Source organism: Nelumbo nucifera, chromosome 1, assembly GCF_055504915.1.
Source record: "Nelumbo nucifera cultivar China Antique chromosome 1, China Antique-T2T, whole genome shotgun sequence".
NCBI lineage: Eukaryota > Viridiplantae > Streptophyta > Magnoliopsida > Proteales > Nelumbonaceae > Nelumbo > Nelumbo nucifera.
In genome coordinates, this window is record NC_142649.1 from 64,933,257 (window position 1) to 65,005,345 (window position 72,089).

Below are 72,089 nucleotides of genomic sequence, written 5' to 3' on the forward strand. Positions count from 1 at the left end.
AACCACATCGAAGTTGACAAGCATTTTATCAGAGAGAAAGTTATCACAGGCGAAGTGTGTACTCCCTATGTCACTTCTGAGAATCAGCTTGCAGACATCTTTACAAAGGGTTTAAACCTTTCCAGACATCATGATCTTTGTGACAAGTTGGGCATGATTGATATCTATGCTCCAATTTGAGAGGGAGTGTTATAGTTGTTTGTGTACTCAGGCTTAATACCACAGGGGTACTGTTGTAATTTCTCTCCTGTTTATATTGTAGGACTGGGCCGGTATAAATAATAACTCTTTCACTCGCTCCTGTATTCTGAAGGGCTTTCGGTCCACTCGACTCTCCTTTCTTCTCTTGCTCTTGCTCAACAGTCACCGAAGAGATGGGGTTTTTTGTTGAGAGAAGCTCTGAGGTGTCTCTACAGCATGAATACATGGTTGTATGCGCTTTTCTAGAAGATCGGTTGCTGGAATCCGAAGCTTTTGGTTTGGGAAGAATGTTATTATGAGCATGCACGGTATTCCCCAAAAATTCGCCTTTCTCTTTCTCAGGTTGGGTGTCAAGTGAATGAAGTTTGTTCTCTGGTTAACAAGATGACGATAAATAACCAGGTCCATGTTGAGATGCTTTGTGAAGAACGGGGATTATTTCTGGAGATTGCTGATATAATTAGAGGGTTAGGACTAACCATTCTGAAGGGGGTAATGGAGGCCCGAAGTGACAAGGTATGGGCATGATTTGCAGTTGAGGCAAACAGGGATGTGACAAGGGTGGAAATATTTCTTTCGCTGGTGAGCTTGTTAGAGCAAACCCTGAAGAACGGTTCAATGATAGCACATAACAACCTCCACCAAGCTTCCATTCCAATAACTAGTCGGGGGATGGCAATGAACTACATCTTAACGGTTCTCTTGATTTCGGCGTGTTGCGAGCAGGCTTGAACTTGATGTTGGTCTGCCATGACTAGCATGAAATCTGGCATCTCAGGTGGTTCTAACACTAAGTTGTTTGACTGATTTTGCATTTTGTGAAGCCAACACTAACTGACCTCTAGGGGAGGAGTGGTTTAGGGTGGGTAAAACTCCTCAACAGCATGGATAGGGGCAAATTTGCCTTGCATGTTTTTAGGACCTAGAAACTAAAGCCATATTAGGTCTGGTATAAAGAAAAATATATCTGCAGGTTCTTGACAGCAATAGCACAGTGACAGTGGCCAGTGGGTGCCCTTGTTTATCTAGAGATGAGATAATAAAAGAAGGGGGTTGTTTTCTTTTCTTTTGGGGGGAAAAAGGCTTGTGTTTTGATAGTAGTCCCCTACTCACTGAACTTGGGGGTATGGATGCAGTGTCTCTGATCATCGTACTTTTTGGTTATAGTCTCCTTTGTCGTAGCTGCTTGTTAAATGTAAATTAAGGGTGGGAAATGAAAATCAAAGGGCTGAGGTGTATATTTTATCAAAAAAAATATATTAGCTTTTGTTTGGATTGTATTAAATTCGTTCAGATATGTCCTGGATGTTGGATTGGATTAGCTTGATCTATTAGGGCCAAAAGTGTTTTGATTGGAATTTAGTTGGCTGGATTCAGTCTTAGAAGCGGGCTATGGCATGCTTCTTGGCTGATAAAATATATAGGAACATGCTAATTAAGAAAATATGGACAAAATCAGTTAAATACTACAATTTTGGGGTAGAAATAATATTTTATGAGATTTTTTACTTTAAATTGTTTTTCTTTTTTTAATATTCAACTAAATAATTAAGCTTTCTTGAATTTTAGAGAGCATTGTAAATTTGTAACTAATATATTTTGTTTTTTTTTTTCATTTTTTCAATTTTGAAGCCATTTGCATGAGGCATATGCCTCATGAGGAGGATAGGCATTTTGGCCCTGCCTCACCTCAAGATGTGCAGTGCCTCGCCTCAAAGCCTTTTTTGAATTGTAGTTTTGTGTAATAAAGTTGGGAGGTATGGAGAAACTTTAATATTTATGAAGAAGATGATGAGCTATTTGTGTGGCAAAACTGGTATACAGAGAAACTCATAATCCGTAGTGAGAGAGAGAGAGAGAGGAGAAAGGTTTAAAGCTATTTGTGTGGCACAACTCGTATCACCTTCACTTATTCACTGCAACCACCTTCACAGATTAAGAATGTAGGTTTGTTATTCAAGATAAGGGAGGGGAGAAAGGTTTAAAGAAAAGAACATTCAATGCATTGTTTGGATGACCTCCAAACTTGATTTTTCTTTATGGTTTTACCATTTTTCTTCCTAATTTGTCTTCTCCACTTGCCACATTTCTATTTGTGATATTTTGTGAAATTAAAGGCCATATTTTTCTTTAAATATAAATATTTACTATCAATTTTTTCTATCGTGTAGTCAGAGGAAGCCAGGTCATGTGATCAAGAGGAGCGGGAATAGCTTGAAAAGGAACATAAGAGAAAAAAAGGAGTGCTGTTCGGATCTGTCTCTCATTTGTTAAAAGGTAAGAACTTGGATTTTTTATTTTCGAACTTTAGAGTTTAAATTGTGCATTGGATTTTGTCATGAATTTGTTGAATGGTGGTCTTGGAATGGGTGGATGATGAGAGGGAGGTACTCTCAGACATTAGGGGTGGAATGGATGAATGAATGCATACATTGGAGTGCTTTTTCTTTGCAGGTGACCTTACCCCTGAACCCATTCCCTGTAACCACTGCAACCCACCACCGAAAACTAGCACGAAATCAACCCTAAAACTATCAACCTTGACCCATACCACTGCTGCAATTTGCAGCAAGAAACCTACTCAAACTCAGTCCAAAACCTCACTCTTTGGTCCATGTTTCTTATCTGAACTGTGGCTGATTTTTCTTTGTCTTTAATAGTTAATCTCCAGGATAATCAAAGGCCAACACTAGTAGAGGAAATGTGAAATAGAATGTGGGGTATGAGTTGATTTGAGCAAAGGAACAAAGGTATTAAGCAATTTGTTAATCCAGAGGGACTCTAAAAATAAGATGCAATAAAGTTTGAATCTTCTATGGTTTCCCACCCTGTGGAAAGAAGGAGTCAATTCCTTTTGTTGGAGAAATCAAATTAATAACTTAAGCTTTTAGGTTGAATGGTTCTTTGAGACCTTTCGTCTCAAGAAATCAAATTAAAACACAGAAAAACAAATACCATTCTTATGTTTTGGGCCTGTAAAATTTTGATTATGACATAAAATTAGTCATATAAATATCCAAGAGTAGTTAATGAGACACAAAACTCTTATATATAGTGTCATACGATGGATATCTCTTAATTTCTTTGAAGATAGAGCTCTTCTTAAAAGCTTCATCTCCATTAACGTGTTAATGTTACCAAATAAACTTCTTCTAATAGGATTGGTCCTTGATTGGTTGCAATCTCTGAGAGTCATTCCCTTGACCTTGAGTGTCTCCAAAAGCTTTTTTGTTTTTTGTTTTGGGTGTGGTTGGAAGAGTTGAAAATTTTTATCATGAATTGGAAAATGTCACATAGGAGAATATATTTGTTATCAGTTCCATTGGAAAATAATTTTACAATATGACATCATGTGTTCCTTCTCTAAATATACTTCTGTGTTTCAGTTGATTCAATTGATGCAGAAGTGAAAGGCGGAAAGGAAAGTTCGATCCATTCCTTACTAGATTTGTATGGTCTACCCAGAATGGTTCTTATTTATTTATTTTGACTGCTCTGTCTGGTAGCTCTTATGATGAAAGAGCAATCAGATTTCACAAATCCATTTGAATCTGGCTCAATTCCATTTCCCTGTAAAAATCTGCAGCAAGTCCAGACCCAATTAATTGTTGAATTGAGCCCAAGGGCCACAACAGTAAGTTTATTCTAGCAAGCACAAGAAGTTGGTTGCCAACTCATGTAGGTCTCATGTGATTTTTGAAATAGTAAAGACTTTTTTTTTTAAAGAAAGATGATTTTATACGAAAGATTTTCCCAGTATAATTTGATTGGATCATCAAGGTTTGATTTGATTCCACTTGTTTTCTTAATATTTGAGCACTTTTAAGTCCTGTCCAGCTTCTTTTGTTGGGTATACTTAAACTAAGCCTCAAAGAAGCAAGATGAGGGTGTCTAATTCCATTTTGATACTGATCTTTCTCAACCCATTCAGTTTGAAATGGGTGCCATGGTTGACATCCCAAGAATAACTCCTTGTTAGATGGATTAATAAGAAATTTGGAAAAGTATGGATACATCCAATGCCGAAATCTGATTCTCATTGCACAGCAGTTATAAACATTTAAAACGACCAAAAACCACATCCTATACACCCTTTCCCCAAATGTACTTTAAACCTACAAATTCTGACACTGGAGGTATCGGTCATTCTCCCTAAGAAAATCTGTTCTGCTGTACGAATAATTATATATATATGTTTGTTGTCATACATGTAATACACTTGCGATCATGAGGAGACAGGTTGTCATACATGTAATATTCTACAAATTCTGGGGCCACAGAATTTGTAGAATATTCTACCACCTGTCTCCTCATGCATGTTTATAATTATCAGAAGCTACCATTCTATTGATCCCACCTTGATTATTAATGAGCTCAAAACATTAACTTAGAACATGTTTTTGCATGTGCTTATGCTGCATACATGCATGGGAGACAAAAATTATATTGATACCATACAAAAGCTCCAAGGTTGAAGAGTGTATAGATTATATTAGATGAGAGAAGTGTGTATGATGGTTATATGTACATATTCACAAAAAGATAGTTTGGTTCTAATTCGAAGCTAAGAGAGATGGTGGAATGCCAACTTAGCAAAGTCTCTTCTCAGCCCAGCCTATCTGAAAATCACTCTTTCCACCTTGCCCACCAACTATTCAAAAGAAAGAGGTTTGTTTCCAAAAATCCTCTTGTTCCTTTCCTTCTATAGACCACAAATGCTTTCCTCTTCTACGGGGCACAGCTTTCTTCCAAGAATTGAACAGACTTTGAACTCTGTCTGACTTCACCCAGCAGGCCCCAAAAAACCTAACAAGATGCATCCATATCTTATAAGAAAAAGGGCAATGAATCAGCAAATGGTTCACTGATTCGCCTGCTTCTCCATATAATTAAATGGCATACACAAACCTCATATCCCTAATCAACAGGCGGTCTACTGTGGGAACCTTGTCAAGAATTGCAGTCCAAACAAAGAAGGCCGTCTGGATGGGATGCCAGCTCTCCATATCCATTTCCACTGCACCATTGTCCATTGGAGAGTCAGGTGCCTCTAAAAGGGTGAGAACACCCCACCTTTGGATCCATACATTTTTGGTCTCCTCCCCTATTAGGTAGGACTGTACAGTAGTTGGGTCTTCAACTGTTCAATATGTATAACACACAAGTAACTAGGGACCTAGACTTTATGAAATGATTCATAAAGAATAAAGGTATGATGCCGGTTGCACTAATGCAGCTACAGTGTTTTGTGTTAGTTCCATAGGGACCAAATTCGCCTTTAAATCATGGCTTGATGATCATGAAATTGCTGTCACCTGTATCAGTGACCAAGCCGAATACAATTTTCAACAGATTGGGCCGGATTGATGGGCTTCTGACCTGGATTTTGGATAGCCGTTTTGAGCCTACCAACTACCAACCTGTTAATGCCGTGTTGCCATAAATATTTGGACCACATCCACCCTTCTGGGGCCCAGATTTGAGTTTGAAATGGGCCTGCACCCAGGTCCTTTTGCTGGGTTGGGGAAATCTGTTGGCACTGTCTAATTTATATCACCATGGACATCTCTGAGTAACAAATTAAATCAACCCCAATAGAATTATAATTTACATCATGCCCCTCAATCAAAGGCTTCAGTTGGTGTCCAAGGATTAGGTTTCTTCTGCGTTTGTACATTACTCATGGTAGTTTCAGGTTTAATGCTATTGACCCACTTAAGGGATTTGTTTAAATTTACAGCAAATTTGACTTTTTGGTTCATAATTTAATTCTTATTACGCCATGTGATCCTGTAACTCAAGTTCTCCAGTGCTGAATACACATTTATCTGTTTACGAAGTCAGATGTGTTCATGACAGTTGGATGATGGAACTAATGACCAAAGCAGATCAGCTGACCAGGTCTGGGTGGGTCTACACCGGCTGAAACGCTAAGTCTAATGGTGTATGGTTAAACCGGTAAACCCTACCCACCCCCCCAAGCTGGGTTTTTACTTTTTAGTTCTCTACATCTGGTTCGTATTTTAAAGTTTAAAACATTGGAGTTGTGCTTCAAAATTTTTGTAGATTGTTTGTCCCCATTCAAATGCCGATTCAGTTAAATACTTTTGTCATGTTATCCTTACCGCATCATCAATTATGGGTTTATGGGTTTACAATTCCATGGTGGTTCAGCTTATGAGCTAGTATCCAGTAACGAAACAACGCTACCCATAATTCCCCGTTTCCTTTTTCATTGGTTTCTAATGGTTCCTATTCAAAAGAGATTCTCGTTTGATATTTTCTTCTGGTGTCTAAATGTATTAGTTGACTTCTTACCAAGATCTGGGGCTGTAAGATCAGTTGGTTTGGGGTTGACCAGGGCCGGAAAACAATTTGTAACTTTTTTCCTTTTCTTTTGTGTTGTATTTGAAGTCTTTAAGCAGTACAGTCTGAAAATCTTGTCAATATGTTATGAAATATGTTTGTCGGGTTCCATTTGATGTGTTTGGCAGTGTCCTTAAAGCCGGAACTATTTTTATTTGCAAGTTTCACCTTCCTATTAAAACTCTTAATACTTGAACTTCACACCAGGTTGTTTGCAATTCTTTTGTAATCATTATAAGATTTTTAAATTTCTTTCAAGTGTTCTTATATATGATGCCACAACCACATTGTGTCGTCTATCCCAAATAGTAGAATGGTGCACTTAACCTCTTGATAGCTATGAAATTTCCCCTAGTCATTCCATATCAACCCTAAGCAAAGACCCATGTAAAAAAGTAGGAGATACTGAATTGGGTAAAGATTTATGGGAGGTATATGTTGGGGTACCGATAATTCGTGAAGAACCTTTAATAAAACCTCATGGGCGTCATCAGGCAATTGGAACATATGTTGGAACTACTATTGCTTGGCTTTCGTTTTTGGTAAATATTACAAATTTACGTATAATTATTTTTATTTCATTTTTTGTTGCTATATGTGATTAGATAGTCAATGGCTATTAATTTACAAAAATTATACCTATTTACTTTGTTTTTTTTTTTCTTTTTGTTGGTTTTCTTTGCAGGTTGTAGAGGAAGAAAGGATTAGATGAAGACTATAATGAGCATTTTTTTTTAGATGTTAAAAGGAATTTCTTTTGGACTACTCTATATTTGATTTGTAGGTTGTTAAAAAAAGAAGACATCTACTCAAAAGGAAGAATGAATATAATGATGGGCTAAATGTTGTTTTTTTTTTAAATGATGCTGAAAGTCAATTGGAATTTTGTGGATAAGGTGTATATTTTTGGATTTTATATATAGTTTCATACAGGTTTTATGTTTTGATTGAATATATTTTCATACAGGTGTATCATTTGGAATTTTTATGTAGCAATATTCACAATATGTTGCTTTTTTTTTAAATGAAACCTTTTTAGAGGCGGCCAAAAGTGCCTCTAAATATTAAAGCATACAGATTTTTCTTTTTCTTAGATTTCTTTTAGAGGCACATAAAATTGTTGCAAAATCATTTAGAGGCATTCAAATGCATCTCTAAATTGAACTTTTAGAGGCACTTTTAACTGCCTCTATACAAGACTTTTAGCGTCAGTACAATAGAGGCTATGTGCCTCTAAAAGTCCAATTTATAGGCGGATTATAAAACCACCTCTAGAACATTTAGCGACAAGGCTTTTAGAGGCACATACCTGGCTGCCTCCTATAATCTTTAGAGGCATTTTTTAAGTTTTTAGAGGCAGTTTTGGCCGCCTCTATAGATGAATTTTCCAGTAGTGTACTTGACATTGAAAATCATTGACAGAAACAGACTTAAATAAATATGGAAATAAGTACTTCAAAGACTTAAAGGACACATGACCCAAACGATGGTGCCACAAAAAAACTTGACTAACTCGAAAACTCTTACACTACAAGACCAACTTTATTCTCGAGCACATAGAGGCCATCAACCATGTTCCCTCTACCAATCGTCCTCCCGGAAGACAAATCCTGAAAAACACAAAAATCGGGAAGAAAAGTTACTAAGCAATTCAAAGCATGTGTAATACTACTGATGGATAACAAATTAATGGGCATTTTTTGAACATGCAAAACATTTGATAATGAGAGACCAAAAGGTAAAGATGTAGATCCTCGACCAACAATGGAGGAGAAGGATCCATCAACAAACCTCACTTTATCTTTTCCAGATAGAAGGGTATATGAATGAAACAAACTTGACTTACTAGTCATATGGTTGGAGGCACCAGAGTCAATAATCCACGGAGACTCTAAGGTATCAGTAGACACATGGAGAATAGAAGTTAAGTTACCTGAGGAAGAGGCAAAGGAGGTAGAAGGTGTGGATCTAAAATCTGTTTGTTTGATAGCCCTACCATACTGCTCCAAGTGGTCACAAAAGGAGTTGATAATATCCTCCTTGGGATCAGAACTAAATGGGCAATCCATAGATCCATGTGAAGCAAGATTGGCAAAGGTGAACTTCTTCTGAGTTGGCTTCTTGTTCTGTTCTAGAGTTGATTTCTTGTTGAGTTCCTGTGCCCATTTTGGTTTTCCATGCAGCTCCCAACATGTCTCATGGGTGTGTCTAGACTTCTGGTCGTGAATACACCATAATTTATCCTTATCATCCACATTTTTTTTTTTATTTTTCCCCTTCCTTGCTAAATCGGTGTTATTTCGTTCAGCTAAAGCTATGTTCTCGCCCTCAGGAGGATTCATTGCAGACCTCCTACTCTCCTTAGACTGAACTAAAACATACACCTCTTGGATATACAAGAGATCATTACTACCCAAAATCTGTACTTGGATAGGCTCATACATGGGGTTAAGGCCGAGAAGGAAAGCAAACACCCATTGCTGAGAGACCAACTATTTGTAGGCCTTGGCATCTTTCTCACTCTCCCATTCAATGGTTTGGTAGTAGTCCAATTCCTTCCAGACAGATGTGAGAGCAAAGTAGTAGGCTGATAAACTCCTCTCACCTTGCTTGCATGTTGAAGATTCTGCCTGTAGTTGATATATCCGTGTATAGTGTCTCTATTCTGAGTATGTTGCCTTGGTTTGATCCCAAATTTCCTTGGCTGTCTCAGCCCACATGAAATTTTGCTTGACAAAAGGCAGCATTAAGTCAAAAGCCAAGACATTATCATACAATTTTCCTGGTCCCATTTATCATACTCAGTAGTACCAGCCTTAGGTTCCTTTGTCTTCCCAGTTATATATCCAGCCTTACCCCTGGCAGTGATACTGATGCATAGTTGCATCTCCTTGGACCAAGCTAAGTAATTCCTGCCATCCAAGGGGGTAATGGTCATAGGAAAGTGCAAGGTCTCATAACCACCAGACATCCCTCCTTGATGTGAGGTAGTTTCCGAAGTTGTAGAATCTTCAGAATTCATGGGAACTGAATGTAGGCAGCAGACACAAGCTGATTATAATCCTTACCCAACTAGGTGAATACAAAAAACTACTAAAACAGAGCACAACCCTTGCTGTCACAGAGTTTCACAGATTTGAGAGGTTTCCCTTAAAGGCAATACGAACACATAACACATTTAAAGAAGTTGTTGCACTCTGTCAGTCAAACCAAGTCACTTATGACTTCCTCAAACGTGAACTGGAACGAACATTACTTCAAATGGAGTTCACACGTGTCTCTTCCACTAGTTTCTGGGCTGTGAATGCAAGGGTTTGAAATTGCAAGAGATGATTTACAGAGCCCTGTCCTGCTTTGATACCATGTTCAATTTAATAGAGCAATGGGTGAAGAAGAGAAGAGGAGAGAAGAGGAGAAGAGAGGAAGAGATTGAGAGAGACTCAAGTTCATGCTGGCGGCTCCAGCCATTTTTATTTTATATATACTAGGGCGACCGTACAACTTAAAATAAGGGAGAAAAGACAAAAATACCCCTTGCAGTATACACCAAATATTACATCAGTCATAAATTATTTTTAGCCAGGAAAATAACCAAAAATAGAGTACCAATATTTCTAAAAATATCAGAAAATTGCATATAAATAATTACAGTATTTTTAATAATTAACATGTTTTTAATAAATACAATATTTATTAATTAATAGTAGTTCAATAGATACAATATTTATTAATTAATATTCTTTATTTAATTACAATACTTTTGATAAATACAGTATTTTCAATAAAAATAGTATTCAATTAATTACTGTATTTCTTAATTAACATTATTTTTAACAATTACAGTATTTTAATAAATACTATATTTATTAATTAACAGTATTTTCAATAAGTACAATATTTATTAATTTATAGTATTTATTTCATTATTTATTAATTAACAGTATTTTAACAATTACCATATTTTTAATAAATACAGTATTTTTAATAATTAATGAACATGTATAAATAAAAGTAAATAAAATCTAACAAAAATTAGCATCAAAACAAATTTATAACAAAAATTAATAGAAATTAATAAAAATAGCATCCACTTAAATTCAATTCTTAATTATAAAAATTAATAACAATTTAAAAAATAATAAACATTAATAGAAATGTTATTAAAAATTAACACAAGTATAACTAACAATAAATTATTGCAAATTACTAAATAAAATAATTGTTTATTTATTTTACTTTATTAATGATTAAATGTTATAATGTTTTTGTAAGTGTTACTTAAATATTTAAAATATTTAAATATTAATAAATATATAAAGCTAGGTTGTAGTCATAATTAAATTAATCAAAGCCTGAGTTTGAGCCTTTGGTTGATCCTCAACTCAACCCAATCCACCCAAGTTGCACACCTAAGAGAAATGTGGCATTCGTAATTGGATTGAACCAAAACGAAGAGAACCCATTCATACATTACTTTTTGGGGTTTTAACTAATTTTAGATAAAAATATTAATATTGAAGTTGAAGGAACTATGCGGGTCGTGTCATGCTGGCCAGGCATGTCTCAATTTACACCTCTACTTGAACTTACCCAATACTAGGGACAGGGCATGAAATTTGAGGATTTCCCATTCTTTGATGAGGAGTGGGGTGCCTTGCCCCTGAAATCGCCCGACATTGAGGAATGGTTGTCTTGCCCTAAACCCGCATGACACTTGAAACAAGGAAAGGGATGGGGTAGAGTGTCTTGATTATGGGGTAGGGACAAGGATGGGGTGCCCTGCCCTGCACTTATCCCGTTGTCATTCCTATATAATTGTTAATTATTAGTGAAAGTAATAAAAATGTTAACTTTTATAATTATTTTTATTTATTTAAAGTTAATCAAAATTTCATTGAAACTAATAACAATTATTAAAATTACTACAAATTATTAATAAAATTAAATTTATTAAAAAATATTTATTCATATTAAATTAATTTATTTTTATTATTAATTAATAACAAATAAAATTATTAAATCTTTCACATTTTTCCATGCATCACACGGGTTCCCACTACTAAGGAACATCTTACTAATTATATTTTAAATTTATAAAACATTTTCCTGTGTATGACTTGATGCTATGCTATTAGAGTGTATACATCGTTTTTACTTATATATGACTAGATGTTCTGCTCTGAGTGTATACACGATTTTTGTTTCATGTCCCATCTTTGATCAAAAGAGTGGAGGCATTAGAAGATTGTGATTCGACCGAATAACAAGTCCCGTTTCTATATTTTATTTTATAAAAATCTTTGAGATGTGATCATTAACCACCATCTCAGATATTGTGCTCAAATTTAAAATATGAAATAAATGCAAACTCTCATTCTATATTTATTCCACTTAAGCCACCCCACCTACGCTCCTCCCTTCTCCCCTATTTAATTAATGTGGGATGAAATTGACTGTTGCCACCAATTCACACGCTTCCAGTCATCCTGCCGGGCGAGTGACGGTATCTTTGAAAGATTTTTCGGTAGGTTAGACTGTTTGATTAAGGTGTATTATTTTTTTTTTTTTTTGCATGAAAATAGTTGAAAAACATTGTTTGGTAGTTAATTTTTTTTTGATTAAATAAAAAATAATTAAAACACAAACTGCCGAGCTTTTAATTAAATAGTCGACATCCCGAACTTTTACAATGAATGTTCGAAGCTTTTCCATCCCTTCATTTGCTTAATTGCTACTGGAGTTGTCGAGTTATGAGTTAGAGGCTATTTAGTATGTCTTTTTTCGAAAAATCTTATGGTAATTTTTACAGTTAAAAGACATATTGAACTTTTGCATGAAAATAGGTTTTTCGCAATTTTTTGGAATTTGTCAAAATTAATTTAAAAATAGACTTTTCGCATCTTTTTGATGCATTGACATTTGACAGCTAAATTTATTACAAACCAAACAGAAAAGACCGTAATGCTATTTGCCCGACTTGTAAACATCCAAAAGACTATGCACAAAGACGCATCAAATGGGGCCTTAATTAAAACCTAATCCGGACAATGACCCACAAAACTGGACAGACAGTGCCAGTTGTTTGATTTGAATGGTTCTAAACTTCCAACAGACATTTCATTCAATGAACTGATCAAAACTGTCAAAAACCCAGTTAGTGGTTGGTCACTGGTCGGACCACCTGGCCCAGAATGGATAGGATTGAAATCACCACTACCACTGTTTATCAGTGACAAATAAATAAAAACCATCTACATGCACAATGCATCATATTCCTATACCTTCTCGATTGCATCAGCTGAGCATATGGAAACACCAATTACCGGACATGCATAATATGGGGTCAGTGACAAAGTCCCCCCCTGTACTTTTTTTTGCGACAAAGACCGACCCCTTGAATTTTAGCCGTTAGACAAAGACTCCTTAGGCCGTTAAGTAAGATGATAGGAAATTATTAAATTATCAAAATACTCCACTAAACTTTTTCTATTTTTTGGATATCTAGTCGTACAAAGTGATTTTGTTTGTTTTGATTACTAGTTATCGTGATCAAAACATCATGGCCATGTACAAGAAGATTCCGGTGCCCTAGCTTGTTCACCCCAGAGCTTATTCAGTTCCTTTTTCGTCTTCTCAATAGAAACCCCCTGACCAAAATAACATTTCCAAAAATTATGAAAAGTCAAATGACTAGTTCCACAACGTCGAAGGAGAACGCCGCATGTGCTCTACTCAGCCTCCCGTTAATCGAAGACAACAAGGTTTCAATCGGTTCTTGTGGAGCGATCTCCTGAACGGATCAAATCGAGAGAAGAAAGATGCGCTTACGACGCCCTACAAGTTCTGTTCTATAAAACAGAACAAAGAGAGGGCTATTAATGCAGAAGCCGTAAAACCGCTGGTGGACTTGATTTCAGAGCAGAGGAGCAGTTTGACGGAGAAGGCGATGGTGTTCTGAGCATCTTAGCTGAAAAAATAAAAAAAAAAAGTGCAGGAGGGACTTTGTCACTAACCCCATAGTACAAGGGAGTCTTTATAATTTACCCTTTTAATAATGGTGGTCATCGTTGTTAGAGAATAGAAATCAATATTATTAAAATAAATTGTACTACGCTAGGAAAGGAAAAATTAAAAGAACCCACAAATAGAGAATCTTGTATATTAAAGTATTTGGAGGACTAATGCTTTTGTTTACGCATTTGAGAGAAAAAGGGAGAATCATATGTGCATAGGTCAAACACTAATTTAGACTGAGGAATATCTTTTGTTGTTTCCTATTTATTTTACAACAGTTTGCCCATGTGGGTGTACTGTCTACTAATCTTGATAATCATAAAATGTTTTAATCTCTAGAATATAATACTATATGGGTCAAAACTTATCATTATAATTTAAATTTTGTAAATATTATTATTTTCATTATTCATTATACACCTTCAAATATTATATTGAAGAAAACTTATCAATTTAATTAAGTGACTCCATGATATGATTTTTGTAAACATGAGTGTTGAGGATTAAATTAATCTTCACATTTTTCAAAGCATTTTGTGATTTATTTTTAAGGCAAGGTCAGCTCGAACCAGGCCAATTAAACCCCTAGAACTTAGAATTGGCTTAGGTGGGGATTAGTTCTAAGAATTTGAAACTAGAGCTTAATCGATAACAGATTAAAAAGGATCAGTTCCATTCAATTCCAAGTAGAAACTGACCCATTTACTCACCCCTAGCTCTGACTAAAGGAAGATGTTAAAATTAGAACAAGCTGGTCTTTTTTTTTTTGAAGGATAACATATTAATCATTAGAAAGTGTCAATGGGATTAAGGGCTGACGAGGATACAAGAGGTCCACTAACCTTACTGTATAGATAGAAGGGCAGCTTGGGTGGGTTGGGTTAGGTCCCTTGTCATGGAAACAATGTAGGCCTAAATCAAGCACTTTTTGTGTGTGTGCATCAGTGTATGTCTTCAGAAACATTCATGGGGAGTTCAACAACATGAATTGTTTTTCTTATTGTTGGCAATGTTTTCAACCTGTCATTGGTAAATCGTTTGAATCGTCACCTAGCTAGGATTCTGGGTCCGGTTCAGTCAAGACTCGTCAGACGATAAAAAATTATTGATTTGGTCAAGAACTTTTTTACTTAGCTGGTTCAACGGTTGACCCGTTCGACCCAATGACCGAATCGCGAGTTGCATACTCAATTCATACAAACTTTAGGAAGCCATAACTTTGCACTCCAATGTCTGGTTAGGGTGATTATTTTTTTATTTTGAGTAACTTTTTGAGATCTATGCATCCCAAGGAGCTGACGATGCCTTGCCCTGTTATTTTCATGAAAATACCCCTTTATATATATATCCGATAACATGAAACAGTCTGAACCATTCAACCTGGCCAGTTGAACTGGTGACCCATAACTCAAAGGAAAAAATGGTTCAGCCTCTGGTTCTGTTTTCAAAACATTGATTGTTGGTTCCAAAAACAAATCAAGACCATTTGGTTTGAAAATAATATTGTTTTTCAAAACAAAAGCACAAAAAAAAAAACATCTTCTTGATTGTGTGTTTGTTTATAAAACTAAAACCAAAAATATATTCTTAAATCTAGTTTTAAAATCATGTTTTCATCTAATTATTAAAATTTATGCTCCATAAATCATATAAACCGAGCCCAAAGCCAATTTGGGCCTCGTGCTCTCCCGTAGTGCACTACAGTGACAGCTTGTAATGCGTTTCACAGTAAATGCGATTGCAACGAATGCTATCTTTAGTAGAGATCCTCAAGCATCATAAAAATAGAAATTGATATGAGCAAAGAACCCCAACCAGGAATTCCAATGATCCCGTCTGAGATTCAACCACCAAAGGAGATGGAACCAGAACGACATGAACAGTCTACAAAAAGAAAAGTCAAGGAGAAGTAGAAAAAGTTGGAAGAAAAATGCAAAAAGGTTGTTTATGGCAAAGTAGTTGCGGATAGGAAAATGAATGCATTTGGCATTTTCCAAAAAGCTAAAAATTTTTTGCCAAACTGCTATTACGAGGTAAAATGGCTAGAGGATGAAATTTTATGGATTGCTTTCAAGAAGGCAGACATGGAACTGTTCTTAATGTAGGAGCCCTAATAGATTCACAGTTACTCCCTTATCCTACACAAATGGGAACCAAACACCAATACCAAGATCTATGGCTTTCACGGAGCTAAAAATCTTCATAAGAATCGTGGACGCCCCAATGGAGAAACATTTCTGGTCGTGGGGAGCTAGAATGGTGAGCATAGTGGGGATACCGGTTCAAGAGGGAAAGGGAGGGTCCGATTCAGATGAAGAAAACCCTCAGTGGAAAAAGTTTTCAAGATTAGGGTTGCAATCAACATTAACAAGCCACTAGCGCTAGGGAATTGGGATAGAGATGAAGAAGGCAACGCTCACTGGTATGCCTTTCGGTATGAAAAATTCCTTATTTTTCTGCAAAAGATGTGGGCCAATCAAGCATAAGGAAGTTAACTGCCCCAATGTACCGGAAACACTTCTCATGGAGCAACTCACGAACAGAATGGTTGCGCACTCCATTGATAGGCAGCGAAATGAAGCTTATTACAGAGACTGGCTGAGAGTGAGCCCAAAACAAGACGATTTTAAGACCAGCAATAGCGAGAAAGGAAGTGAGCACGAAGGAAGGGGCAATGCCTACGGACAGGCAGCAGCATCCAATATAGTAGAAAGGGAGGCGACAAATTTGCAACTAAGGAACCAAACTATCTCACTAGAGAGGATGACGGAAAGATAGAGTTCCCAAGATGCAAACATGCCAGTAAGGAGTAAACTTTTCCAAGAGCTTTATGGAATGGAAACAGACCAAAACCTTATGTTCCATGTGACACTCTCACCAGTGGGGAAAGACAACTAGAACTCTGTCGCTGGAGAAGACAGTGGGACTGAGGAAGATAGCAAGGAAGATGGTGATGATGACCAACGAATGACTGATGGCGGCAGATGGGAGTGCGGTGGCGATGACTTCAGCAGTAGTCAAATCAGAAATCCAAGTCAGGCTAATGTGGAAAACTTAGTTTTCTCAAAAATTGGTCTTGTTGGGGAAGTGACTCTAAAGGTCTGAAAGGAGGCCTGACCCTCTTTTGGAATGAGGACACCCTAAGTAAAGTACTATTCGCAAACAACAACTTCATACATGCCAAAGTTAACAGTGACAGAGGATCAAGTTGGTATTGTACCTTCATTTATGGGGAACCAAAGAAACATAAAAGAAAAGTGTTCCTAAAAAAGTGGAATTTTCTGGCCACTCTTGTCAAAGGCCCTTGGGTGTGCTATGGAGATCTTAACATGATTTACAACAAAGAAGAAAAGAAATGAGAGAGTCCTAGCAAACCCACCCACTTAGCCCAGAATAAAGACTTCCTCAAAAAGTGTGGCCTCTGTGAAATCCAAAGTCATGGTCTTAATTTCACCTAGTCCAATAAGAGAGAGGGTGAAGAGAAAATAGAAGCAAAACTAAACAGGGCGGTCTGTAACCAATCTTGGAGAAATATCTTCAAAGGAGCCCAAGTCAAAGTTCTAATCTCTTTAGGTTCTGACCACTAGCCGATTTTGATTAATACTGAAGAGTCTTTAAGGAATAGGGCTAGGCCTTTCAGAATGGAACATATGTGGCTCACCCATGAAAATTTCAAGGAGACTATTCAAAATAATTGGTGTGAACACTCATCGAGGTTTCCCTAGAGCAATCTCTAGAGGAAATTAGAAAACCTTCAGCAAAAGATGAAGATTTGGAACAAATTGGTCTTTGGAAATGTGTAGCATAACATTGAAATGATCAAAAAATCTCTAGAAGCATAACTAAACTGGGAGAGCCAAAAAAATGAAGACAAAGTGAAGACTTTGGAAGCTGATCTAGAAATATGGCTCTCTAGGGAGGAGAAAATATGGGCTCAAAAATCCAGAGTAAACTGGCTTCAGCATGAAGACAGGAATACAAAATTCTTCCATGCTCAAACCTTGAAAAGAAGAAGAATGAACATAATCCTAAGTTTGGAAAAGGAACCAGAAATCTGGGTGGAAGGGGAAAACCAAGTAGAAGAAGTCCTAAACAATTACTTTGAAAACATTTTCATCTTCAGGTACTTAGAACCCGAATGAAATTTGGGTGGTCTTAAACAGGAAAATCACTGTGGAAGATATTAGGTGGCTTGAAATGGACATAAAAGAGCAAGAAATTAGAGAAGTTCTACTTCAAATGGCTCCCCTTAAAGCTTCAAGGTCTGAATGCTTCCAGAATATCTTCTTCCAAAAAAATTGGGAAGTTGAAGGACCTAATCTGTGTAAAGCCATCTCTGATTTCTTTAGATCCAATCACCTAAATAGAGAAATAAACAAGACCTTCATAGCTCTAACTCCCAAAGTCAAGCAGCCCACTGAAGCAAGCCATTTCAAACCAATCAATCTCTACAACACCAGCTACAAAATAATAGCAAAGATCCTAGTCAATAAAATGAAACCACTGCTCTACAAAGTCATTAGTGAGAATCATAGTGCTTTTATCCCAGGTAGACAAATTCATGATAACATACTCATTGCCCATGAAATAATTGACTACATGAAAAAATGCAGGGGGAAAAAAGCTTAGATGGCAATTAAACTTGACATAAGCAAGGCTTATGACAGAATGGAGTGGAGCTTCTTAGAGAAGGTGCGAAAAAAAGTTAGGCTTTGGAGACAAATGGGTAAATTGGATCTTAGAATGCATTTCAACTGTATCATACCAGATTCTTGTAAATGGAGTACCAGGTAAATCCTTCCATCGAAAAAAGGGAATCAGACAAGGAAACCCCTCATCCCCATATTTGTTCCTATTTGTGTCTGAAGCACTTTCTACTTACCTTCATCACCTTATTTTGCAGAAGAAAATTCCTGGAGTAAAACTAAATAGGGAATGCCCAGTAATATCCCACCTCTTTTTTGCAGATGACAGCTACGTCTTCACGAGGACAAAACCATCTAAAAGTCAATATCTTGTGGAGGCAATCCAGTTGTATGAAAGGTCTTCTGGTCAACAGGTAAACTTTTCAAAACCTGAGGTCTTCTTTAGCAGAAATTTTCATCCAATATTGCTAAAGATAATGGATAGAAGACTAAATATCAAAAAGATGGAGCACCCAGGTATTTATCTAGGCCTTCTTACAGCAATTGGCAGATCAAAGAGGGTCATGTTTGATTACCTACTGGGAAGAATCAAATCCAAAACCTCCAAATGCCATGAATTTCTCCTATCAAATGGAGGAAAGGAAGTTCTATTAAAATCAGTACTTGCAGCCATCCCAAACTACACCATGTCTTGTTTTCTGATTCCTAAGACTGTCTGTGATGACATGGCAAAAGTCTAAAGAAAATTCTGGTGTGGCTCTCAAGATAAAAAGAAAGTCAATTGGGTCAGTTGGGAAACAATTAGCAGAAACAAAAATGATGGCGGGTTGGGATTTAAAGATCCCCACTGCTTCAACAAGGCCCTCTTAGCCAAACAGGCGTGGAGGATTTGTACAGAAGAAAATAATTTATGGTGTCAAGTTATCAAGGCAAGATATGTAAAAGGAAAAAACTTCCTAAATGATGATTTCTCACACAGAGGTTCTTGGGGCTAGCAAAGCATCCTAGCAAGAAAGGAAATCCTAAAAAAAGGAGCTTTCTAGGAAGTAAATTCAAGAGAGGAAATTAGGATTTGGAGTGATCCCTAGCTAAAGGATCTACCAGATTTTTGATTAATAGGACCAAACCTAGGTTACAATGGGCCTATGTGGGTCAAAGACCTAATAGACCAGGAAAGAAGGTGCTGGAACCTTTCCATCTTGGAGGCCAGTTTCACAAAAGAAATTGAAAGCCAAATAAAAAAAAATCCTCTAGCTTCAGAAAACTAGGAGGATAGGCTAATCTGGAAAGAAAACTCATCTGGGAAATTCACTGTCAAATCAGCCTACTGCTTAGCAAGTAGAAAAAGATTTGAACTCCCTTCCCCACCTGCAGGTCATCTGATAAACAATAGTATCACCCAAATTAGAGAGCCCTATCAGGAGTTTTGGAAAATAAAAACTGATCCTAAAATTAAACATTTCATTTGGAGGTGTTTATGGAACTCAATTGCTGTCAATGTGAATTTAGCCAACAGAAAACTATCCCAATCCAATTTCTGCCCTATCTGCACTAAAGAACCAGAATCAATTATGCATGCTCTGTTTAAATGTGACCATGCCAAGCTTCTTTGGTTTGGGTCAAATTTGAACTTTAGAACAGAGAATGTTTAAAATGATTTCTCCAGCTGGTTCCTGGAGTGGATTAACCTGTGCAGCCAGAGGAATGACAGAAAATAAGAGCTCCTAAGTTACTCATCTCTTATTCTGTGGACTATCTGGAAATGTAGGAATAAATTTGTTTTTGATAAAGAATTGTCTAATCCTTATAAAAATCTTCTCTGACTCAACAGAGCTTGGAAGGAGAGGAAGAGGACTTTGCTGAAAATATGGCTAGGTACTTCACAAGTGCCTGAAACTGCTATTTGAACATTTTTGTGGCAACCCTCAAAACAAAATCTTTTGAAGATAAATGTTGATGGCAACTTTTTGGGTAAGGAAAAGCAAGTTTTGTAGCAGTAGCTAGAAACCATTTGGGCTTCCTAGAAGGTGTCTCTTTTAGCTAGTCAGTTTCAGTTTCCCCCATCCAAGCATAAGCTTTCATATGCCTTCAAGGAGTAAAGCTAGGGAAGATTGCAAACAAAGGTCTTTTTGTGATAGAGAGTGATAGCAAATCCATGGTTCAAGTACTGAATGCAAAGAATCTAAATAATGTCTCTGAAGCTTTCTTCTTTTGTAAATATATCTTGGAAGAATGTAAAAACTTGAATATTTCTTTCTCTTTTACTAGGAGGGAGGCCAATTTACTAGCCCACAATCTTGCAAAAACGGGCCTTTCAGACTCTGATCTTTACACAGAAGCCCTACCCTTGTGGTTAGCAAATTGGTTGTCTCCCCCTCCATCTATGTAATGTTTCTTGTTTGTTTTAACGAATTATCTTTCTTCTCAACAAAAAAAAAATCATATAATTTTTATATTAAAAAATTGTCTTTATTTCAAAAACCAATATTTTATTAGTTCCAAAATCAATTTATTTTTCCTTGTGAAAAAAATAGAATTGAAGAACATATTTTTTTTATTTTTTCTGATATGAGAATTCTAAAAATCAAATGAAAACAAAAACATTCACGTTTTAGAAAGCCCCCTTAGCAAATAATTATTACGTTGAAAAATGAAAAAATTGTGCGGTTAATATTTAATAGATGGGAATTGAATGTATCATCAATCTCGAGATTTGATGGGTAATCTTATCAATCACAAAATCCCTCTACACGAGAGATAGCAGATTCATGTAGGAATGGAAAACTCTCCACCCGACCAGATTAGTGAATCTTTTATTCTTTTTAAATACTTGCTTACATAGATAATTTAAATAGAGAGCCAGCTTTGGCTCACTCGTGGATTAATGTGACCAAATTTATATCCATGTGACAAATCACGACAACTTATATTAAATCTTGTCCTCTAAGGGATACTTCATACTTCAACCCTCTACCAATCCGCCACCTTTTAAGCATTTATAGGCGGAACTAGTCAACCAGATTATCAAACCATTCTATCCAAAAACTCAAGGCAAGGTTTTAAATTTCACAATGTATCGGTTTGTATCGTTTGATACTTGTCATTTTGGAAGAGTTTTAATACACAGAATATGTATAATTAGATGGTTTTGTATTTTTTTCATCTGTATCGGTCTGATACAAATCCATATCAACCTCGTATCGGACCATTTTGGGTATGTCTTGCGATCCTAACACTCCGACACTCACGCTCCTGTCAAGGAGTGCCTTGGACCTCAAGCACAACAACAGAAGCCACAAGCCTTCCAAGCCAAGTTAAGCTCCATAAAAAATTGCTACGCATCACCGAATCCAGCAAAGTGCACCGACATTTGGTAGCAAAATCAAAGACAAGTGGGAGCACCTAAACGAGCTAGAGTGAAGCCATCTCATGTGCAATGCACTCGTCACTAGATCATGGATAAGTAGCCTCTGTAGGATGGCAGCCACCTCAGCTCAACAAGTATGATGGCACCTCGAACCCCATAGATCACCTAAACAAGTTCAAGGCTACAATGCTCCTCTACGAGACCTCTAAAGCCTTGATGTGCAAGGCTTTCACCACCACCCTACAGGGAGCAACTCGGTAATGCTACTCTAGATTGCCACCCTGATCAATCACTACATGGGACCGGTTCGAAGAGAAGTTCCTGGCACAGTTCACTAGTAGCCAACGACACTAGATGACGTGAGCCAACCTCATGCAGATTAGGCAAAAAGACAAGGAGTCCCTACAAGAGTACTTGGTGAGGTTTAATGCCAAGTCTATCCAGGTTCAAAAGCTAGACTAGTCTGTGGCTATGGCCACTTTGATGCACGACCTGTAATCCTCCCACTTCAGATTTTCGCTATAGAAGAAGCCTCGGTAGAACATGACCGAGCTCCTAGCACCAAGGTTTAAAGTATCAGAGACATAAAGTGTATCAGAAAGATAATTTTAAGAGACAATCAGGATACGCTTTGGATATGAACGAAAAATCAAGATACGCATAAATATGTTAAAAAACTCAAATAAATCCTAAAAATATATATTAATAATGATAGTTACAAGTTTCATATTATTGTAAGTAAGTTATTTAAAAGTAAAAAAAAAAAAAAACTGTAATTTAATGGTCTATAAAAAATTCAAGATATCGGGACACACTTAGTAACTATTGACAAATGATGGAATAACTAAAATGTATATAATTTATCTTAATATTTATTAACGTAAATTTTAATAATTAATTCTAACATTTATTGATAAGCATACACTAAGAAAAAGAGAAAACTTACTTAAAAATAAAAAATGCATAAACCTATAGCAAGCAAATGGGCATGGCTTAGTGATGAACCTCTAGTTGTTAGAGCCTAATGGCTAGGGTTTGAATCTTGTTATTGCTAAGCTTGTAGGTTTTTTTTATACTAACAAAACGAATTTAATGAGAATGAGGGTTATTAATTAAAGAAATTAATGAGAAGAGAATTCCAATTAGGCGCTAAAATTGAAATTCAATTTTAAAATTATGCATTAAGTACAAGAGTAATTAACTAACTAATAAGAGAAATTTCACTTAAATAAAGGAGTAAATATAAATTAATGAGAGGTAATTCGACCCTAAATATAATTTAATGAAATTAATGAGAGTAGGGGACTTGTATCGGGCTGTATTTCGGGTCTGTATTGGCCCGAAGCAGACCGATACATACGAAAAAGAATGCTATAGATAATTTCTATACATTCCGTGTACCGGACTTATACCAAGACGACACATATTGCAAAATTTTGAACCTTGCCTAGCATGAGTCCAAAAGTACATCAACATTGAAGAGGCTCAAACACAACACCAGGAAGCCGAAGAGAACTAGCATGAAACAAAGCATAAAGATCAGGATGACCATTGACCTGATCGTGTCAAGAAGAGGTCGAAACGTTAACGAGACTGTAGGCCTTATACTCCACCCTCAACCTTCAAGAACTTTATACCCTTAACCAAGGTTTTAAATTTCGCAATGCATAGAACATGTATAATTAGATAGTTTCGTATTTTTCGTTTGTATTGGACTGATACGGATTCGTGTCGGCCTCTTATCGGACCATTTCAGGTATGTATCGGTCGATACAACCCAAAATGGGCCGATATTGAGACCTCACTAAATTTTAATATTATTTAATTAAATGCTCATTTGAGTTACCTTTAATTACGACATTTAATATGTCATTAAATGTTATTTAAGTCAAATAACTTGTTAAAAATCACAAAGTGAAGGTAACAAGTTTCCAACCCAAGCTGTTTGCTTACAATAATAATTAATTAACCATTATGCCAACCTTAGTTGCTTTTTAAAATAACATGTTTTTTTATACTTAAAGTAATCTTTCTTGCCTTGGTGGATGTTTCCCAACAAATGTTAAATTTTGATTATTAATATTTATATAATAATAAGATGAGTACATATTATATTTATTTGTTAAGAATTAAGATATATATTAACTTGTATACATAATAAATATTATCTAAATCTATATAATAAATATTAGTATATATACACACACATACATTTTAGTTGCATTATTTTTCAAGGGTTACTAATTATATCCCAATACCATATATAAATCATTAAATAATGTTTTTATATTTAAATAAATTAGTTATAATCACATAAAACTTATTTTTATTGTTATTCATATTTTTTAAGAATTTTTTGTTGGATTTTCTAGTGTATTCAGATTTATCTTAATTTTTTGTCCATATCTATAAGTTTTTAAAACATATCTTAATGCATTTCTTAAAATTACCTTTCGAATACATCTTACATTTCTAATACTTTGAACTTAAGTACAGAATCGGTTCGACCACCTATTGGATTTCGATGTCCAATTGTTGATACCCCCACACCGAATTACTCATCCACCCACACAGCCATTAAAATCGAGACCGGATCTGCTCCGGCGCCTCACACCGATCTCACAGCTACATCCTACCGTCTATTATTAGAAATATCTCCCGTATTTATAATCGGGAGACTGGAGATGTTGCCAATTCATTAAAATCACTGTCCCGTCTTTTCTAAGTGTCGTACTTTTTTCTTGTTTTTATTCCTGCAATCTTCTCGTACTTCTCTCTCCTTCTCCCCTCATTGTTTGTTTCGTGATTCATGCAGTACAAACCAAAATACACACCATTCATAGCCATACACACAGCCATCTAGTACACGCTAACCCTATTTAAACGTCTCAAAGACTCAAAACCTTATCCATCTCATTCGCATTTGGATGCTCTTATATGGCTCGACTTCACCTATTCATCTCCCTCCTTCTCGTCTCTGTCCTCTCCGTCTACGCCCACGGCGGCCACCATGACGATGATGACGACGACGCCAGCACCCTGTCGCCGTCAAAGGAGGAGCCCGATCTCCGGTCAAAGTCCCTTATTATCGTCAAGATTTATTGCTTGATACTTGTTTTTATTGGAACCTTCATAGGTGGCATATCCCCCTACTTCATGAAGTGGAATGAAGGCTTTCTTGTACTGGGGACTCAATTTGCAGGCGGTGTGTTTCTGGGAACGGCCTTGATGCATTTCTTGAGTGATTCCAGCGAGACGTTCGAGGATCTTACCACCAAACAGTACCCTTTCGCGTTCATGCTCGCAAGCGCTGGTTATCTACTTACCATGTTTGCTGATTGCGTCATCTCTCATGTTTATAGCAAACAGAGGAATGACGGAGACGGCGATGTGGAGCTTCAAGGTACAGTTTCCGATGTTGTTTTTGACTTATTGGGTATGCCCAATTGGTTTTGCCCCTTTTTTCCAAATCTGCGGTCGACTATTTTTTTGATTTTTTTTTTTTTTTGTAAAAAAATGAAAACATCTCTGTTTTTTTCGTGAATTAGAAAAAAATATTTTCTCTTGGTTAAATTCGAGAATTATTTTCTCTATAGTGTACATAGTATAGTGAAGAGCAGACAGGCTTAAATTGTTTATTTATCGCGGAGATTATTCTTGAAGAAATGGTTTCTAGTTGTTTGTAGTAGAGACTACGTGGTGGTGTTGTAAAATCAAGTGGGAACTCACTCTTGAAATCCCCAGAAGATGGAGATTGTTGCTGCTACATTTTTTTAATGGATTCTCTGTGAACAAGAAATGGAATTTAAGATAGAATTTTTCAATTGAGCATTGAGACTTCATTGACATGTACTGTTCTGCCAACAAGCCCCTCTGTTTTACAAACTGATGGAATGAATAATCTGAAACTTTGAAGGCAAGAAAAGAGGATCAAGTCAAGTGGTTGTTATTTCTGTTTGTTTATTACGTATCAGTTCCACTTCCATCAAATATCAATACATCGTATTCCTCTGTTGTTGGTTGCAGGAAATGGGAAAGGACCTAGCACCAGAAGCATCAGCAACGGCACAACCTCGCAATCACACTTCCAGGTTGGCTGTTGGGTATTATCAGAGACATCAGCAGTATACTTACTGACCAAGAAAGATAGTGTAATTGTTAATGCTGATAATAATAATGTTTGATTGTATGAAAAGCAGGCTGAAAACAAAAGCGAGAACCAGGTGATGAAGCCGTCCCTCGCGACTGCTTATTCGCTGGGAGACACAATCCTGTTAATCGTGGCTTTGTGTTTCCATTCTGTGTTTGAAGGAATCTCAATTGGGGTTGCAGAGAATAAAGCAGATGCTTGGAGGGCTTTATGGACGGTCAGCCTGCACAAGATATTCGCAGCCATCGCCATGGGAATAGCTCTGCTGCGGATGATCCCGGATCGTCCCCTGGTATCATGTGCAGCCTACGCGTTTGCCTTCGCCATATCAAGCCCCATAGGAGTGGCCATCGGGATAGTGATAGATGCCACAACAGAAGGTCCAGTTGCAGACTGGATCTACGCCATATCCATGGGTCTGGCCTGTGGTGTCTTCATCTACGTTTCCATAAACCATCTGCTGGCCAAGGGCTACACACCCCATAATCTCACATTGGTGGACACGCCCTTCCATAAGTTCTTCGCCGTGTTGACTGGAATCGGGGTGATTGCAGTCGTCATGATCTGGGATTGAGCTCTCGATCTCTCTCTCATCTCCCTCCTTCCACCCGGCTTCTGTTCTGGTCGAACCGTAGAAGTGGAACCCCGGTTTTTGCTCTTCTTTGGGTTTAATCTTTAATGCGACAAGTAAAAAGCCATCCGGGGTCACAACTCCGCTACTATGAACTATGATAGTATGATGAACTAGGAAGAATTGAAGATGGTTTTCTCTTCTTTTACCAACAAAACAAACCAATCTTCCAGTGCAGCTGTACAGGAGAAAACAACAAAACAACAACTGGAAAAAGTATCAAAGTGATGTATAACAAACTTTTGTATATTTGTTTCTTGGGCAATGGCTTGTTTGTAGGCTCTCTCTACCCGATTATTTGTTTGGAGCGTAGACTTGTTTGTCGAACTGAAAGAGGGAATTGAATCCTGACCATGCAAGTAATAAGTGCCAACCGTATATCCCTTGTCCTTTCTTGCAATGGTTGTTGGGATTAATTGTTGGGGAATTCACATCTGCGCCCCACGAACGCTCAACAGCATACCGCAATCGTGTAGTGGGAAGATCTCCCATTGACAACTTTGGAAGGAACGGGATCTGTTGCTCACACTTGGACGCCTCACATGCACATTCACAGTGCATTGGGAACATCTTCCTTAAAAAATAATTTACAAATACGGGAGATATTCCCAACGCATGGTAGGATGTACATGTGAGGCGCCCTATGTGAGGAACAGATTCGAGATGTTCCCAATATATGCTGAGATGTGCATATGGGGCTCCCCTTGTGGGGTGCAGTTGTGATGTTATTATTGTAACCCTGTGTGTCCCCACCGTATCCAGATTTCGAATAAAAACATACTGTTGAAACTTGAAGACACGGTCTGTTTTCAGTGAACAAGTCTGATGGTCACATTTTATTCTTTATGGCTAACCCATGTATAGGAGGCTCTCCATGGTAAGGTATTTGAGAATTCAATATTGAATTTGAGATTTGACATATGTTTGGCATGGATGACGATTCCTCCTTGAGGATTATAGTGATTCTTTGAAAAATCATCAAAATTTGTTTTTTAGTATCATTTATGTCATGTAACCCGATTTTTGAAAAACCAGCTTTAAGTGTGTTTAGTATTGATTTTCAAGGGCTGATTGTTTTTGTATTAGAGTTATTATTCAATGCCATGTTGTTCTCAAAAAATCAGAATCAGATATAAATCAGGAAACCACTAAGAAAGGTGATCCCTAAAAGGGATGATTTCAATAATCGCTTTTTGGCTGATTTCCTAAGAATCACTAAGATCAGCCAATCAAACAGAAATTTCACTGCTGATGCGGTTCCAACATGGCAGTGATTTTCAAGAAATCATCACTGATACCAAACATCACCATAATCAAATCAAATTTGGATAATCAATTGAATTCAAATATCCTATCCATACCATTTGATTTAAGGCCCTGTTTGCTTTTCAATAAGTTACTTGCCCGATTAAATGCAATTATTTGGACAAGTTTTTCCCAAGAAACACTTAACCTGGGTAAGTGCATTTACCCGTGTTCTTTTATTTCCTAAATAAATAAGGTAATGACCATTTTAGCCATAAAAATCCATTATTAAAATAAACATTTTTGTCCCATTCAAGTGTTAGAAACTTTCCCACCTAGGAGATGAGGTAAGTGATACCTAGGAAAATAAACTTTCCTTGATCCCCACAAAAAATGAACATAGGATTCTTGGTCAATGGGAACCAAAATCCCATTGACCAACTTTCCCCCCTCTCAAAATCCAAAAAAAGAACACCCCCTAAGTAATCAAATCGAATTCGGACATGACCTAATTCAAATTCGATTGATTATTTAATTCTTATATATAATATATAAAATATTTAAATATTTTATATTATATATAATATTAAATTTTATAAATAATTTATATACATTTATATATTATTTTGTATATTTAGTATTACCTAAAATAATAAATCAGTCAAATTCTAATGATCTAATTTTCTAATCAGATTCGAATTCAATCTGCACTCTGCTATGTTACCAGTTTCCACCCATGGTTACCTGCAAATAGGGGTGTCAATTGGACTGGATTTGGTCCAGTCTGATCCAGTTCAATGTGAGTATTATAAATGGACCAGGTCCAATCCAATCCAATGAATATTTTGGACCAATTTGGACCGGTCCAATTCAATATCTAGACCGTCCAATCTGCTTAAATTCATTTGATTTAGATTGGTTTCAACCCAAACCCGGTCCATTGACACTATATTCTTATCTTATATCAATGGATCAGATACTGGCTTAATCCAATCCAATATGTCTTGCATGTCCGTCCAATCCGTCTAAATTAATTTTGTACTGGACGGGGTCCGATCCAAACCGGTCCATCGACACCCTTACCTGCAAACTGCTCTCTAACGTGTGTTATGTAATGCCAACTCCAATCCAAACCGGTCCAATCCAGTATTCTCTCACAAGTCACAGCCACTTGCATTCCCCAGATCCTGCATACGAGATAACAACTCTAATGCCTTGTTGAAATAATAGTAAGATTATGGACCATTCCAAATGAACCACTTGTTGAACAATTAGTCTATTCTCCAATAAAAAACCTCGTTAAAGGATTGAATTTGGGTCCCAAAAACCAATTTTGCTTCTTGTATTCCAAAGATGGGTGAAACAGACTCAGAGTAAATACAAATACCTGACAGAACTCCAATCCAATTGGAAAAGCTTCGATTCAATCGAATTTAGATTTATGTTTTTAATAATCAGATCTGACAGGATTCAAATCCAACCCAATTATACATACAATGAACATCCTGGTTTAACTGGGAAAGCCACGCTCACCGGAAGCTACAAAGGCCCGTACCTATAACCCAGATTATGCATACAACTCAAACCTAAGAATACAGGACTATAGTCTATAGCTTCTTTTCACTGACAACATAAAAATCTAGAGGCTTTGGATTTTTCTAATTGAATTCTAGAGCTGTTGTGGCATCCCCACTGGCTAGGTTTATCTATCACCTGATTAATTTGGCATGCTAATTTATGTATCTTCATATAACTCTTTTTTTTTTTGTATTTTTTACATTTGCTGCAATTTATGTATCTTCGTATAACTTATGTTTTTCTTTTTTGCTTTTTTGTAAATTTTTTGCAACTTATATAATTTTCTGTTTTTTAATTTTATAATTCCTACAATTTTTCTGTTGTGTTTTTTATACATTTTTATTTTCTTATTTGCAAGGTTCAAGGTATCGACACGTGTCATTCTGGCACCCCACCAATACGCCCCTACAGTGGGTGTATCGGTGGCCTGACCGGTTCAGGGTGTGGCGAAGACCTAAACCGGCTCCCCTGAACCAGTTGGTGGAAAAAAAAAAAAACACCAAAAGGGGTATCGATTCACCCGATACACCCATAACGGCGTATCAGGCGTATCAATATTTTGAACCATGCTTATTTGAAAAATATATTTTTGTATTTTATCCACAAGTTTTGGGTTGAAGTATATAATTAATTTTGATTTTTTTGTCAATTTAGGTATTTTATGCAATTGCAACTTTTTTAAAAATAGTATATGCTTTTTTAATTTTATCATTGCCATTTTTCTTGCAAATTTATATTAATTTTGTGTTTTTTATTATTTTTTTGAAATTTTTGTGTTTTTATTAATATTGACATTTTTCAATAATTTTCTTAATATTTGTATTTTTGTTTCGCTAAAATATTTGTGTTTTCTTAATATTTGCCTTAGATTAGTGGGTCATATGGGTGGGTTAGGGTCAAGGTGAGTTGTGACCCACTAAGGCCCATTGAATATCAAGGTTCAAAATATTGATATGCCTGATATGCCGGTATGGGCGTATTAGGCGAATCGATTCTCCTTTTGATGGTCTTTTTTTTTTTTTGCCAACTGGTTCAGGGGAGCCAGTTTAGGTCTTCGCCACACCCTGAACCGGTCAGACCACCGGTACACCCACTGTAGGGGTGTATCATTGGGGTGCCAGAACGATATATATCGGCCGATATGAGCCGATACATGTCAATACTTTGAACCTTGATGAATAAAGGTGGTAAATGGGTCAGAGGGTCAATGTGGGTGGGTTGATACTCAACCCTCACCCAACCCAACCCATCCATTTTGCCACCTCTTACCATCTTAAAATTGCCCAACTCTCTTTAGATACCAATACTTCAAACCTTGATAAGAAACAACCAACACAGATGAACTGGTACATGTAGAATGCCAACTAGCTCCTTGTTTGGTGTATACAAGGAGAAAGATAAATTTGCATGGTCTTAACACCACTTCCCTAAAAGAATTAGAAATATCATCTAACTGCAGGAAAGCATTCACAGGGACGTCGAAATAGCAACAGGGTGATTCAAAGGATTAAAAGAAAAAAATAAAAGTGTGTTCCGTAAATCAATTTGAAAAACAGAAGAAACATTTTCTGCACCCGTGGATGCATACAGCTGATTCTTGACGGTAATTTAGATAATCATAAAACCGAATTGTTGTTGAACAAGGGAAATACAATGGGGGTTGGGGAACCTTGCCCAGTTGCCCCCACTAATGCCTGCTATAGGTAAAATTCCAGACAAAAATAGCACCTTGTTAGTTGGAGATTTGAAGTTCGCTAAGTATCCCAGTCTCATTTTGAAGCAAGCATGAAGAATATGTCAGAAACCAAATCCATCAACTCTAGAGGTCCACCTGTAGCCCCTTTTCAAAACAAAATGTTACAAATATGGGTCCAACCAAGTCCCCAACAGCACAGCCTGCAGTGAAGCAAATGCTGTGATTTATTAGCTAGAAAATTGAGACAACAACATCATCAATAACAACAACAGAGAATGTGCTTACCAATCCATTGCCCAGATGACGGACGGAAAAGAGTGGAACCAATCCCAGCTCCAATGGATGCAAAAACTAAGGATGCACCACACTTGACAGTGGTACAGGAGATCTTTTTACCAAGAAGTTGAAATTCTTCTTTGGTATCTTTATCAGCCTCCTCTCTATTGGTCATATGAGCAAAGCATTTATATATCTCAATTCCAATTTGAACAAGCCATGATGCTACAACTCCAAGCAAGTGTCCTGTTAAATAGAAACAAAGAGGTGCACGAGACCCTGAAGTTACATTTCAAGCAATCAACCATGGGGGTGGAAAACATTCATCAGATAAAAGTCAACCTCTGAAAGTTGTTCTACTGACACTATAGAAGTAAACAAAAGTCGGCATCCCCCTTACTGCCTTGCGCTTGGCTGATTTGGGCATATCTACAAACATTTACTCACATCAGTTCCCTTGATATGGTGATAACAATCAGCACATAACAATAACATTATATTTAACTGTGGAGAAGAAAACAGGGAAGGTCCAAACTTACTGGCCAAATCCGTGGATCACATGAACAAATAAATAAATCAACTTTTTTCAACTTGCCAGCAAAAACTGCTTTTAACTAAACTTGAAGCAGATTTGGAAATATACATTACTGAAGAAAAAATAAATAAACAAAAACACAAGTTGCTACACCAGGAAATAGAGTTCCCTATGAACCAATTTACTGTGGAATATCTGACTTCCCCAAATTAAAAAACAACTATTACCAACCAAAAAAAGAAAGAAAACCATTACTTTATCTTAGTATGAGTAATAATTCAAACACATATTTTAAACAACACATTGTAAAATAGTAGAGAAAAAAGTACCCTTAAGAAATTTCCATGCCATTCGTTGTGAAACATAATGCACAGCAAGTCTTTCCAGTACACGTCTGGTTGTTATAACCGTAGTCTGCATTCAGATGCAACATACAAGTCAACAAACAGTAGAATGATACTTAAAAAATTTACAAGCATGGTTGGTGATCAATAATTTTAATCAGCAGAAACATGAAATATCCCAGCAAGTAAATACATTACATAAAGGCCAGTACCCAATGATGGTTCAGAGCCCCAGGCCATCCAGGGTCTTGAGAGGGGTAGGCTGGATGCAGGATCCAGGTTTTCGCTTTTTTTTCTTTTGGCATAAATGATCACTGACATACTGAAAGCCGGGTTTATACTTGTCATCCCAAGATTTTACCATTGCATCAAGCACTAGCCCCTATGTAACAATAAGATTAAATAACAAATCAATTGAAGGAAGTTTTTGTACATTACTTTTTTAGAAGGTAATATTAAAGTGATAAGTCAATATTTCCTTTTCTACAAGGACAGAATATTTTTGCACTAATAAAAAGTATGAAAGGAGAGCCAGAACCCAATAAACAGAAAGATTAAAGTCTGACTAGTATGACTCATGTACAGCAAATTGTGATCTGTGTACAAATAAAATTGTTTCAATCATTAAAGAAGTCATCTAAATTCAGGCCCTGGAACCCCTCCAAAAGTTATACACAAGACTGGCTTACTAATTTTTTTCTAATTGGTTTATGAGAAAGAGGGGAAATAAAGTAACCACAACCCTAATTGAGATTGTGGTTATTTCCCCCTTTTTTCCTTGTAAACCAATCAAGAGAGTGTAAGAGAGAGAGAGAGAGATCAATTAGGGTTGTGGTTATTTTAATTCCCCCATTTTCCTCATTTAGAAATTAAAAAAAGGAAAAAAAACTCAATTATGGGTCAAGGTAACTTTATTTCCCTTTTCTTCCTCATAAAGCAATCAAGGATGGCTTCCTAACCATTGACATGTCTCCTAAAACATGGACACTGAACAACCTTATTGGCAACCACCTCAAAATACTGCCTTTACCACTTTGCTACAATCAAGACCTTAAATCTTTTAATTTTTTATTATTGAGTGGGGGAGGGTGAGACCATGGCTAGGCTAATATTGGTAAGGCATAAAAAATCCCAGTTTTTTGGGTTTTGGAAGTGATCTTGATTCCCCAACTTAATTGTGTTTCTTATTTGTCTTCTTGCTCTATATTGCAGACATTATCTCTTGTTAATTCCTTTTCAGATACCCACTTACTTCATAATCAAGTAAATTCCTCCAGAACTTGGAAATCCACATACTTTGTTGACCAAAAATAAAAGAAAGAAACTTGGAAATCAACATAAACGAGTTTCTGTCCCATTCCAAGTTCCTTGCTATTCTTTGTTTTCGGCAAACTCTAAGAGGCATGGGAAGCTCTCATCTAGGGCCCTATCATTACACCACTCATCCAACCAAAACCAAATACAAGTTCCATTACTTACCTTGTGTCTGATACCCTTGAAGAAAATTTCATTAGTCTTTTCAATTTCGTCATTTGATGCTAACGAGTTGAGAAAAGAAATCATTTCTTCTGTTACCCCAAAGCCACTAGAAATCAACTAAGAAGAAATGTAACTCTCCCTATGGGTTTCCCATTTCACCTTCTAGTCCTGTGATTTCATCAATTCTATGAGATAGAAGGTCCTTTCACATGTCTACAAAGGAGTCTGATCAAAAGTCAATTTTCTGATAACTAGGTCAACCCAAGGATCCATGATGTCATCAATTAAATTATTAAAAGAATAAAAAATCATGTGAGAACAAAAAATATTATAAGATACTGAGTTATTAAGTTAATTTAATAAAGAAACCCAGATGCATAAATACATTCTGGGAGCAATCACTTTGTGCAAAAACTGCCAAAGGTTAGGTCCATATATAGTGCATCCCTCCCAAGACCCAGGTAACTGGGACCAACCAATGTTTTAACTTTTAAAAGGTATTTTGAGGTATATGCCTAGATGAGAATCTCCAGACGAGGCACAGTCAAAACACTGTAAAGTGTACACTGGAGGTGTGGATGCCTCTGAGGTATACGCCAAATTATGTCCGCATATATAGTCTGGCCATTACTTGGTGTAATGGTAAAATCTTAGGCTGGCAAGTTCAAGGATGTGGGTTCAAGTTTGAGAGCGACCAAAGGAGACAGAGAAACCCAGATGGTTGGAACCAACATTGGGTAATGGCCTTTTTTATGTAGTCTAGTCCTGTAAACCAAAGGAGTCGGAGAAACCCATGATGCCTTAAAGTACCAAAAGAATGATTAAATTTAAAGGTTCCTTTCATGATTTTTATAATCTGTTAGTGGTATATATAAATGATTTTGCAATTCAAATATACATTCACAACATTAGTTGCACTTTCAAATTATATTCTGCTCATAAGTACAAAGATCTGTCACCATTATAAGCTACTATCAAAGTTCAACTTGTAACTCAATTAATAAGAAGACAGAACTAATTTGAGGATCTTCATACCTCCAAAACGCTATTAAGTCTTAATGTAAGTCCTACATAATCTTTTTGATTACTAACATAATCAGAAGCCAATTATTAACATGAATATGAACAAGACAAACCCACTCAAATTGGATAAAAGTCCCACTAGGCCATGCATGGCCTTCTATTCATGCAATACATAAAAGTCATTGCATTAGAACCCAGCAACAAAACCTTTTCAATGTCTGAAACCTCTTGTAGGACTTGGTTGTTTTTGATAGGAAAAAAACAGTCAGCAAAAACAATGCACAATTACAATACATGCTTAGCCTTGAATACCCAAAAAAAATCCACTATAGCACAAAAGGAAGGAAATTGATAAGATATTAACCTCACGTAGGATCTGCTTGACAGATTTTTTGAAGGGAGTAACCAAGTCTACATGATTCTCTTCTGGAGTGTCCTGTAAGAAATCCTCGTCATCCTCGTTTAAGTTGGAACGAGGTTCCAAAAGAGGCAAATAGAAAACCAAGAAGGACCTCAAGGAAGTCATTGCAAAGGACCTCAGTCCAAAGGCTGAGAATAGAGGCTTTTGCTCAATTGGGTATTCCTTGGTTTGGTATTTAATTGAATTATGCTGAAAAATTTTTCCAGAAGCAGTTTGTAGATTGGACATATAGTCTTCAGCCCATTGTCCATTAGCATCACAAAATGCAACTGATATGCCACCATCACTGAAACATGATGTAAGGGTCAGAAAATGATAAGTGCATTGTAAAGCAGTGATAAGAATATGCAAGGGAAATTGTAAAGATGGTCTAAGTAGGTGGCTGGTCAACAAAAAAATTACCATTAAGTGATGATAACCAAAAACTAATGAACCAAAACTTGACTGTTCTACAAATAGAAGTAACTAAGAACTTTCAAAAATATCCCATGCTAATCATCAAATTCTTTACAAGCTAATAGATCAAGAAATGACAGAAAACTATAACTTAGATTAACTGAAGAAAAATAAAAGACATTCATTAGTGTCATTGTGAGGTATGAGAAAAGTCCCCCTCTCAAGACAAGTTTTCACGGTGAATCTTATAAGTTATTAAGGTTTTTTATTGGTAATAATTTATTTAGGTATTTTAAAAGTAATAAAAAAATTGTTAATGGTTAATAGTGTTCATAAGATTTACAGAAAAAAAAAAAGCTCACAAACCAGTATTTTATGGTACACCCCCCCCCAAAAAAAATAAAGAAATAAAGAAATAAAAAACAAAACATGACACATCACACAATATATAAACAAAAGCCTGTGCCTCATCCCCCTAAACTCACAGATAACAAGACCCCATTCCATCAAGAGTTTGCAAACATCAACACAAAGACACAATGACACAAAAGACATCCAGGATTTTCAAACACCCATGGCTCATTCCAAACTGCTCAACAAATGGCAAAAGGAACCATAGACTACAAGATAGCATCCCAAGAAATATAAGTCCAAAACAGAATTGCTTCCTAAATAGAAGAAAGACAAGACCAAGACCTAAAAAGGAAACTGAAGAGCTCTAAGAGACACCACATAAAAGCTTCCACAAGAAGAAGCACCCTTCTGCCCCATATGCAACTATAATCAATTTATTTAGTGACACCTCTAGCAAGAGCTATGAAGAACAACCTGATAGAGAACCTCCCTTGAGTCCTGCCCTTTCCACCACAAACCATCCCTCAAATCAGGATAAATAAGAATATATTCAAGCTTTAGGCTCAATTTGTTTGCAATGCAATTTAATTTATACTAGTACAAATGCATACGAGTGTAGACTGTAGAGTGGAAATTCTAGTTTACTTTTGTTTTGAATTTTCCTTTGGCTTCAGATTTCATTTTACAAATAAACAAAACAAAGTAAAACCTAAAACAAAAAAAAAAAAAAAAAAAATCAGAATTTGCATTCCCATGCTTTTGCACCAGTGCAAATGAAATTGCATTGCAAGGCCTTAGGCTCAGTTTGGAAGGAGTACAAATACAAATATGTACAGCATAAATACATACAAAATAATACAAAATACAAGGTTTTGCACTCTATATATTTGTATTTGTACTCCTTCTAAGTGGAGCCTTAGGAACAAAAAATGCATTCAGTAATTTCCATATCCAATAGAGACATATGAATCCTAGTGACTCTTCTGCGGTTCTCCCTTAAATTGTGAAGAAATCAGAAATGTTCTCCCCACTTGAGTAGAGACTCTACAGAGCCTATACAACAAAGAGCAAAGCTTATAAATAACCACCCCATTGTTTTCTCAAAATCCAATTAAGCCCCATCTCCACCCTCAAATCAGTCAATTGAGAATAATCACCATAAATTCTTCTGAGGTCTTTCCAAAAGCTAAACCCATAGAATTAAGTAAGCAGTCTGAAGGCCCAACCATTTCTAGATATTCCATAAAGCTAATTCCTCTCTAAAGCTAACTGCAAAGAATGAATTAATACGTGTGGAGGGCCTGGAGACCCAACCATTTGGCAGTAATTGTTCTTTTCCATAAAGCTAATTCCTCCCTAGGAAATTTATTTTCAGTGTTCAAAATTGTTATAACTTTTTCTCCCCAAATCTGGACCATAAGTATTTCTTTCAGTTGTTAGTGCGTCTGTGTGTGTGTGTGTGTGTGTGTTGTTGGGGGGGTTGCAGCCACTTCTCCCCACTTTCTCCACAAATGGGTCTTATAACTTATAAGTTATACACATACATGGTGTAATTGTTGAAATCTGTTACATACCCATACATCTTAGATATGGTTTCGAGTTTAGATGGATTTCAGTGGTCATGTAGCAGTGCTGTGATATTGGTAGCAATTCCTTAATTAGTAGACTTGTGTTCATTCAATAAAGGCACCAAAGTCCAAAATGTAGAGAAAATGCATTTTTAAACAGAATAGATGAGACAACCCTTCACACTATACAAGAATGACTTCTGTGCCATTTGTCACAATTCATATGGAGTCTGAAGTTTTCTCAATTCTCACCCAAGATCTCCAAAAGGTGTTTAATTTCTTACATCATTTCTCTTTGAATTTCAAGTGCTTTGGGGACAGTTCTTCATTTCCCTTTTGAGGTTAAGAGCAAAGGTCCATGTCATGGTAGTTCACCATTGAGTCTTGCAAGTTCAAACTTACTAGAGATCCTAGGTCCCTAACCTTTAAATCTTAGAGATCAAACACCAAAAGGATTTATCTGGAGAGGGCACAAAAATCACTTCAAAAGAAAGTGATTGGTTCACACTTCAGTCATTAAAACATACAAATATATTTCTTGTTTATTTTATTTTAAGATTGTAGAATTATCTACTTTATGCGAAAAAATAAAGAAAGTTATTCATTCAGATCTCAGCCATGCAAATAGATAAGAACACCTCCTGTTTATTTGAACTTTCTATTATACACAGTTCACTTATACATTTTTCCCACCATCTGGTGGCTGGAAAAGGCCAGATAAAGACCAATAAATGCTAATGGTGTAAGGTTTTCTGTTTTGAAGGTGCACATTGCAAGCAACTTGACCCATGGCAAGCAAAGAAACACCACAGTCTATTAGAAATCAAACGTTGAGTAAACAGTACTAAGATTGGAACTTCAGATCAAAACAAATTGATGAGTTGTAATACTGGTTACAAATTATACAGCAATAGGATAAATATGCAAGCCACCGGAGTAAATGCCAAGAACAAAAATATCGTTAACATTAAGATAATATGGATCACCCAGTAAAAGTAACCTTGCATCAAATTAAGATCTAAAGCTAAACTACTACAATTCTAAACCCCAATGAGAGAACATAATTCGGTTTGCTTGTCAATTGGTGCATATTGCAGCAAATTCATTCACTAATAACCATGAACACCCAATTTCTGTAAAGCCAAATTTGCTTCTGATGCAATCTATGATATATATCACTAAAAGTACATTAAGAGATCGACAAAAGGATTGATCAGGGAAAAGCAAAGGTCAGTCAGTAATGCCCTAATACTCAATCAAGCCACAAAATTACAGTTGTACGAAAGATAGGGATAAATTCGGAGCGATAACAGGGGAGAAACATATAGTAGAAATATGAGAAGAAAAGGTTACCGGAACAAAAATCTAGAAGCAAAAGGCCTTGCTGCTCCAACAGAAGCAGCAGCAGCGGAAGCAGCGACAGTAGCTGAGAATAACCCGGATGAATGTAGGGTTTGGCTCGAAAGTGCAATGTTCTTCCTCCAAAGATCCAGTAAAAGAGATATTCCTGCCATTCTTCTTAAATTATCTAAAAACACGGGGGATTACGTCTTTCAGAGCGTTTTTATGAACACATGACGGAGAGACTATAAACTTGTTGTCTTCCTTTTCCTGTTTCACTTTCGATCGATTTGTTAATCCAACTAAAATGAGATTACGATTTGTTGAGAGAAAAAGAGAAGAAATTTGGGAGCTTGGACTCGGTAAGAGCTGAATCTGTGGAGGGATCGAATCTGTGACTGTGACATCAACGGTCCATCTTTGGCTTTGGGGTGGAGCGAGTGCGAGAGCCGAGAGGAAGTGGGGACATCCTAGTGACAATGCTCCTAACAATGGAGGCCGTTGGATTGGTATCATTGTCAACAAGTTCGTGCCGGAATAATCTTGGATCTGGGCATCAAAGGAATTCCAACTTAACATGTGCGATTAGCGACATCGAAGCTTCTCCGTCAGATCCAAAGTACATGGCCACAAGTGACAAGCCCGGGGTGGCAATTGTCCCCGTCCCCGACGGGTACCCGGGCTCCCCGACCCGACGGGGTCGGATATGGGGGACACTTTGGCGGGGTCGGGGATGGGGAATGCAATCCCCACGCCGACCCGCTCCTGATTAATATTATAATTATATATTATATATTATATAATATATAATTATTAATTTATTCGTAAAACAATAAAACATAAACATTTGAAGATAACCCTTCGACTAAACCAGTCTTCGATAAAGTCGGAGAGTAGAGATAAGAGAGGCGACTAAACTAGTAAACCCTAGCTTCGTCTTCGTCACCTATTCGCCGACCACCGACCGCCGACAGTCGTTGCTAACTGTCTCCACTGCCCACTCACCCGTCAGATATCGGACAGAGGAGAGGAAGAGATACTCGAGTCTCGAGTCTCGACAGAGGCCAGAGAACTGAGAGAAGAGATACTCAGAACAAAGATCTTCCTTCAACCTTCGTCATCGTCGCCGACCGCCGTCCCTGTCACTGTCGCCGTCACCCTTCGGACTCTCTTTCATCATCGACCTAAACTCTCTCTCTCTCTCTCTCTCTCTCTCTTAGTTTCAGTCTTTCATACTCTCAGTCTCAGTCTCAGTCTTTCTCTCAATAGATGGGGAATTCGGGGATGGTGGGGGATGGAGGGGGGATTCCTTTCCCGTCGGGGATCGGGGACGGGGATGGGGGTGATTTGGGGGTCGGGGTTAGGGATGGGGAGTGTAATCCCTGCCCCAAACACGCCCCCCCCCCCCCCCCCCCCCCCCCCCCGTTGCCATTCCTACCCACAATGTGCAAGTGCCGGCCCTTTTAGGTGATCATTTCTAGCCCAGCCTGGCCTGCCCTGTAAATTTCTGTGTCTAGGCCTGGGTTTTGCGTTGAGGACCGGTCCGGCCTGGGGTTTGTGGGTCTTAGCCTATTATACTCTTCCTTACCCCAGTTACAGGACATTGGTGAAGACGGTCTTTATCAATAACAAGAACATGACAGAGAGATCATAGGCCAGGTTGTACAATTTGCAGTTTGCACTTTGGTTCTTCAAGCATGGTCCAATGACAACAGCCCGCCAAAGAAAAAAGGTTCGGTGGCAACTCCATTTTTTACTACGACCCCTTAGGCTATATGTTCCTTCCTTACCCTACTTTTTCCTCCAAACCAAACACAGTCTTTAAGGTTCACAGTATCAAAGTTATCAACTTTGGATCTCCAATAGGTTTCTGTTTTATACCGTCCAAATGAATTGTCAAGTATTCACTATTCCGTTCAACCCGATTCTTGTATCACTTGAATTCTTTGCGAGTAGATATGCGCATTGACTGGGCTTCGGGCCTGGCTTTATACTGTGTTAGGTTCGGGCTTTTTAGACAGCCTATTCACATTTTGGCAAAAATCAAACCCAAGCCCGACCCATGAACATCTTTGAGTCACACAGGCTCAAGAGTTAGGACTTCTACTAACTTGAATTGCTTTTGAGGATTATGAGTGGGGTGGCCACACCAATTATCAACCCGATTGATGGTGCACGATCTAGTGTTTCCTACTAGACGATAGCTCAGAAGCTTGACAGATGAGATCGGCCAATTGAGTTGCAAGAAAACAGTCAGAGTACCCGGGGTGCTTTACCTGGGATGGGCACTCCAATGCTTAAATTATAGAGAAGACAAAGAGTAATTATGGATGCTGGGAAGCAAGAGAACAAGAGAGTTCTGAGAGGTAAATCACACATACTTCCTCTGGTTGAAGGGGACACCTTTATATAGGCACAAGTAGTCGTGAGCTTCACGTAGCACATCTGAGATCTCTGGGAGGATGTGGCTTACCAGCCAGCCACACTCAGAGGTAGACCTGTTCATGGGTCGGGTCAGGCTAGGCTCAAGCTAGTGGTCTTTCACCTATTATCAACATATATATTCAGGCCTGAGCCTAAGCCTATCCCAACCATTGGGCCTAGATCTTAGGCCCGAGACCAACCTTCATAAAAGCCCGAGGCTCGAGTCCAAGCCTGAAGCCCGACATGAATTAGGAATGGGGATGCCGAAGTGCCGCTATGATTGCCAGAGAGAGATGGAGTTGTTTGTGGCTGCCAAAGTGTCATTGTAGATGTTGTTAGAGCTGTTGCAGAACGGGGATTAGGGATGTCACCTTTGGTCTGAATACACAGAGATTAGGGAGAACCAAAGAGATAGAGAATGGGACCTCGCCGGAGAGATGATACTATCCGCCACTCACTGGTTGCCAATCGCCAATCACTACTTGTGGAAGGAGATGATCCAACAAGTACTGCTGACGCTGATGTGGAAGAGAAGAAACTTCCAAGTTCTTCCAGGTTCGAACAGGTTGAAGGAGGGAGACTATCAAAGGAGAAGAATTAGGGTTAGGATTTAGAAAAAAAAAATAATATGCATTTTATAACATTTTTTATAATATATATTATTAATTATTATATATATTAATATATAATATTGTCAGGCCGAGCCTGGCTTGGGCTGAGCTTTTATGTGAAATCCTGAGCCTAGGCCCGGGCCCACGAGACTAATAATATTGTCCAAGCACGACTGCAGCTAGGATGAGCCATTAGACTACCTGACCCATGAACAGGTCTACTCGAAGGTGGTTTATGCGGATAGCGATAAGGCTTATCTGGTTATCTTCGAAGCAGGTAGCATGGAAATCAGCCTCATCGGTCGGGCAATGTGATCCTAGAGGACTCAAAGATGATAAGTAATACGAGCAAAAATTGGTCGCCACATAATGTGGACCACCACCTCGCCTCGATTTGGTCAATCAGTCTTCGAAGGGATGTCACCCCTCTTGCCAAGGTCCTTGGTCAGATCCTACCGTGGCTTGTACGCCCCCTAAAGCCATCCCTAGCTGAGGTGATGTTGGGCGCCTGAGATGTGTTTGAGGATACTTCGAGGTGAATCCATCTAGCTAGGTGCAGACACGTCACTGCCTACGTGACACCAATGTGTTATACAACAGTTTGATGGTGCCACATGATGTAATTTCACTGGAGGGCCAAATCGCTCCTCGTCACCAATCAAGCACGGATTTAAGACAAGGTACAACAATAGGTAAGGGCCAGGCTTGCTGGGCCACATATCAAGTCAAGCATGGCAAAGCAAAACCATATAGGCATATAATGGTAAAACATGTTTCATTACGTGCACATTGGGGAGGGCTTTCCCATAGCGATGAAGCAATGTTTATTTCTTACCCTTGAAAGCCAAATGCAAAAAACATTGGTTGGGCCAAGAAATCAAGGCCCTGTTTGGCAGCGTTATGCGAGCATTCCTAGTTTTTTCACAAAGCAGAAACACATTTGGTACAAGAAAAACAAAAATAAAAATAAAAAGATGTTCTCGCATGAGAACATCACACAAAGAACGTGTTCTTTGGGAGTGAAAAATCGATGCTCCCAAAGAACGCATTCCCAGGGAACGTGCGATTCCCACGATGTTAACCCCTACTAACGAACATGTGTTAACGATTCCAACGTGAGATAAGGGGTAGTTTGGGTATTTCACACTAAATGATAGAAAGAAGCCCTACCAAGCATTTCTGTTCGATAGTGAACTCCAATTTACCGCTACAAATCTCAAAGGAAGAAGGGACTCCCTTAGCTCCAACCAAATGGCGAGCAAACGGTAGAAAGAACCAACGGCATTGCCAACCAAGAACATGTCAACAAGTATATTGTCTCGTCAATGTACCTGGTTTTGTATCATGTGCTTTGTTTTAAACTCACCTTTTCTCCTGCCAGATTCACCTAAAATCATTTGTGCTCCCATCACAAAGATGAGTTTTAATCTCATCAATCTAAAATCGTTTTTCTTATATTATTTTGTTTGCATTTGTTATATGTTATGCCAAATGAGTGTGATTTCTTCTCTAATCCCATTGATGGTTATATGTTATGCTGAATGGGTGGGTTTCTTCTCTAATCGCATCATTGTGTTATTATATCTTTTGTTATATGTTGAATATCATGAAGATTGTCCTTTGTTATGTGTTATGAACCGATCAAGGATTAGGTATTGCAACATGTAGACATTGCTATGACTACGATGTGTTTTTTATGATTAATTTTAGGCTTAATGTGGGTGGATTTGCAAAATTGATGTTAAGAAATAGTTTCATATCCAAATGCTATTTTTGTTTCTGTAGAACAAAAATTCGTTCAAAAAGAACAATTTACCAAACGTATCTGTTACTCCTAAAGAACAAAAAATAAAGTTCTTGTTCTGGAATAGGAATTTTTAAAAGAACAAGAGCAGGTGGAAACATTGCCAAACAAGGCCCAACTTTCTACTGGTGACTAGTTTGGGTAGTTTCTCTAAAATCACCCAACCAGTAGCTCAACCAAAGCCAACCCAAACAGGATGGACGTTTATTTACAAATGCTTATGGGTTGGCATACAGGCAGTACAAGATTAGTCTTTGTTCTTATATACCATCATTTTAACCAATGCTCTAAATATCGATACCCTCGATACGCCGGTAGGGGTGCATCGGGCAATATCAGACCTTTTTTTACTTTTTTTTTTATTTTTTTTCAAAACCAATTCAAGGGGGTCCACCGCTTGAACCGGTCAGAACCCTGATACACCCTCTGTAGGGGCATATTGGTGTACTCCCAATATGATACATCCAATACAGGCCGATACATAACAATTTTTTGAACCTTGATTTTGACCTACTTCTGTTAAAAAAATTGTGATACACATAATTATACAAAAAAAACATTTGTTTTCTAGAAATAGCTTCACCATGACCTATGTTGGTATTTAGAATAATATGGCTTTACCATGAGTTAAGCAAAACGATTTACAACCAAGAAGAAAATCGAAAGGTCAAGGTAGCAAGGATCAATGTATGACCAGTGTAAAAATAAGCTTGGTTCTATTTCTAGGGCAACACCAGTAACCTGCGTTCAAGAAAATATTTGCCGCCGATATCTTCAAAGATGCATGGTATCTAACTCTGAAGCACTCCAAGGAACAACTTAGAACTGTCTAGTTTCATGCGTTTCCCAATTACAAATCTCATGTGCCAAGGTTAGGTGCAGGTGTAGAAACTGGTGGTCCATATGAATATCTCCATTCTCCACAAGCTGAGCATCTCTGCAGCTTCACGCTGTTTTCTAGAGTACAAAATTTGCATGACCAGATCTTGAACTTGGTTTCAACATCTTTAGGCTTTTGGCTACCACAAGCTTTGCATACTGGAGCTAACGGCTGCAGCAACCACACATTATTATTTAAAACATCATGTGAATGGGGATCAGGTAATAAAAATGATGAACAAAATAAAATGGAATAGAAATGACACTGTACGACTTTGGCCTTTAGGGAATTAGTGTTAACCGACATGGCTAAACAACAAATTCTTAAAAACTGGTAAACCAATGGTTTTAAAGTTCATTAACAACTACAAAACTACATCCAAGTATTTAATAGGCAAATAATACAAAATATTTAAAGCATAACCACTACATTCAATTTTATTTCGAAAATCAAGGGTATTGACATTTTTAAAGTAATTTTACTGAGTCTAAGCATTCTAATATTCTTGGTTTTTCATAGCAAGATGCTTCCAGAAAGATCTAATATTCCAACTCTGAGGGGTGAGAGGGAAGTCAATCCAAAATTGTTTAGGCTCTTCAACAGTCAACACTCAAAAGAGTGGCTAAGCTTCTCAATTTGACAAGGGTGCTGATAGTGGATGTCTATCAATGTATACAAGTTTGACAACGGAAAATTTCAAGCACTAATGTACAACTCAAACTGATACCCATACTTATCTAAAGTTCTAAAATCTAAGTGTGGGGAAAACATTTATAATGGAGTTCACAGTTGAGTGAAATCATGCACAAATTTGATAAATTTAGAAAAAACAAGCATAGCTGAATTATTTCAAACCAAATGAGCACCTAAGTTGCTACCAACATATTAGCCAAATAAAGAACATAAATTCATATACATAATCCAATCAGAAACCAATGAAGAATATGCTGAAAATGAAAAACCATCAAATAAAACAATTGAAAAATGGGTGTTAAAACTCACAGGGTTGAACAATGTGCATGTTCCACACTCCCAAATATCTTCATTCTCTGCACTATTTGTTACATCATGATTAAGCCTGGATCCCGAAGTTGAAGCACAATCAGATAAATCCACAAAATTAGATTCCGGCCCTGCATTAGATGCCTCAAAATATGATTCACCATCTGATACCCGCTGTCTTTTCCTAGATATCAGATCTGAAGCATGCCTCCCAGAAACATTAAAAGATTTTGAGTTTTCAGCAGGCTGGTCCCTAGATGCACATTTTGGTGCATCAATGTCACTTTCTTCAACAGAAGCTCCACAAGAGTCCGATCCACACCACAGCTCATCCTGTAATCTCCTTTCTGCAGCCATTGCAGCAGCTTGTACTGGACTAAGTGCAACCATAATTTTACTATCACCACCAAGGCGCTTAGGTCCAGATGGTAACAAAGATCCAAGGCGTGCTCGCTTTTCTGCTGCAGCCAGTGCAGTTTGGCGAAGAGATGACAAAGGGGGTTGACGGGAAAAACCACCCAATTGTCTCCCAGGAAGATCAAACCCCTTCCCAGTGCCAGATATTCCTTTGGCAATCAATTCTTCACATTCCTGCAGAAGAGTAAAAAATTAAACATGACAACCACAAAACTTTATGAACAAAACAAATCAATGTAGTAAAGAAACTAATTGCATTTGCATCAAGATGTAAGTAAATTAGTACAGGCTTAATTTTTCCAAACATCAAGTAACTGGATGGAAATACAATGATAGAATTGAGATGGAAGAACAATATAGAAGACAAAAAGGCCTTCGAGGGCACTGCCATTAAGTAAGTGCAATTCACAATTCAGTCATATGATTTGAATTGAATCAGATCCCTATCAACCCCAGAGTCCCATTCTAGAAAGAATCATGATTGAGCACCCTCTGAATCCCATCAAATTGCATAAATCTTGTGAAGGTAAACCTATTCTAGACTTCTATTTAATGCAATATAGAAATGTACTGAACTTATGAATTATGTTTTGCAAATCTTAAATTTCAATATTATATCTTTTGTTCATGATTCACAATTCAAATCCCACTCTAGGACTTTATGAATCAATTCAAATTTGACAACATTGTTCTAAACCCCACTAGAGGTGCAGTGGTTCACATAGCTATATTTTTTTTTCGATAAGTAGGTTCACATAGCTATATTATATAACAAAAATTGTCCAACGCTTTTATTTAGACAAAATACAATGAGTAGAACTTGCTTTAAACCATTATTTAGATATCAGTTACATAACTTTTCATGTTTATAAGCACACTATTATACACAGATTATCATAAAAACATGCTCCTAGGTCACTTAGGTTGTTTTTGGTACCATTGTCACTTCAGGTTCAAACATTTAGAGAGGCAATGGCTAGGTGTTAAACAATTTTTTTGAGCAGTGTGTGTTTGGTTTTAGCATTGCTACCTGATGCAGATCTAATGGTTCTAGAAGCATACTAGCATACAAGTATAGAACCCCTCCCCTCCAAAAAAAAAAGGAAAATGGAGGTAGGATTCATGGGGTCGATGGTATATATCCATCTTTGTTAGTATGTGATGCACCAGAATATATCTCTACACTGCCACATATGATGCCAACTAAGGGACAGCTCCATGAACTATCTCTTCAAATGGATGGCCGATGGAGGAAACTTCAATTTAATGTTCCCCCAAAGCCCCTGGTTTATGCCTCTTGAAGAAAAATTTTATGACTGTTTTAAATCAAAACACTCAACCAAACAGAAATTTCACATTTGAACTCAAAACGCCTAGGCAGCACTTATGTGGCAGTGTTTCAAGTACCAAAACATCACCTTAATCAAGCACCTCACACCAGCAACATACACTGACATGCATGTTGATGTCCCTGTTATATGGGTGCACTACTAGATGGTTCCATTTAAAATTGGAAGAACTCTATGTTTTCTTTTCTTTTTTTTTTTTCGTAGACAAAGGGGAAAACATCAACACATGTAAACGGAACAAAGAAAACAGAAGGATAACATTATCTTTCAACAGCAATCAAATTCTCCAACCAAGGAGGACCGTGCGAGACACATCCAGTCCAACCTCTCAACCAGGAGAAAAAAGCTGCCACCTGATGAGCAACTAAATTAGAAGACCTGCTAACCTATCTAAAGATATGCTCTGAAATTTAGACGCCAAAACCTTGATATCACGAATAGCAGGCTAAACCTTGTCATTTGCCATGGAAGAGATGTTGATGGCAGTAATAAGCTCCTGAGAATCTGACTGATTCAGCAATAAGGTCCAAGGCTCCACAACCAAGAGCCCCAACAAGCCTCTTCTTAAAAGCCATAGCTTCTGCATTTAGCACAAACAATACAGAAGCCATTCTTTCCACAGCCACTACTAACTCCCCAGTGGCTATTCTGAGAGCAAAGCCAATAGCAGCTCATACAATAAATCAGAAGGTTTCCTGGGGAATACATTCAGTAGTGGATATAATTCATAAAATTGTTGCAATAATGGTGCTGATCATAAAAGTACCTACAAAGAAGACAGATTTTTCCTTTTGTCATCTTCCCAATTATCGTAGGTAGGCCACCAAGAAGGCAAGAACCAAGCTTCTACAACCAGAAGGATCATCTCTTTGCAGTTATTCCCCATTTGAATTGAGAATTGTGAATCCACACTAATAACTTTTTGCAACAATTTCCAAAGCATAACAAAGATTCCCACAAGCTATCCACCAATAAATTAGAGGTTTAAAACAGATCAAATCAAAAAAGGAATCCTAGAATGTAGGTTTAAAGAGTGAAGTTTAAAACTGCATGTGGCCATCAATGGTAATGGTTTAGAAAAATGGCAAATCATCTACCGCCAATGTACCCATTTTCATTTACTGTATTGCCATGTAAGTAGAAAAGCCACATTCGTTACGGTTTGATATGGCTACACCATAACAGAACATATTTAATGAAGAAACTTATCAAAAAAAATATATTTAATGAAGAACAGGAGAAAGAACAACCCCGTCGACAATATCATTATGAAACATGAACGAAGATGGACAAATAAAGAAAGCGTACAGAAATTTGCAACTCTATATCTCCGGTGCTTATGCTGATGGTTTCAACTTCAAAAACAGAACTTTAGAAGGACTTCAGAAGTTCATATTCAACTCTCCCACAAAAGAGGAAAAAAACTACTGATCAAAAAAAAGAGGAAAAAAAACACCTAAATCACCCAAGTTACAGAAAGTTGTATTCATTACCACAAACTACGAGAACTGTGTGTGTGTGTGTGTTCGCGCGCTCGCGTGTGAGAGAGAAAGAGGGGTTTGCAAGAACCCAAATGTGAGAATAAACTGAGATAAATAGTTTTTTATTTCTACTTCTCTAAAGAATTATCAATTTTTTAAAGTGCAATGTAGAAAAGAAAATTTGACAAAACCTTTCTGATTTCATCCCATAGCTTGTAGAAGTCGGCGTTGTGAGGGCCATGTGCATTGTGGCACAGCTCGTGAAGCATCGTATCGAGAATCTGATCGTACGGGAAGAACTCCCAATCTCTGTTCGGCTTCCTTAGTCTCAATTTAACTTGAATACCTCCTCCCACATTGAGCCCTAGAAGGGCCGGATTCTTCGGACTATACTTTTTTTTTTCATTTCCGCGACAATACCAGAAGAATTGGACGAGGAGGGGTGGACAAATTTATTGTCAATAAAAGCATAAAACTTGAGAAAAAAATTAGATAAAACAAGCAAAAAGATTACCAGAACTCAGAAAGAAGCTTGACTCTCCATTTGTGCTTTCGCATGATGGGTTGAACCTGTTTCGCTATTTTCTCAAGAATTTTCCTTGCTTCATCTTTTCCGACCTTTTCCAGAGATTTAATTTCCCAAACTTTGTTGAAGTCGCCGAGATCCATCGAGCACAGTTCTGAGATGACAAAACCTAAATTTCGGTTGTAGACGAAATTTCCTGTTGTTGTAGCCCGAAGGCCCTATATTTCGGTGTCTCTCATGGATTAGTCTCCCGTTGAAAATTTGAAAGAAACTCCTAATATTTGTTTTGGGGCGGGAAATCTTCTACTCTCATTATTCTCTTTCTTGCCTCATGCCTGTATTCCTTTCCATTTGCGACGTTTAGACTGTGTTTGGTTTGAACGAAAAATCAAGCGCCCTGTGAGGCGCCAATGTCAACTCAAGAAAAGAAAAGAAAGAGAAAGGCAGGGAAAATATACGAACATGACGGGATTATATATACAATTCAATCCGACATTCTTCCAAAGGTTTACAAAACTCAAAAAGGGTAAATTTCTGAAACCTCCGTTGATGCTGAAATTTCCGCTTAAATTTGGTAATTGCGATCATCTTCCCTAAACTTTTTGATATAGTTGTAAGTTGACCCCCTCTGATTATAGGTATAAATCTGGTCGTGCCGCCTACAGCATGGCACAACCTAGCATGATTTTGGACCAACCTGATACAATGACATGCGGATCATTGCCAAGCACGGCATAATCGTGTTGGTCGTGCTAGGCCAAGGGTTTCAGGTCCGTGGGCTAATATGACACGGCACGCAGCACTGCATGGCGTTGGGGCCCTTAGGGAACCCCCACCCCCCCCACCCCAAACGGCTAGTTTGAACTTTTTTAAGGGGTTTTTATAGAAATACCCCCTCAATCAACAACTATAAGCCTATAAATAGCTATATAGGGGGTATTTATATATTTTCGCTTTGGGAGAAAAAAAAGACAATAATGCCCCTCTAATAGCTATATCCTATATAATAGCTAGTTTGGGACTTTAGGGGGCATTTAAGTGAAGTGATAAATGACTTTACAATAACCAAAATACCCTCCTATAAATAGCCCTATCCTCCACCATTTTCCATCATACCAATTCAGCAATTCTCTTCCCAATTCTCATACTCTCTTAGTCTCTCATCTCATACAGTCTCATATTTGTACTATCATACACTTAGCAATTTAGGAGGCTTTGAGACTTCAACCACTGAAATCAAGTTAAGATTCTGGACCGGTAATCCAACCATTCGAGTAAGTGCAATTAAATTAATTTTTCTTTTTATTAAAAAAAAATGGTTTGCTCCTCCTCCTAAAACCCCCAACAATAAGTTCACTAGCCCAATTTGGAAAATATTTAAAATAGAAGAAGTTGAGAGGAAGGAAAAAAGAGTCGTTTGCCAAAAATGTATGATTGACTTTAGCTTTAATAGCAAGGGTTGTACTAGCCACTTGGACAGTCATTTGCTCCTCCAAGAGAAACAAGAAAAATCAATATATTTTAAAGATTTGTTGGATGTTGAGGTTAAATTACAAGATAAAGGATGGCACAACACTACTACGCCTGATGAAGCAAGTGATTAAAGTCAAGGAGATGAAATAACTTTTTTTATTTTATTTAAATTATTTGTTATTTTTTCAACAATGCGTTTTTTATTTTCAATTTGTAATTTTGTTATATTTTAAATGAAATAAAATTCACATTTTTCCAATTTGTTGTCCATTTTGTATTTTGGTAAGTATTTTACGCTTCTCTTTGTTAAATTTTTTATTTTTCAATTTGTTTTTAAAGGAAAGTTCAGTATTTTAGTTTTACTTAGAAAAAAAATCAAAATGTCAAAATAACAACAAAAAAAAACCTAGGCCTTTTTGGCCTAGTTTAGCCTGTAGCCTAACCCGACATGGCATGACAAAGGCCCACACGGGATCGTGCCGTGGGCCAAGTAGAAACAACCCCCAACTTATCCCAGGGGAGGGAAGCACGACCCAACTTGGCCCATAGGCCGGCACGACATGGCACGACCTGCTCTTTGTGTGGATCACAGGCAGGTTGTGCCGTGTCGGCCCAGCATGACCCGATTTACACCTCTACCTTTCGTAGAATTTTCTAAAAAAATGGCAAAAATGTCCAAAATACCCATGCAATTACTTTAACAAAAATGTTTGTTTTCCAAATTTTCTTTTCATATGAATCACTACCCTAACCTAAACCCTTCCAATCTTTTTCTCTAAAATTGATTTATTTTCCAAACTTGCCCTTCATATCAATCACTCAAAGGTAAAGCTACAACTTTAAATTCTCTATGTTTTTATTGTTCATAAAGTTTGTATTGTCTTTCTTCATAGAAACCAGCCTCAATAGTAATTGCATGAGTATTTTAGATATTTTCATGCCTTTTTTAGAAGATTCTACCAGAGGGCATCTAATTGCAAATGTATTAGAAAGTTCAGAGGAGGTGATTGCAATAATTAAACTTTAGAGAAGGTTTCAATGGACAATCAGATAGAAACTTTATGAGAGGTTTAATCTTTCAGGTAAATGAATAAAGCCTCCCCTAAAGTTTAGTAATTGCAATCACCTCCCCTTAACTTTTGAATACAGTTGCAAGTATACTCTCTTTGATATAATCTTCTAAGAAAGGGCATAAAATGCCCAAAATATCTATGTTGTTACTAATGAATATGGTTTCTACCAAAAAAACAATACAAACTTTATGAACAATAAAAACAAAGAGAATTTAAAGTTGCATCCCTTTTAGTGATTGATATGATGGACAAATTTGAAAAATAAATCAATGTTAGAAAAGAGATTGGAAGGGTTTGGGGTAGCGATTCACATGAAGAGAAAATTTGAAAAATAAACATGTTTTCAAAAGCAACTACATGGATATTTTAGACATTTTATGGCTATTTCTAGAAGATTTTACAGAGGGGGTCTACTTGCAACTACGTCAGAAAGTCCAAGGGAGGTGATTGCAATTATCAAACTTCAAGAGAGGTTTTAGCAACAACCAAAAACTTCAGGGGATTTCAGCAATTTACCAAAAAAATCCTGACATTCATCCAAATCAAAATTTAAATATTGAGCATAAAAAAAATTAAAAACAAAAAAGTCCAAACCAAAACCGGATTTATCATTTATGCATAGAGCTTTTAAAAAATTAATAAAAATTTGTTGATTAAGAAAATCAGATATATTTAGAAATAAGTTGCAAAAGCAGTAAGTTATTTTTTTTTATATTGCACCTTCTTGAAATCCCAAATAAGACCATTTATGTTTGTTCTTCATTATGGGGTTGTACTACTTCTGTTCTGTCTTTATATTTGATTTTTTTAAAACATGACTGAGAAGTATAAACAAGAAGAACCCTAGAGAAAAGTAAAAGCTTTACATTGGACAACGTTTCCAAGAAGAGGATTTACTTCATGGACTTTATTACTATTTTTGTTATTATTTTAACTTTTAATAATTTATTTTTAATTTATAAATTTATATATATTTTCAATTTTATTCTTATTTTAATAATTTTTAAATTTTTTATAACTTATCATAATTTGTTCATATTTTTCAATATTATTTTGAATTAATAAATTATAATTTATGAAATAGTACAAATTGAACTCAAAATTACCAAATAGTATGTTCTAGGGGTGAAATAGTAAAATTAAGGAATTTTAGATGCTGAAGGTTTGATTCAACACAAACAACCTTCTCCGTTCAAAGCCTCTAAAAAGTCAAAAAGCATCTATGTCTCTTTTTAGATTTCAAACGCCATTAATATCTTTTTAACTTTTCATATTTATCAAACACCACTCAAGGAATGAGATCGCCAACTGTTATCATTATAGATGTGGATGTGTAGAGACTACACAAACATAACTGATGAGGGGTAATTTGGCCCAACCTATCAACATTCAGACACATGGAAGCGATCTATTGACTGGAAGACAACTCAGTGCTCCCTGCCACCTCAACTGGCCAGATCAGCTCGGGGGCCTTGGACACCTCGACCAAGACCGAGGTCTGAGCAACTTGTGGTGGCCCGACCTGCCAAGGTAACATGTAGCCGACATCTAAAAGCTAGCCAGCTATCTCTGACCTCTTCGAGATTACGCCACATGTCTGCAAGCCTTATCCTTATCCCGCCCGGATTGAACGGACACGATAAGCCTTATTAGCTCACACGAAGTCCATCTCCGAGTGCAGAACGAATTCCTAGTAGCACAGGCCAAGGATCTTGGAAGTGTTTCATAAGACCTACGATAGCTCACCTATATAAGGGCACCAACCCCAACGTCACAAGGTACGCACAATTATTTGCTCACTACCCTTCTAGCATACAAGCTTTTAGCTCGCACACAAGTTACTAACTTAAGCATCGGAGCACCCACATCGGGTAAGCCACCCCGGGTCCTCTGAACATTCCTCTTTTGTAATTCGACCAGCCAACAAAGCAGACTGACGTCCAAGCTTCCATCCAGCTAAGAGCATCCAGATCACGCACCATTAATTGGCGCCATCTATGGGAACTGTGACAAAAAACCAGGTTCCTACCTTTTAGTCAGTTACTTTCACCAACTCAATGGCATCTTCTAGCAACAACAACAAGAACATCAAAGTCTCTGTCACTGAGGGGCAGGATCAGCCTGCAATCAACCAAGAGATCCCCTCTATGACCATCGGGCAATTCACCGTGCCCCACACCATTCCAAGAGTATCAGCGGTGCCAAACCTGACATTCCCATTACAGCAAGTCAATGCACCACTGCCTCATGCGAGCGCCCCTCTGCCAGCGGTAGTGCCCTCTACGGTTCCTGCCGGGATAGATGCACGACAATTCTATGAGTTGGTGCAGAATGTTAGGATTATGAACCTACAGCTACGAACGTAGAGGAGAGGTTCAAAGCATAAATGCCACCACAACAGCCTCAGCAACATCAGCAGAACCAGCAACACCGACGGTAATCACCACCTCGGGGTCCATCTCCACCTCGGGGCCAGTTACCACCTCGGGATCTAGCCCCTCTCCGACATCCATTGCCGCCCCGAGCCCTTGTGGTTGACCAGCAGAACAACCAGCCACAACGTAGTCATCAAAGCGATCAAGAGCATTGTCGATCACAAAATGACCAGCACCGCCATGACCAACATCACCAGCAACATCATCAACAAGATGACTAATAGCCCAGCAACCAACAGCCCAGTGTGAGAAGCAAGGACCAAGCCCTGGACCCATCCTACCACCACGACAACCGGGACCCGGCCCCTATTCGTGCAAATGTCAAAGATCGGGAGAACGTTAGAGACTAGGAGAATGTTAGGGCTGAGACTCCGGCCAATACCGAAGCAAATAACACCAATGAGGTGACAAAGAAGCAACACCACAGATGTGCACGCCACACCACCCCAAAGAGCAGCATTTCCCCCACATTGGAGGCTGAGAAGAAGAGAGAAGAAGTGAATTTGGTTGTTCTCCAACCGTCCTCGATTCCATTGAGTCGGCCTTCCCCATTAGCACCAGAAATTCTCTCGGCCCTGCGGCCGAAGAACTTCAAGATGCCCGCCCTGGAGACCTACGATGGAAGCATTGACCCCAATGATCATAGTGATAGCTTCTAGTCATTGGTGTTACTTCATGGGGCAGATGAAGCCTATCTCTGTATGGCTTTCTCCATGACCTTCAAAGACATGACAAGATTATGGTATTGAGGCCTACCCCCTAGCTCAATAAAAAGTTGGAACTAGTTCATAGATCTTTTCACTATGCACTTCGCTACGAGTAAGAAGTGCCTGAAGTTTGTGACTAGCCTTTTGAATGTGGTCCAGCAGGAGAATGAGTCCCTCGGGGACTATATTAAAAGATTCAACCTAGAAAGGCTACAGGTACTGAACCTTGACCCGGAAAGGAGTCTGTCACCCTGATCTCCATTGGTAGCTCGAGTTGAACTCACCAACTTCTATGGAGGTGTTCCTCATAGAAGTTGATAAGTTCATCAAGGCTGAGAAGGCTCTCAGGTCCCGGTTAGAGCTGCACCAGGTTGGGAAAGGAAGAGAATAGAGGAAGAAAGCAGCAACAACAAGCATCAACGGTGAAAGAGTAAATCACCAAAAAGAAGCATGTCACCGCACAGTAGGCGAAGCAAATCGCCTAGAAAGAGTTGATCACCACGTCGAGGCTCTAGATCAGGTCAGTGATCTAGAACCCCCAGTCCAGAACCAGAACTACACCACCTTGAATGCAAAATAGGGCGGAATTTTGGTGCAAATTAAGGAGGCCAATTATGTCAAGTGGTCACCCAGGATGAGAGGAGAGCCGGCCAATCGCAACCCAAACCGGTATTGTCACTTCCACCAGGATATCAGGCATGATACAAAGAGTTGTCATAACTTGAAGGATGAGATCGAGGAGTTGATCCACTGCGGATACCTCAAACAATTCATCAAGTACAAGGACAAGGACCGTCGACCTATTGTTCATCATAGAGATGCACTGGAGTCGAGCAGGTGGAACAACAGAGAGCAGCCACCCCGAGATCCACCAGCACAGGAGAAATCAATCAATGGGGTGATCAACATGATTACAAGTGGGTCAATAGTAGCAGGTTGTAGCACGGCAACGGGCAAAAATGTAGTCCAGGAATTGGAGCACGAGGATGAGAACCTGTCGAAGCGCCCTCGAGTGGAGGAAGTCATATACTTCACCGAGGACAATGCTCGTAGGATCCAGTATTCGAACGATGACGCCCTTGTGGTCAAAATGGTGATCAATGACTTTGAGGTAAAGCAGATTCTAGTATATTCAAGCAATTCCTCAGACATCTTATTCCTGGAAGCATTTGAGAAGATGGAGCTGGACCAGAAGGACCTTCAGCTAGCAGACATGCCCCAGGTCGGTTTCAACGGAGATGTAGTGAAGCCCCTTGGCAGGATCAAATTGTCAGTGGTAGCAAGAGCAGAGCCCAACACTATCCAATTTAAGCACACCTTCCTCGTGGTCGCCACCCTATCCCCCTACAACATTATCTTGGGTCAGCCCATCTTGCATGCACTTCATACAGTGGTGACGACCTACTACCTCTCGATGAAGTTTCTAATGAGGTACGGAGTGGGGGTAGTACGGGGTGACCAGCTGGAATTGTAAAAGTGCTATGTCGCAGCACTGAAGGGCAAAGCGAAGCTAGCAGATGACGTCGAGCTAGAGCTGCCCCCCCGAACACACCAACGAGCGAGCTGAACCGATGGAGGATATTGTCTAGGTTCCGCTCTTTAATACTGAGCCCATGAAGACTCTCCAGATCGGCACTCGCCTAAACGAACCACTTCGGTCACAACTGGTAAGTTTTTTACTTAAAAATTTAGATGTTTTTGCATGGTCATCACTAGAAATGCCCAGCATTGACTCTAGTATCATTACTTATAAGCTTAATGTGGACCCTTTAGTCAGGCCAATCAGGTAAAGGAAAAGAAACCTCGCCCCAGAGAGGTGGAGGATAGTAGATGAGGAGGTCGGGAAGCTCCTCGCCATAGACTTTGTTAGAGAGGTCCAGTACCCGATCTGGGTAGAAAATCCTGTGCTCAAGAAGAAAGCCAACGGCAAGTGGCGCATGTGCATCGACTACACCGATCTCAACAGATCTTGCCCAAAGGATAGCTTCCCCCTTCTTAGAATTGACTGCCTGGTAGACGCGACCTTGGCGCACGAGTTGCTGAGCTTCATGGACACCTATTCAGACTACACTCAAATTCAAATAGACTTATCCGACCAGTTCAAAACTTCTTTTGTAACTGAATTAGGGTTGTACTTTTATAAAGTCATACCCTTTGGATTAAAAAATGTTAGAGTTACCTTACAACAACTTGTAAACAAGATTTTGGAGCCTTTAATAGGCAATAAAATTGAATGTTATGTAGATGACATGGTCATGAAGACCCAGTTTTCCTCTTCTCTTATTGATGATTTAAATTGTGCTTTTCAAATCTTAAGAAAATTTAACATGAAGCTCAACCCGAACAAGTGTGTCTTCGGGGTCACATTGGGCAAGTTCCTTGATTACATAGTGAACCAGCATGGCATCGAAGCCAACTCAGATAAAATTCAATCTATCCTAGATATCAGACCACCCGAGACAATAAAAGAAGTACAAAGGTTAATTGGTCGAATTTCCGCCCTGAACCAATTCATGTCTAATTCGGCTAGTCGGTGTTTGCCCTTTCTCAAGGCCATAAAAAAGAACGAGGACTTTGAATGGTCCAAAGAGTGCCAACATGCATTCAACGAGCTCAAAAGGTACTTAAGTTCACCCCCGGTTTTAACCCAACCTGAACCTGGAGATGAGCTAAAACTTTACCTCTTTGCGAGTGATGAGGCAGTCAGCTTGGTACTAATAAGAGAAGTAGACCGGGTTCAAAGACCTGTCTACTATATCAGTAAGGTTTTGTAGGCAGTTGAGACTAGGTACCCCAGCGTCAAAAAGTTGGCCTTTACACTAGTCATTGAACTCGGAAGCTACGCCCCTACTTCCAAGCCCACACTATCATCGTCCTAATTAATAGACCACTAAGGCACGTCTTACAGAAACCCAAAAAGAACTAAGGCGCTTCCCCAAAAAGTACTAAGGCAAGGATATTATTGGCCTATCCACAAGAGAACAGTTAAGTTGAGGTGATGAACAGGGCGATCCTTCGTGGACTCAAAGCTCGTCTTGCATGAGCTAAGGGTTTGTGGATCGACGACCTACTCAGTGTCCTATGGGCCTACCGAACTACAATTAAGACAACAATTGGAGAGACCCCATTCAGTCTGACATATAGTACACAGACTGTCATCCCAGCTGAGATCGAAGTACCAACCCTGCGGTTAGAGGCGTACGACGAGGAGGCCAATGACGACAAGCGGCAGACCAACCCTAACCTGATCAAAGAAGTACGCGACCTGGCCTACATCCGAACTGTAGCCTACCAATAGTGAGTAGCTCGGTACTACAATGCTCGAGTCAAGCGATGCCACTTTCGAGTTGGCGACCTAGTACATCGAAAAGTAATGGTACCTGAGCCCGGTGTAGGTAAGCTCGGACGGAATTGGGAAGGTCCCTATAGAGTATAACTGGTGTTCGGTAAAGGGACGTATGAGATCAAGACGTTAGATGGGAGGCAAGTGCCCCATGCCCCGTGACATCGGGAGTCAGGCATCCGCCACCTCAAAAATCTTCTAAGAACAAATGACCACCCGCTTAGGCGAACTAGTCAGGCCGCACGTCAGCTAAATGAGACATCGAAGAGTGGACGACGAGTTACTCTAAGCCTAAGGGTCACGGTGTCAAGCTGGTAACGACTTGGTGCCAAGATAAAATAAGACCCAGTCGCTTTCTAGCATATGGGTAGCACAAGAAAACCTTATTTATGCCTTATCAGCATATAGGCAATTTAGATCATATACCTTACCGTGCCTACTCGCCTCGGCTAACAGTTACCTCAGGTTACCACATACCATGCCTAGTTGTTCTAGAAGTTGGGTGCCTGGGGAGAACCTACACTTAGAATATTTTTTATGAGGAAATTTTTTGTACGCGAGGTGAAGAAAAGAAAAGTTGTATTTCATTACTTAAAAATCTGAATTTGTATATCAAAAAAAAAAAGAGAGAGAAAAACCTACTAGACCAAGCTCAGAGGCTTGGTAATTGATGTTTATACAAGGGGGGGTCCAAGAAAAGAGGCAGTGATCAATCATCATGGGGCTCCTCGCCCCCACCCACAGTAGTTGCAAAACTATCCTTGCCCTCATCAGTGTCCAAGGCCTCCTCAACAACGGCATCCTGGCCATCCTTCTCCGTAGCTCCCTCGTCAACATCGTCATCATCTTCCTACTTAGAGTCGGGGTCTTTATCAGCCTCAAGCACCATCTCCATAGTGACACCCACGATGGTGATAGCTCCAAAGTCAATCTCGGGGAACGCCCGCCTAGCTAACCAACGGAAAAGTTTGAAGCCCTTACGAAAGGTTACGGTACCGAGGTCCAGACTAAGTTTATCGAATTTCGGCAAAGTCTTGTAGTTTTCGATGGCAGAAACCTCTGTGTCCTTGATTCCTTGAGTGAGAGTGGCCTCACACTCGGTTAAAGCAATCCTCCACTCCTTGGCTTCCTTCGTCAATCTCTCAACCTGCTTGCCCTTCGTCGCCACATCAGCCTCTAGTTTTCTAATGGCGTCAACGGCCTTCACCATCTTGGCCCGACACTCCGTGGTCACCACCCCGGCAGTTTGCACCTTCAAAGCTAGCTGCTCAGATTGCTTCAAAAGTGCATGAACTATGGAGTTGGTTTGCAAAAGAAACAAAATTTTACTAAGTATTAGAGAATATCCAAGAAACATCGAAGTAGTGAGATCGAGACTTACTACCATGAGATGGCACAATGCCTTCACGTCCATCTCAGGAGTCAGCTGCTCGGCGAGCTGAGAAATCTCCTCGGGGAAAACCGCTTCCTTGCTCTTTTCAAGGTTGACTTGGAAATCCATGAAGCTTCATTTCCCCCAGAACCTCCACCTGAAGAGCTAGCCCCGGGATGACTAGACCGAGGCTCAAAAGAATGGGCCACCTCGGGCTGATGGGGCGGTGACCTCCTCTCTTGGTCCTCTTCGACCAAGTTGATGACCGGGGGGTCCTCGGTCTTAGCAGGGGCAATGGGCTCGGCTACCGCATTATGGGAAGAATGTCCTCGGGACTTCTTCCTCTTTCTCTTCTTCATGTTGGAGAAAAGTTCAGTCATCGGAATATCAGCCATAATACATGTGGAAGGCAAGCAGAAGATCAGCCAAAGCAATATAATAAAAGCATGAAAAGACAAAGTACATGTGCCCGAAGTGACGACCTACCTGAGGGACTCAGCCCGGCCTTAATAAGTTTCTCCTCGGTCAAGTAGTCCTCTAGCCTTAGGTGGAGCTCGACCAAGGAATGCATCTTTTTCTTCATCTTCCTATCCAGGTGATCCCCAGGGTCACTGATGCCTCCAGTGTGTTGGGAAAGGCCACCTCCCATCAACAACAACTGTGAAGTATCTCCTCTTCCAAGTTGGGACCTTCGAGGGATACTCATAAAGAAGTTTGTATCCAAGCCGATAATCTATATAGTAACTAAACTTGTCCACTCCCTTAGGGCCGGCTGGATTTTTCTTTATGGAGGATAGCAAGCTGAAGGTATCTAAGTCTAAAGGGAGATTGAGGTCGTGGAAAAGGGAGATGGTACCAACCAGGGTGCGAATTGAGTTCAGGTGGAGTTGGTCGATGGTGACGTCGAAGAATTTTAGAACTTCAATAATGAAAGGGTGAAGAGGAAAACGTAGCCCAGCGATCAAGTGCTTTGCAAAGAATATTGTCTCCTCGTGCTCGTGTTCCCAGGGAAAGCCCTCAAAGGGTAGGTAATAACTATAGTGGTCGGGGAATTTGAACTAAACAACCAAAGTATGAATCTGCTTGGGGGACATTTTGGAAGGAACAAAGCTATCTAGTTCTCTAGGCTGGCGTGTTTGCCGTGAAGACGACACCTTCTTATAAGAGGTTTTTCGGTCTTGAACCAAGGTGCCCACCTCGGTTGGACCAAACTCCAATTCTTGAGACGAGGTGCCCTCCTTGGCCTGACCAGATCCCGAACTCCCATCAAACAAACTATCACTACTAGACATGATGGAAATGAAGACAAAGAAAAGACTAGAGCAAGGAAAGACATCTTACCCAAAAGGAAATAGACCGACCTCAAAGAGTGGATGACCGACCTAAAACGCTGAAGTTAGCACACGACCTCCAGAACGCGAAAGCTCAAATCAAGACAAAGAAAATGGGACCCCAAGGCCCTTATTTATAGTCGTTGTAGTCAATCACGAACAACTCAGATTGACCTGATCCGACGACTCCCATGAGGGCGGTTGCACGACTTTTGAGGACAAAATTAGTTGAGCGCATGTTTAATGTCTGTGGAATTCATAATTCGAGTCATGTCCGCACATTCCCGAGATGCGATCTAGCTCTAAGGTTGAGCCAGTCGAGTCGTTTAAGTATAACCCATAGACCAGACCTCGGCCAAGATGAAGACTGGGCCAAATCTACCCAGGATTGTCATGAACTCCCATACCAGGTCAAGTACCCCTGACACGGGAATGGGGGGCAATTGATGAGGGGTAATTTGGACCGACCTATCGACATCCAGACACATAGAAGCGATCTACTGACTGGACGACAACTCAGTGCTCCCTACCACCTTAATAGGCCAGGTCAGCTCGAGTGCCTCAGGCACCTCGACCAAGATTGAGGTTCAAGTAGCTTGTGGTGGCCTGACCTGCCGAGGAGACACGTAGCTGACTTCTAAAAGCTAGCTAGCTATCTCCAACCTCTCCCATATCACATCGCACGTCTACAAGCCTTATCCTTATCCCACTTAGATCGGACAGACACGATAAGCCTTATTAGCTCATATGAAACCCATCTCCAAGTGCGGAACGGATTCCTAGTAGCATGGGCTGGGGATTTTGGAGGTGTTTCATAAGACCTATGGAAACTCACCTATATAAGGGCACCAACCCCAACGTCAAAAGGTACGCCCAATTATTTGCTCACTAGCCTTTTAGCATACAGTCTTTCAGCTCGCACACAAGTTACCAACTTAAGCATCGGAGCACCCACACCGGATAAGCCACCCTGGGTCCTCTAAACGTTCCTCTTTTTACTGTTCGACCATCCAACAAAGCGGACCGACATCCGAGCTGCCCTCAAGCTAAGAGCATCAAGATTGCGCACCATCAATAACCATCATCTTAAAGTACACAAGCCTTATGCCCATTACTAGGGGTGTCAATTGGACTGGATTTGGTCCAATCTGATCCAGTTCATGTGAATCCATTACAAATGGATCAGATTCAATCCAATCTAATGAATATTTTGGACCAGTCCAATTTTAATGTATGGACCGTCCAATTTGTTCAAATTCGATTTTGTTTAGATTGCTTTCAATTCAAACCTGATCTATTGATACTTATATTCTTATCTTATATCAATGGACCAGACATTGGATCAATCCAACCCAATCCAATATAAATTCATTATGGACAGACCAGATCCAATCCAATCCGATAAATACTTTCAACCATTTAAGTTTGGATTGGTCTAATTCAATATATCTTGTTGGTCCGTCCAAATTGGTTTTGGTTTGAACGGGTCCAATCCAAAACCAGTCGATTGACACCCTTACCCACTGCACAACCTTGTCACCAACATATTCCATATTCCACCCCTATATATGATAAACCAGTTTGCACCATCCAAGGTCACCCAAGCAGAAGAAGCACGACCATCCTTAACAACTACCCTGTCAGAAAGCACAATTCAATAACTCGAATATAATTGGCGTCCAAACAATTATTTGTAGTAGAAGATTGAAGACATGTCAGAAGCACCTCCACCTGCAAAGGTAACTTCATATACTTTTTCCATAAACGATAAGCACTATGAACAGAATGACACCACAGAGCAATACTTCTTAGCTTTTCAAACACCAACCTATGTCTCTATCACTGTATGCACCACCATAGGATTGAGGAAATCAATATAAGAAGTTAACAGTCAAATTATGAAGTTGGCAAAACATTGGGCAACCCAATCCACATTTTTTTTTTTTTTGTATTACAATCCACAACATCGCAATAAGAATAGATCCATCTCCGGTCATCAACCCAATGCGCCAAACCAAAAAACAAAAAACAGAAAGTACAACAGAACAGTATTTGAGTGGGAATGAACCCGCCTCTAATTCGTCGACGTCAAGATGACTCTCTCTCTCTCTCTCTCGACCCCTAATACCTCTCTCTTTCTCTCTTTTCTTCAAACACAAAAAACCCCACAAAACCCTTTTCTTTCTAAGTCTCTGTTACAAAGACAAAGAAGAGGGAAAGATTGTGAGAGTGAGTGAGCAAGAGAGAGAGAGAGAGGAACACAAATAGTGGCTTGGGCAGAGACATGGCTTGCCAAAAACTCTTTAACCAAAATTGCAGTTGTGGTATGCTTCTTGATTGAGTAGAGTGATGATTTTTTATCAGATAGCTAACCGTATATGATCCTTTTCTAATGTTAGTTGAGCGATGCGGATCTTAAAAATCCAGATTCTAGTTACTCCTGATGGCATTTGGTTTGTAATAGTGGACATCAGACATGGACTTGGATTTTTTGAGTGCATTTGTTTATCCTTTATAAGCCGAGCTTCTCATTCATTTAGTAGCTACTAGAATTCTAGGTGAGAGTAGCATTTGAGCAGAGCAGAACTGGTTCTTATTTCTTGAATGGATCATGATATATGGACTTTGATGCAATCCCCAAGCCCTTCAGACCAACCGGGTTCTTCTCTTTTAATTAAAAGTTCACTTGCCAACGAAAGAAAAAAAAATTACATTCACCAATGTATGCAGGAAGAGATTGCAGGTCTGCTTTAATTTGCTCTTTTGAGGAAAAAAGGAATCTTATATATAGTAATTAATTTCCAGACACAAACTGGTAAATGGTAATGCTTACACAATACCCATTACTCATTACCAGGTTGATTTTCTACTGATGGTGAGACTCATCTGATAGATTGAACGACTGAATTGGGATAAGATACAGTTATTCATCTCCGATAAGGGTATGGTTCGGCATAAGAGAGGGAGAGAGATCAAAATGACAAAAAACTCTTCTTCATTTAATACCCATAGTCATAAGTAAAATCAGATACACCAACCATGGCAGAAAGCACTTGAGAAACAATGTAAAAGCTGCCCGCTACAATTGTTATGATGAGAAACGCAGAGATGGGGTTCTTGAGCAGTTCTAGTATAGGCTGGAAGATGGTATAGATAGCACCTGTACTCACTGTGAGAATATAAAGCGCATATCTCCTCATATTGTCCCAAAATTCCTCCATCAAAGGCCCTTCAGGACCCAAAGCCAAGGCCTTCTGGTCATCCATCCCTGCAATAAACATTGCTAGTCCCAGAGAAAATGCACCCAGGATCACGAACCTTGACAATCCACCAGAGGATACTTCAAGTAACTCGTGTTTTGGTTGATGAGCACTAACTTCGGAATACGACTCCAAATCCAAGTCGGTTGGCTTATCCCCATAGCCCGTTTGCTTTCGGTATCTAATGCTCTGTGTAGGAAGGGGTGTAGTTCTGGAATTGATGGATGGCAGGGATGAACTGGAAGGGTATTTGGAATATGAAATGGTACTGATTGAGAGGAGATGGCGATACTGATGTATAGCCGTTGGAGCGTTGAGGTTAGACTGCCTAATTGGAAAGTAGGATTGAGTCCTAAGAGTAAAAACCTTCATCTCGATCGACCAGGATTATTGTTTTCTCAGATTAGAGGGTTCAGAGCTTTCCCGTTGAGTTCTTTACCTCGTCTCCAAATCTCAGAACTCAGAATGGTTCCACTGTTGTTAGCGATAGAATCTAGACTAGACTTGTGGTGGGTGGAGTTTCCAAGCTCTGAGATGACCTTATCCTTCCACGGTTCCACTACAACAGGCTCCCCGCTCCCCCATCATCTCTTTCACAAAATAATCCTGTTTTCATATTAAAATAACCAAAATGCCAACCTCGCACATTGGGATGACAATTTTCCCCATTTCCCTTAGGATCCAACCCAAATGAGGTGCGGATGGTGATTATTTTCTCCCACGGGAACGGGGAGAGCACTTCCTCCCCGGATCCCCACTGATATATATGTATATGTCTATATATTAATATTTTAAAATATATGGTTGAGTATGTTTAAATCTTTTCTAACAGGACTATAAATTTTAATTATTTTATTTTTATTTTTTAAATAATATAAAAAACAAGAATAAAATGGTTAACATTATAAAAAATCACGGGGATGGGTATCCCCCTAGGGACGGGGATGGGGAATTTTGTGAGGATGGGAATGGGGAGATGCTCCTCGTCCCCACCCCGCCCTGTTGCCATTCCTACTCGCACCGCACTGCACCTGTAATTAGTATGATGTTTCCTATTAATTTTAATCCATGCGGGATTGACCATGCCATCACAGATGGCTAGGCCCCAATCATTCTTTTTTGTCTTCTTCTTTGAATTAGTGTTTCAAGCACTCCATGCGAGAGACCAATATTATATGGAACACAGAGATATAGGACTGGCCCAAAATGACGATCCTTTACCAACTGATGACGGTTGGGTTTGTGAAACTATGCGGCCTGATTAACATTCGATCTGATTACTTTGAATTGATGTGTTTATGTAATTGGATCAAATTTAGATCTTTCAATCTACATTCAATTATAGGTCGAATCATATTAGGATTTGACTCCATCCAATATGATTAAAATCCAAATGCAAGTATATTATAATATTTATTGATTTGAATATATAAATTTTATATAATTATTTTTAAAATTATAAAAAATATATTTGTATATATTATATTATATATGAATTATATATATAATAAATTTAGTATGTTATATTTATAGTAGTTTATTATATATAAAAATTGAAATGTAATTAACTTTATAATTTTTTATTTTAAAAAATTAAAGTGGAGTCAGATTAAATTCGAATATGATCCGAGTTTTTTGGGATTCGAATTCGAATCCAAGCTCTTTAAATCTAATCAGATTTTGGCTGGATTCATATGCAAGTTTCCAATAATTGGATCAGCCTTAGAATTTGATGATTCCAATCCATTTATAGCCTTATAAATGACATCTCAGTCTCAGTTCACAAGTTCTTTAGCTAGCTGTAGTGAAAACTTTGGATCAAATCCTATTGTCACCAACATTGGACTCCTGAGTCCAATTGCCATATATCCTATTGACCAAGGTTCAAAGTATCGGAAACACAAAGTGTATCAAAAAGATAATTTTAAGAGACGTATTGGGATACATTTTGGATACACGCATGGATACAAACGAAAAATCAAGATACGCCTAAATATACTAGGAAATTCAAATAAATCATAAAAAATATATATTATTAATAATACTTACAAGTTTTATATGATTGTAAATAAGTCATTTAAATGTAAAAAAAATCATAATTTAATCTTTATATAAAATGTGACATATCGAGATATAATTAGTAGCCATTGAAAAATGATGGAATAACTAAAATGTAAGAAAACAAAAAAAAACTAAAATATGAATGTATATACATCAATTTTCAAATAACCAAACAAATTGGTTAATAAGCACCACAAAAAACAGAGAAAATTGACTTAAAACTAAAAATGCATATACTTACAACAAACAAATTGGAGTGGTTTAGTGACAAAATTATGGGCATTAAAATTTGGTGACTAGGGTTCAAGTCTTGTTATTGTTAATAGTTTTTACACTAATAAAACAAAATTAATGAGAGAGAGAAAATCATTAATTAGGTTGCATTTGGAAAAGATGCAAATAAGTGTGAATGCAAATATGTAGTGTAAAAGGGTCCATATAAATTGCAAAGTTGGGTTAGTTTTGCACTGACAAATTTACCTTCTTACCAAATAGACTTTTAGTTGTAATGGGTGCAAACACGAATTCCAATAAAGCATATGCCTTTTTTTATCAAAAGCCCACTTGAATGCAAATTTACTTCTTTTTTATTGAAACTGCATTTGTTTTCGATGTAAATGAGAATTGGGGTGAACTTTACACCCCGGTTCAATTTTGTTCGCGTTTGTTTTCAATGTAAATTTTTCATTGAAAATCGATATAAACTCCACTTACAATGGAGTTTTACATTGATAATCAATGTAAAGACTACATCGATAAAATCGATGTAATATTTTATATGCACTAACTATTCCTTTTTCACTTTAATAGTTCACTATATTTAAACCGATCGATTAACTTTTCAATCGATGTACTTTACATCATAAAAATTTTACACTAAAAACAAACACAACCTGATGTACTTTTCTTATTATCAATGTAAATATGCATTGGAAAATGTGTTTTCTAGCATTTGTCAATGCATAAATGTAATGTTGCCAAACACAAGAAAAAGTGAACCAAGTGCAAATTTACCCTGAACCAGGATTTACACTCCATTTGCATCGTTAACAAACGCAACCTTAATAAAATTAACGAGAGAATTGTAATTATGTGCTAAAATTCAAATTTAAATTTAAATTTGCCTTAAATATAGGAGTAATTAACTAATTAATGAAGAAGTTAGACTTAAATATAGAAGTAATAAACAACATTAATGAGAGAGATTCAGTATTAAATATAAATTAATGAAATTAATGGAACAAGGGGAACCAAAATGATTCAGTTTGTATCGGCCTATTTCGGGCTTGTATTAACCAATAGAGATCCGAAACAGCCCGATATGGGCTTGTATCGGCCGATACATATGTAAAGAAATGGAACACATGATTTTTACACGTTCCATGTATTAGTTTCTTATCAGAATGGTATGTGTCGGCCGATACGGCCTGATACATTGCGATATTTTAAAGACATCATAGAACTTACTAACTAATTTGCTTGCAAGTTCTCTGGCTGGTTGGTTAAAAGAGATGTAGAAGTTGGGGACATGGGAACTTAGGATTGAATCCCACCTTCATGGTGATTGGGGTACATTCTAATACTGGTGTGGTCAAATAAAGTAACCTAGAAAGAAAGTGGGAGATCAATTGCTTAACCATTAAATTGGAGATCCATTGCCACTAAAGAATAATGATGCCACCCACACCACACCACCACGGTTGATTTAATTTGATATATGCACCATATTTTGCACATTTTTCACCTAATACTTGCATGGGGTGTTGATGTAAACATCAAAAAATTATTATTTGAGTGGGGCTGCAAGGTGATTTTGGTACCTTATGTAGGTAGGGAGGTAAGGCAACATTAGGGGCTTACTTGAAAGACAGTAGGTGGCTTTAGAGAGGGAGAGGGAAGAGGAGAAGAAGTTGCAGTGAGCTTAAAGAGAGTTTTTATGCGTGAAGAGAGCTTCGACCCTCCTCTATTTATAGAGAAAGCCATCCTAACTGAATAGGAAGTCACATAAAAAGAAAGGAGGCTTTCTCCAAAGTGGGAAAGTTTGTTAGTTGGTTACATCTAAGACAAAAGGTTCACAAGTAGAGTTTTGTCACCATAGGGATCTTGGCATCAAAGTTCTCACCCTTTCTCTCGAGCGTCGCACGCAAGCACGAACTCGACTACAACCTTGCTTTAGATATGTGGTTGAAGTGTTAACACACCGGTTTGTTATCACAAGTGATGTGTTGTCGCAGGATTCTTTTGAGCACGCCATGCTAATGCACTATAATTTTTGGTGATATTGATTCGCAGCATGAAAGGTTACTACGCTGATATATTAAATCATGGGACAGGTGATGTTCGGGTCAAGCCCAATTACATTGCACTGAGAGTATAGTCCAATACATTTCTTCGCAAGTAATTTAACTTGTTGAATTTGAAGTTAAGGTGGGATTACGCTATGGGTATTTCAAGCCATGCTATCCATGGTGAGTGTTTTCAGTGCATTTCTTTTGCTCTCTAAGCGCAGAAGTTTAGGTTGCTAATAAGATGAAAGTGTGTTGTAGTCACATGCTTGAAGGTCTTCAACGCATTCTCCATAGGACCTAAACCTGTGTACTTACATCTTGATTAGGGGTATCCATGGTTTGGTTCCGAACCGTGGGCATATTTTACAAACCGAACCGGTATCACCAGTTTTTGCATTAGCCCGAATCGAAACCGAACCGAAATAAGCAGTTAACCAGTTAACTGATTAACCGGTCTTCGGTTTTCGGTTTTTTTTCATTTTTATTAAAAAACCAGTGTGATTGTTTACTATTTTTGGTTTTCATTGTTATTTTTTCATTTTTATTAAAAAAATCAATGGGTTGCTAAGGGATTTTACTATATCAGCCTTGGCCATTCATGATTCAACACTTGGCCATTTGATGTTTCAATTTTCAACAAGTTTGTAATAAATTAGTAGACTAGAAAGTAGCCATTCAAACTGGCCAATGGCCATTTGAAACTTTCAAAAAGTCAAACACCTGGCCATTTTCCTGTCAAAAAAAAACACCTAGCCATTCAGCAATCTACCCATAGTGAGAGCAATTCGATCAGCTTACAACCTGTTTAGTAGACTACAAACTGGCCATTCAAATAGTTGACCATTTACTTGTCAAAAAGAAAAAACACCTGCCCATTCAACAAATCATTATTTCTACCCATAGTGAGAGTTATTCAGTCACTACTTAGTAGACCAAAAACTGGCCATTCAAACTAGTAGACCAGAAACTGGTCATTTGATGTTTCAAACACTTGGCCATTTACCTGTCAAAAAGAAAAAACACCTGGCCATTCAACAAATCATTATTTCTGCCCATAGTGAGAGCTATCCAGTCACTGTTTAGTAGATCAGAAACTGGCCATTTGATGTTTCAAACACTTGGCCATTTACCTGTCAAAAAAAAAAAAAACACATGGCCATTCAACAAACCACTATTACTCCTTCTCTACAAAAAGCATTCAATAACACATTCAAGTCTTTTCCCATTTAACAAGGTTCACAAATCTCTACAAAAAGCATCCATAACTATAAAAGTTTAAATTCAATGAGGTCCACAAGATCACAACCATAAACATTCAAAACTACCTCCAAGTTTCACAAATCACAAGTTCACAACCATAAACATAAACAAGGTCCACAAACTACAACCATGAAAATTTAAATTGAATGAGGTCCATAAGACCACAACCATAAACATTCAATCATCAATATCTCACTGATACATGATATCTTTGCAAAAAAGATCAAGACAAACACAAATTAGAATTAACATAACAAAATAAAACTGAATAGGAAAAATAAAATAGAAAACAAAAATCTTACCTGATTCCATACTCTCAAGTTCTTCTAAACTCTCCTCTAAATGAATGTAGCCATGTGATCTTCGTAGCCAATCTTTTCCACAAATGATAGCTTCCACCATTCTTGGAGTTAGAGAACTACAGAATGAATCAAGCACACGGCCTCCAGTGCAAAAATATGACTCAGATGCAACTGTAGATACTGGCATAGCTAATATATCTCGAGCCATCATACAAAGCACTTGATATTTAGATTAATTAACTTTCCACCAAGTCAATATGTCAAATGATTTATTTTTCGAATCTTCACATTCCTCCCCTAAATATTTTTCCAATTCTGTTTTGGTATCGACACCTCCTTGGCCTGCTTTTTACTTTTTATACAATGCATTCATAAAATCAGCAACATCTTCTACACTCTCAATTTCCATCTCATTTGTGTCTTGAATTTGATTGCTTGATTGAACATTATGAGATGACTTAGCTGAACTATAAAACTCAAACATGGAGACCAAAACATGCTCCACCCTCTCTTTCAACACTTGAGCATTATCAACATCATAGGATTCATTAATAACCCAATCCACATACTCATATTTACATCAAGGGTCAAGAACCACTGCAATGAACAACATAATGTCGATATTCCTCACATTTGCCCAATACTTTTCAAACTTCTTTTTCATCTTGGAAGCCATCAAACTAACACCAAAATCATCACTGGCACATTTTCGAGAAATAACAATTCCAATACCATAAATTTCTTTCATATATACATTTCCAGTTACAGAAAGTGATCCAGACAATTTCATTGTAGTTTCATAGAAAATTTTAAGAAAATGAAGCAAACACCGAGCATATTCCCAATCATCATCACTGGGCAAACCCTTATTTTTTTAACTAGTAAACTCCTCTACATACTTATTATCAATAGTCCCTAACAAATCAAATGCCTTCTAAAATTTTAAAACAGATTCCAACATCAAGTAAGTAGAATTCCACCTAGTATCAACATCTAGGCAAATAAGACTCTTACTCTCTATCTTTTCTTTCTCTACACAATCCTTAAACCTTTGCAATCGTGATAGAGAAGACCTTGCATACTTCACTGCAGAACAGATCCTAAAAATAGATTCATCCACCTCGGACAACCCCTCTTTGACAATTAAACTCAAAATATGTGCACCACATCTCATATGCAAGAACTCACTCTTTAAAACACTTCCCTTCAAACTATTGAGTCTCTTTTTCAAGTATTGAATTCCCACATCATTTGAGCTTGCATTGTCTACTGTTATAGTGAAAACTCTTTCAATGCCTCAATCAAACAAGCATTTCTCAATTGCCTTGCCAATCACTTCTCTTGAGTGACTGGAAATTGGACAAAAAATTAATTTTTTTTCTACAATTGTCAGTCATCATCTATGAAGTGAGCAGTGATACACATATAACTAAGATTTTGACAAGATGTCCATGTGTCTGTAGTAAGGCAGATCCTCGATGGCAATTTCTTAAAATATTTCTTCAACTTCCTTTTCTCCTCCATAAAGAGATCATAACAATCTCTAGTTATTGTTTTATGTGAAGGGACTATAAATCGTGGTTGCATGGTACCACAAAAGTCATGGAACCCCTCCTGTTCCACATGCTTAAAGGGCAATTCATCTACAATAATCATTCTAGCAAGTGCCTTTCTACAATCTTCTTGTTCAAACTTGTAAGTTACAAGTATTGGTGTGGTGCCCGTCCCCCCCTCTTTTACATTTTGATATGAAGACTCCTAAGTTTTTTGTTTCTTGTCCGCATTTAAAGGATACTTCTTGCATCTAGTCAAGTGATTAATCAAGCAAGTTGTACCACTTGCACTAGGACAAGCTAAGTCCTTATCACAATAGTTACATGGTAATCTTTGATCACTTTTAACTTGACAATCTATCTTAGTGAAGTAATCCCACACCCAAAATTTTATTCTAGAAGTAGAAGAAAGACTAACCTTTGAATCAACCTCCATAATAGGTGGATTTGATGCATTGTGATCATCGCTTTGAGGTTTAGGAGGAGGATTTGTGCCAGGGTTACTA

At 38.2% G+C, this 72,089-nt stretch overlaps 5 protein-coding genes across 7 annotated transcripts; 2 read left to right on the forward strand and 3 right to left on the reverse strand.

The window, feature by feature from the left end:
- The first annotated feature begins 24,321 nt into the window (after positions 1–24,321).
- ZIP11 (zinc transporter 11 precursor) lies at positions 24,322–26,748 on the forward strand. 2 transcript variants are annotated; one of them, XM_010254446.2, is made up of 3 exons: positions 24,322–24,997; positions 25,621–25,685; positions 25,794–26,748. In XM_010254446.2, exons 1-3 carry the CDS (start codon positions 24,532–24,534, stop codon positions 26,316–26,318), a joined length of 1,056 nt encoding a protein of 351 aa, XP_010252748.1. In that variant the 5' UTR covers positions 24,322–24,531; the 3' UTR covers positions 26,319–26,748. The 2 variants fall into 2 exon arrangements, with proteins under 2 accessions (XP_010252748.1, XP_010252747.1); XM_010254445.3 differs by having other exon boundaries at positions 24,487–24,997; positions 25,791–26,748.
- Positions 26,749–30,705: 3,957 nt separating this feature from the next.
- LOC104594231 (uncharacterized) lies at positions 30,706–39,840 on the reverse strand. The gene is made up of 6 exons (XM_010254444.2): positions 38,644–39,840; positions 34,916–35,258; positions 32,035–32,119; positions 31,513–31,599; positions 31,180–31,416; positions 30,706–31,094 (listed from the first exon to the last, which is right to left on the reverse strand). The coding sequence occupies exons 1-6, from the start codon at positions 38,802–38,804 to the stop codon at positions 31,018–31,020; spliced, it is 990 nt and encodes a 329-aa protein (XP_010252746.1). The 5' UTR covers positions 38,805–39,840; the 3' UTR covers positions 30,706–31,017.
- Positions 39,841–44,029: 4,189 nt separating this feature from the next.
- On the reverse strand, positions 44,030–49,724 carry LOC104594229 (uncharacterized). Of its 2 annotated transcripts, none has more exons than XM_010254442.3 (4): positions 49,114–49,724; positions 48,791–48,986; positions 45,353–45,943; positions 44,030–44,521 (listed from the first exon to the last, which is right to left on the reverse strand). In XM_010254442.3, exons 1-4 carry the CDS (start codon positions 49,266–49,268, stop codon positions 44,330–44,332), a joined length of 1,134 nt encoding a protein of 377 aa, XP_010252744.1. In that variant the 5' UTR covers positions 49,269–49,724; the 3' UTR covers positions 44,030–44,329. The 2 variants fall into 2 exon arrangements, with proteins under 2 accessions (XP_010252744.1, XP_010252745.1); XM_010254443.3 differs by lacking the exon at positions 49,114–49,724 and adding an exon at positions 47,570–47,884 and having other exon boundaries at positions 48,791–49,107.
- Positions 49,725–55,447: 5,723 nt separating this feature from the next.
- LOC104594430 (uncharacterized) lies at positions 55,448–56,287 on the forward strand. Its single transcript, XM_010254713.1, has one exon. The coding sequence runs from the start codon at positions 55,448–55,450 to the stop codon at positions 56,285–56,287; it is 840 nt and encodes a 279-aa protein (XP_010253015.1).
- A 7,550-nt stretch (positions 56,288–63,837) lies between these two features.
- Positions 63,838–64,768, reverse strand: LOC104594228 (uncharacterized). Its single transcript, XM_010254441.3, has one exon. It carries the CDS (start codon positions 64,489–64,491, stop codon positions 63,859–63,861), a length of 633 nt encoding a protein of 210 aa, XP_010252743.1. The 5' UTR covers positions 64,492–64,768; the 3' UTR covers positions 63,838–63,858.
- Positions 64,769–72,089: the final 7,321 nt, after the last annotated feature.

What these genes read in the sequence shown, in the direction of transcription:
- LOC104594228 (XM_010254441.3), bottom strand. Translation starts at nt 64,491, where the DNA reads ATGAAGGTTTTTACTCTTAGGACTCAATCCTACTTTCCAATTAGGCAG.
- LOC104594229 (XM_010254442.3), bottom strand. Translation starts at nt 49,268, where the DNA reads ATGGATCTCGGCGACTTCAACAAAGTTTGGGAAATTAAATCTCTGGAA. An exon ending in AAGCTTCTTTCTGAGTTCTG is followed by an intron (nt 48,987 to 49,113) that starts GTAATCTTTTTG and finishes AAAAAAGTATAG; the next exon opens with TCCGAAGAATCCGGCCCTTC. An exon ending in TATGGGATGAAATCAGAAAG is followed by an intron (nt 45,944 to 48,790) that starts GTTTTGTCAAAT and finishes ACTCTTCTGCAG; the next exon opens with GAATGTGAAGAATTGATTGC.
- LOC104594430 (XM_010254713.1), top strand. Translation starts at nt 55,448, where the DNA reads ATGAGAGGAGAGCCGGCCAATCGCAACCCAAACCGGTATTGTCACTTC.
- ZIP11 (XM_010254445.3), top strand. Translation starts at nt 24,532, where the DNA reads ATGGCTCGACTTCACCTATTCATCTCCCTCCTTCTCGTCTCTGTCCTC. An exon ending in CGGCGATGTGGAGCTTCAAG is followed by an intron (nt 24,998 to 25,620) that starts GTACAGTTTCCG and finishes TGTTGGTTGCAG; the next exon opens with GAAATGGGAAAGGACCTAGC. An exon ending in CCTCGCAATCACACTTCCAG is followed by an intron (nt 25,686 to 25,790) that starts GTTGGCTGTTGG and finishes TTGTATGAAAAG; the next exon opens with CAGGCTGAAAACAAAAGCGA.
- LOC104594231 (XM_010254444.2), bottom strand. Translation starts at nt 38,804, where the DNA reads ATGGCAGGAATATCTCTTTTACTGGATCTTTGGAGGAAGAACATTGCA. An exon ending in TCAAGCAGATCCTACGTGAG is followed by an intron (nt 32,120 to 34,915) that starts GTTAATATCTTA and finishes ATCTGAATGCAG; the next exon opens with ACTACGGTTATAACAACCAG. An exon ending in CAGTAGAACAACTTTCAGAG is followed by an intron (nt 31,417 to 31,512) that starts GTTGACTTTTAT and finishes TCTATTTAACAG; the next exon opens with GACACTTGCTTGGAGTTGTA.